The 72,089-nt window shown below is 45.5% G+C and overlaps 2 protein-coding genes across 2 annotated transcripts; one reads left to right on the plus strand and one right to left on the minus strand.

Annotated features, from left to right (window-relative positions):
* Positions 1 to 23,534: 23,534 nt before the first annotated feature.
* On the plus strand, positions 23,535 to 26,196 carry LOC109739182 (uncharacterized). Its single transcript, XM_020298268.2, has 4 exons — positions 23,535 to 24,377; positions 24,470 to 24,721; positions 24,815 to 24,906; positions 24,997 to 26,196. The coding sequence occupies exons 1-4, from the start codon at positions 23,535 to 23,537 to the stop codon at positions 25,754 to 25,756; spliced, it is 1,947 nt and encodes a 648-aa protein (XP_020153857.1). The 3' UTR covers positions 25,757 to 26,196.
* A 17-nt stretch (positions 26,197 to 26,213) lies between these two features.
* LOC109739183 (uncharacterized) lies at positions 26,214 to 27,971 on the minus strand. The gene is made up of 5 exons (XM_020298269.4): positions 27,262 to 27,971; positions 26,961 to 27,170; positions 26,783 to 26,848; positions 26,611 to 26,676; positions 26,214 to 26,516 (listed from the first exon to the last, which is right to left on the minus strand). Exons 1-5 carry the CDS (start codon positions 27,727 to 27,729, stop codon positions 26,418 to 26,420), a joined length of 909 nt encoding a protein of 302 aa, XP_020153858.1. The 5' UTR covers positions 27,730 to 27,971; the 3' UTR covers positions 26,214 to 26,417.
* Between the last annotated feature and the right edge of the window lie 44,118 nt (positions 27,972 to 72,089).

The following is a 72,089-nucleotide window of genomic DNA, read 5'->3' on the forward strand; positions in this document are numbered from 1 at the left end:
CCAGAAAAGAGCTTGATGTCTACTGCGCAACCTTCTTCTTGTAGACGTTGTTGGGCCTCCAAGTGCAGACATTTGTAGGACAGTAGCAAATTTCCCTCAAGTGGATGACCTAAGGTTTATCAATCCGTGGGAGGCATAGGATGAAGATGGTCTCTCTCAAACAACCCTGCAACCAAATAACAAAGAGTCTCTTGTGTCCCCAACACACCCAATACAATGGTAAATTGTATAGGTGCACTAGTTCGGCGAAGAGATGGTGATACAAGTGCAATATGGATGGTAGATATAGGTTTTTGTAATCTGAAAATATAAAAACAGCAAGGTAACTAATGATAAAAGTGAGCACAAACGGTATTGCAATGATAGGAAACAAGGCCTAGGGTTCATACTTTCACTAGTGCAAGTTCTCTCAACAATAATAACATAATTGGATCACATAACTATCCCTCAACATGCAACAAAGAGTCACTCCAAAGTCACTAATAGCGGAGAACAAACGAAGAGATTATTGTAGGGTACGAAACCACCTCAAAGTTATTCTTTCTGATCGATCTATTCAAGAGTCCGTAGTAAAATAACATGAAGCTATTCTTTCCGTTCGATCTATCATAGAGTTCGTACTAGAATAACATCTTAAGACACAAATCAACCAAAACCCTAATGTCACCTAGATACTCCAATGTCACCTCAAGTATCCGCGGGTATGATTATACGATATGCATCACACAATCTCAGATTCATCTATCCAACCAACACAAAGAACTTCAAAGAGTGCCCCAAAGTTTCTACCGGAGAGTCAAGTTGAAAACGTGTGCCAACCCCTATGCATAGGTTCATGGGCGGAACCCGCAAGTTGATCACCAAAACATACATCGAGTGAATCAATAGAATACCCCGTTGTCACCACGGGTATCCCACGCAAGACATACTTCAAGTGTTCTCAAATCCTTAAAGACTCAATCCGATAAGATAACTTCAAAGGGAAAACTCAATCCATTACAAGAGAGTAGAGGGGGAGAAACATCATAAGATCCAACTATAATAGCAAAGCTCGCGATACATCAAGATCGTACCACCTCAAGAACACGAGAGAGAGAGAGATCAAACACATAGCTACTGGTACATACCCTCAGCCCCGAGGGTGAACTACTCCCTCCTCATCATGGAGAGCGTCGGGATGATGAAGATGGCCACCGGTGAGGGATCCCCCCTCCGGCAGGGTGCCGGAACAGGGTCCCGATTGGTTTTTCGTGGCTACAGAGGCTTGCGGCGGTGGAACTAGGTTTTTGGCTCCGTATCTGGTAGTTTGGGGGTACGTAGGTATATATAGGAGGAAGAAGTACGTCGGTGGAGCAACGTGGGGTCCACGAGGGTGAAGGGCGCGCCCAGGGGGGTAGGCACGCCCCCTACCTTGTGCCTTTCTGGTTGATGTCTTGACGTAGGGTCTAAGTCCTCTGGATCACGTTCGTTCCGAAAATCACGTTCCCGAAGGTTTCATTCCGTTTGGACTCCGTTTGATATTCTTTTTCTGCGAAACTCTGGAATAGGCAAAAAATAGCAATCCTGGGCTGGGCCTCCGGTTAATAGGTTAGTCCCAAAAATAATATAAAAGTGTATAATAAAGCCCATTAATGTCCAAAACAGAATATAATATAGCATGGAACAATCAAAAATTATAGATACGTTGGAGACGTATCATTCACTCCGTAGTCTTAATGATCATTTATATGCCTTTATTATTGGTGTTACCAGTAACGTCCCACCTTTATGCACATTGAACCTCTTGTAACATGGGCGGGCTGGGGTCCTGGCGCACTCTATATAAGCCACCCCCCTCCACTGGCACAAGGGTTCGCACCCCTGTAACTTCACGCATAATCCAGTCGACCGCCTCCGGGCACTGAGACGTAGGGCTGTTACTTCCTCCGAGAAGGGCCTGAACTCGTAAATCTTGCGTGCACAATCTCACCGTAGCTAGGATCTTGCCTCCTCCTATGTACCCCCATATTCTACTGTCAGACTTAGAACCACGACAGTTGGCGCCCACCGTGGGGCAGGTGTCTTAGCGACTTCCGGTGAGGTTGCGATTTTCTCGATCTCCGTCATCATAGTTTCCGGTGGTGGTTTAGCCGAGGGCCACGAGATCCGTCTCGGCGCGCTCGTTTTCATCGCCGACGACTCCGCCTGGCTCCAGGAGGCCCCCCTCGATGTTGAGATGCTCCCCGTCCGCAGGGCAACGCACTTTCGCGCGTGCGTCCATGGCGTTCTTCTGCGGCAGCCGTCGACGCATTATCGGTCGGCTCCCGCAACGTCTTCGCTTCCCGCTGCTCGTCGCCGCAAGCAATCTGGCCGATCGTGGCTTCAGCAGTGGGTGAAGCACGCGGTGGCTCGTCAGTCGGTCACCCCTCAAGTCGCGGCAATCGAGCCCGACGAATCTCTCTACGGGCTATTCGACCTGTCAACTGGCTCCGTCGAGACCCTGTCCGAGTGCGACAACAGCGACCCCGCTGCAGAAGTCCTCATGGTTGACACGCCGTGCATCCCGCCTGGTTTTCATTGCGGCGACGGCGGCGATGGCGATGGCGATCCATCGCGTGTTCATGAGGAATACCATCCCGAAGCCCTTACTTCGCAGTAGAGGGATGAACTACACCGTCGCAACATAGAGGCACTCCACACTCCTATCATCAGAGAGACCTCTGAGGCTTGGGCCTTGGAGGTTGCGCGCCTGGCCACTTTGGCTGAGCGCACTCGGCTGGAGAATCTTCAGTATGCACTCGACGAACGCGCTCGACGATAGATCCCTGAGTCCAGTCGACGACAGCGACAACGGTTCCCACCTGAACCCAGGTATACCGCACTCCAATTCAGAATCTTGCAGCTGCAACCCGTATAGCAGAGTCGATTCAGCCATCCCAATCCAAGGCTGGAAGAGGCTTGATGCAGATCCGAGCGCGGCTTAGAGCAGCTGGTGAACAGAACACAGCCGTTTCACAGTATCGCAACAAGATCCACAGCAGGTCCGTGGTAGCAGACACAGTACAGTCAGCTCACAGCCCAAGATCACCTCTGCAGCGTGAAGGGCGTGGACACCGCCAGGAACAGTCTCTGGGTCGGAATCATGAGCAGTATGAGCACCGACTCGGCCGTGATGACCGCCGTCGAGTGCCTACGCCCCCTCCGAGGGGCGGATCATACGCGCCCCGGCAGTATGGTGAAAGGCGCCCATACAGCGATGAGCGGAGGGTCCCAGTTGACCCAAGAGAGCCAGGGTTCGATGCGAGGTCAATCCTCGTTCAAGGTCTGGTCGACAGGAACAGAGCACACAGAGAAGGACTCGACAGAGATCGACCGACTGACAGCAGGGTTCATGTCTCCGGACCTGAGTGTTTCAGCAGAGCCATGAGAGCTGCAGAAATCCCTCCCAACTTCAGGTTGGCTACGGGAGTGAGCAAGTTCACTGGTGAGTCGAAGCGTAACACTTGGCTGGAAGATTACCGAGTGGCTGTGCAGATTGGTGGCGGTAATGATGAGGTAGCTATGAAACATCTTCCTCTGATGTTAGAAGGCTCAGCCAGAGCTTGGTTGAATTAGTTAGCTCCTGGCAGCATATTCAGTTGGGAAGAGTTAGCCCGAGTGTTTGTCAGGACATTTGGAGGCACTTGTAAACGGCCTGCAGGATTGGCCGAACTACAACATTGTGTACAGAAACCGAATGAAACCTTGAGGGATTACATCTAGAGGTGGACCACTTTACATCACATAGTGGAAAATGTGTCTCAGCACCAAGCAGTTTGCGCCTTCAAGGAGGGCGTTCGGTACAGAGAGCTTAATCTGAAATTCGGTCGGACAGGAGATATGACTCTGACCCGAATGATGGAGATAGCCACTCAGTATGCAAACGGCGAGGAAGAGGACCGACTCCGCAGTGGCAAGAGCAAACCATTCGCCCATGACACCAGAGGAGGTAATTTCAGTCAGAAACAGAAGCGCAAAGCCGAGCCAGCAGGCCCTGGAGAGGCCGCAGTTGTGACCCAAGGAAAATTCACGGGGAAGCCTAAGGGGCCCTGGATCCCCAAGAAGGTGAAGGATCAAGCCGGAAATGATGTGCTTGATTTGCCGTGTCATATACACACCAAGAAGGATGAAGATGGGAACCTGATTTATCCCAAGCATACCACTCGACAGTGTCGACTCCTTATTCAGCAGTTCCGAGAGAACCAGCCCAGTGAGAAAGAGAAGGAATCTGATAAGGATGAAGACAAAGAGGAGGATGATGGTTTCCCTAATGTCAATTCCACCTTAGTGATTTTTGCTGACGTCGAGAGCAATAGTCGACTGAAAGTCATAAACAGAGAGGTAAACATGGTTGCTCCGGCAACAACAACTTATTTGAAGTGGTCAAAGACTCCTATCACATTCGACCAGTCCGATCACCCAGCACATGTAGCCACCCCCGGGAGGCAAGCGTTGGTGGTCGACCCAGTCGTTGGGGGCACCCGACTGACCAAACTACTGATGGATGGTGGCAGTGGCTTGAATTTTGTATGCTGAGACCCTCAGGGGGATGGGCATTCCGATGTCCAAGCGCAGTGAGAGCAACATGCGGTTCCACGGCGTCATCCCTGGGAAGAAAGCCGATTCACTCGGCCAGATCACTCTTGACGTGGCTTTCGGTGATTCGAAAAATTACCGCAAAGAAAAGTTGACATTTGAGGTTGTGCATTTTCATAGTGCCTATCATGCTATTCTGGGCAGACCTGCATATGCCCGTTTCATGGCTCGACCATCTTATGTATACCTCAAGCTGAAGATGCCTGGTCCCAAGGGCGTGATCACAGTCACTGGTAATCGGCAGGAGCGGAAGAGTGCCTCCAGAGGGGCTCAAAGATCGCTGATGAACAAATGGCAGCAGTGGAAATGCAAGAATATCAGAAGAACGCAGATCCGAGTGATTTGTTACGTGCCAAGAAGCCTGCTTCAGAGTCTGCATTTCAGTCGTCTGGCGAAACGAAGCCAGTTCACATTCACCCGACCGATCCCAATGCTACTCCAACTCATATTTCAACAACACTCGACAGCAAATAGGAAGAAGCGCTCATCCAGTTCCTCCGTGAGAACTGGGACATCTTTGCATGGAAGCCTTCTGACATGCCAGGTGTACCCAGGGATCTGGCTGAGCACCATTTGCGAGTCGACCCGAAAGCAAAACCTGTCAAAGAGCATCTCCGTCGGTCCGCCGTGGAGAAGAGGAAGGCCATTGGCGAGGAGGTGGCTCGGCTTCTGGCAGCTGAGTTCATCCGAGAGATATACCACTCCGAGTGGCTCTCCAATGTCCTCATGGTCCCCAAGAAGGACGATTCACTTCGCATGTGCATCGACTTCAAGCATATCAATCGGGCCTGCCCGAAAAATCATTTCCCTCTGCCCCGCATCGATCAAATTGTCGACTCGACTGCGGGATGCGAGCGTTTGTCCTTTTTGGACGCTTATTCTGGGTACCATCAGATCTGACTGTATGGACCTGACGAAATAAAAACAGCTTTTATCACCCCATTCAGGTGCTTTTGCTATGTTAGCATGCCCTTTGGTCTCAAGAATGCCGGTGCCACATTTATGTGCATGATTCAGAAGTGCCTGCTCACTCAAATCAGTCGGAATGTGGAAGCAGATATGGATGACATCGTGGTTAAGTCGCATAAAGGTTCCGACCTGCTGACTGACCTTGCTGAAACCTTTGCCAACCCGAGGAGATATGATATCAAGCTTAATCCGTCGAAGTGCACATTCGGAGTCCCAGGTGGAAAGTTACTCGGTTTCCTCGTTTCTGAACGAGGGATCGATGCAAACCCAGAGAAAGTTGGTGCAATCCTCCGAATGAAGTGCCCTGTGCATGTGCATGACATTCAGAAGCTTACTGGTTGTTTGGCCACTTTGAGTCGATTCATCTCTCGTCTCGGTGAAAAGGCATTGCCTCTTTACCGACTGATGAAGAAATCTGGCAAGTTCGAGTGGACTCCTGAAGCTGACGCAGCGTTTGCAGAGCTCAAAGCCCTGCTTTCCACCCAGTCGGTGCTCGCTGCCCCAATCAGCAAAGAGCCTTTACTGCTTTATATTGCAGCCACTGGACAAGTTGTCAGTACAGTGCTCACGGTCGAGCGGGAAGAAGAAGGCAAAGCCTATAAAGTTCAGCGCCCAGTGTACTATATTTCTGAAGTCTTGACTCCATCCAAGCAGAGATATCCGCATTATCAGAAGCTTGTTTATGGAATCTATTTGACTACAAAGAAAGTTGCACACTACTTCTCAGATCACTCGGTTTCAGTCGTCAGTGATGCTCCACTGTCAGAAATTTTGAACAATAGAGATGCAACTGGTCAAGTGGCGAAGTGGTCGATTGAACTTCTTCCGTTGGATATCAAGTTTGAGGCAAAGAAAGCAATCAAGTCACAAGCAATAGCAGATTTCCTCTCCGAGTGGAGTGAACAGCAACAGCCGACTCAGATCCACTCGGAACATTGGACTATGTTCTTTGATGGATCCAAGATGCTGAATGGTTCTGGTGCTGGGGTAGTCCAGGTATCCCCGCGAGGTGACAAACTCAGTTATGTTCTCCAGATTCACTTTGATTCCTCAAACAATGAAGCTGAATATGAGGCACTTCTGTATGGGTTGCGTATGGCCATTTCACTCGGCGTCCGTCGCCTAATGGTTTATGGCGGCTCAGATTTGGTGTTCAATCAAGTGATGAAGGAGTGGGACATCAGGAGCCTAGCTATGATTGGCTATTGCAATGCAGTGAGAAAGTTGGAAAAGAGGTTTGAAGGGTTAGAGCTCCACCACATACCTCGACTCAAGAATCAAGCAGCTGACGACTTGGCAAAGATAGGTTCCAAGCGGGAGCCCATTCCCAGCAATGTGTTTTTGGAGCATCTTCACACCCCGTCAGTTCAAGAAGATCCTTTCATAGAAGAGCCCCTCCAACCGAAAGGTTCTACTGATCCGACTGAAGTCGAAATCCCAGCCGTGGTCGACCTCATCATGGAGGTTTTGGTCGTCACCCCCAATTGGACGGTGCCATATATTGCATACCTGCTCAGAAAAGAGCTTCCGGAAGATGAAGATGAGGCCCATCAGATTGTCCGTCGATCCAAAGCCTTCACCGTGATAGGTGGACGGCTTTTCAGAGAGAGTGTTACTGGAGTTGCTCAGCGATGCATCACGCCAGAAGAAGGTCGAATTATACTAAATGATATCCACTCGGGGACCTGTGGTCACCATGCGTCCTCTCGAACCATCATGGCCAAAGCATACCGAGCGGGATTCTATTGGCCACGAGCAAATGAGATGGCAAAGGATATAGTCGACAAATGTGAAGGCTGTCAGTTCTACTCCAACATGTCCCACAAGCCTGCATTAGCCTTGAAGACCATTCCACTCGTCTGGCCATTTGCTGTTTGGGGATTGGATATGGTTGGACCCCTGAGGACCGGCAGAAGTGGTTTCACTCATTTGCTTGTAGCAGTCGACAAGTTCACTAAATGGATCGAAGCCAAGCCCATCAAGAATCTCGATTCAGGCACTACCATCAGTTTCATCAGAGAGCTGACATTCAGATATGGAGTCCCTCACAGCATTATCACGGATAATGACTCCAACTTTGATTCTGAGGAGTTCAGAGCATTCTGCGCCTCCCAAGGAACTCGGGTCGACTACGCGTCTGTCGCGCATCCACAGTTGAATGGGCAGGCAGAGAGAGCAAATGGTTTGATCCTCCAAGGGCTGAAACCCTGGTTGATGCGTGACCTCAAGCATGCGGCTGGCGCTTGGGTGGACAAGTTACCATCAGTCCTTTAGGGATTGAGAACAACACCGAATCGATTGACTGGTCGGACCCTTTCTTCATGGTCTATGGGGCTGAAGCCGTGCCGCCGAGTGATTTGCTTCACAATGCGCCCCGAGTAGAACTTTTTCAGAAGCTGAAGCAGAACAGGCACGACAAGATGTTGTTGACCTTCTGGAAGAAGAAAGAGAGATGGCCTTGATCCGGTCGACCATTTATCAGCAAGACCTCCGTTGATTCCATGCTAGAAACGTGCGAGGTTGAGCATTTCAGGAAGGAGACCTTGTGATCCGAGTGGATCAGCAACGGCCTCACAAGCTTGCTCCTACTTGGGAAGGTCCCTTCATCATCACCAAGGTGCTCCACAATGGAGCATATCACCTCTTCAATGTGGAACAGAAGAAGGACGAGCCACGTGCTTGGAATGCGGAGCTGTGATACGTCTCCAACGTATCTATAATTTTTGATTGTTCCATGCTATTATATTATCTGTTTTGGATGTTTATGGGCTTTATTATACACTTTTATATTATTTTTGGGACTAACCTATTAACCCAGAGCCCAGTGCCAGTTTTTCCCTTGTTTCAGTGTTTCGCAGAAAAGGAATATCAAATAGAGTCCAAACGGAATGAAACCTTCGGGAAAGTTATTTTTGGAACAGAAGCAATCCAGAGGACTTGGAGTGAACGTCAGGGAATCAACGAGGGCACGAGGCAGGGGGGTGCTTGGAAGAATATGATAATTGCTATACTATTGGTGTTATCCATACTATTAATGATGAGAGTGATTATGCTTATGATATGAAAAGGCCCAAGATTGGGGATGCTATGTTTGATGAAGATGATGTTTTTGAGAATATATTTGCTGCGATTAATGTTTGTCCCAAGCTTGGGGATGCTACGTTTAATGAAGATGATATTTTTAGTCTCCCAAGTTTCGATATGCAAAGTTGTTATGATGATAGCATGCTTTCTACCTATGAAGATTATATTGTTGAAAGTGGGTTTGGAAGAGTGTCAACTTTAGGAAGTAGTGATCCCACTATTTTGGAGGATGTTGAATCTTATAATATTTATGAAAGTAGATTTGGAGAGGTCATGACTTTATTTAGTGATGAGTCCACTATCTTGGAAGAGGTTTCAATCGATTATGATGAGAACAAAGTTGCTACTTATGATGCTTATTGTGATGAAACTTATGCTATAAAAAGTAGTGATGATTATATTTATAAAACTTGTTATGATTATGATTACCCTTTTTATGAACATTACTCTTTTAATGTTGAAACAATTTATAGTATTCAAGTCTCTTATGATACTCCCATTATCCCGAATGAGAAGAATTTTGCTTATGTGGAGAGTAGTAAAATTTCTATGCAAGTAGATCATGAAAAGAATGCTTTAGGTGCTGGTTATATTGTTGAATTCATTCATGATGCTACTGAAAATTATTATGAGGGAGGAATATATGCTTGTAGGAATTGCAATAATATCAAGTTTCCTCTCTATGTGCTTAAAATTTTAAAGTTAATGCTTGTTTTACCTTCCTATGCAAGTTGATTCTTGTTCCCATAAGTTTTTTGCTCACAAAATCCCTATGCATAGGAAGTGGGTTAGGCTTAAATGTGCTAGTCATATGCTTCATGATGCTCCCATTATATTTCAATTCTTATTTCTTATGTGAGCATCATTGTCATCATCATGCCTAGCTAGAAAAGGCATTAAAGAAAAGCGCTTGTTGGGAGGCAACCCAATTTTATTTTACTTTCTTGATTTTTGGTTCTGTTTAGGAATAAATAATCCATCTAGCTTATGGTTAGATTTTTTTTTCATGTTTTAATTAGTGTTTGTGCCAAGTAGAACCTTTGGGAAGACTTGGGTGAAGTCTTTATGATCATGCTGTAAAAAACAGAAACTTTAGCGCTCACGAGATTTGCTTCAACTTTTTACTGGAGAGTGATATTTAGTTGATTATTTTTGCAGATGATTAATATACAAATTCCTCAGGTCCACCAATTTATTTTAGAATTTTTGGAGTTCCAGAAGTTTGCGTTAGTTACATATTACTACAGACTGTTCTGTTTTTGACAGATTCTGTTTTTCGTGTGTTGTTTGCTTATTTTGATGAATCTATGGCTAGTAAAATAGTTTACAAACCATAGAGAAGTTGGAATACAGTAGGTTTAACACCAATATAAATAAAGAATAAGTTCATTACAGTACCTTGAACTGGTGTTTTGTTTTCTTTCGCTAACGGAGCTCACGAGATTTTCTGTTAAGTTTTGTGTTGTGAAGTTTTCAAGTTTTGGGTAAAGATTCAATGGACTATGGAATAAGGAGTGGCAAGAGCTTAAGCTTGGGGATGCCCAAGGCACCCCAAGGTAATATTCAAGGATAGCCAAGCGTCTAAGCTTGGGGATGCCCCGGATGGCATCCCCTCTTTCGTCTTCGTTCATCGGTAACTTTACTTGGAGCTATATTTTTATTCACCACATGATATGTGTTTTGCTTGGAGCGTCATGTCATTTTATTCTGTTTTGTTTGCTGTTTGAATAAAGTATCAAGATCTGAAATTCTTAAATGAGAGAGAGTCTTCACATAGCTACATAATTATCTAACTACTCATTGATCTTCACTTATATCTTTTTGGAGTAGTTTGTCATTTACTCGTGTGCTTCACTTATATCCTATGAGTAAATGGTTGAATGATTTGAATGTCATAAATCTGAAATTATATATGTTTCATATGCTTATCCCATGGGGAGTAATGCCTTCACATATAAGAATTAGAGGTGGTAAATTTATTGAAGGTTAGCAAACATTGTATTGGTCACTTGAACAATTCATGAAAGAATATTGAAGGATGAGAGATTTCACATATAATACTATCTTGGACATCTTCTATGATTGTGATACCCATTAATTATTTTCAAACCTGAGCAAATTAGTTGAAGTTGGACAAGGAAGACAACATAATGAGTTATGCTTGGGTATATTTGTATAGAAGTTATATTGTTATGGATCCTCTAACATGTGGTGCTTGCTATGTAGAATCCTTTGCTAGCCAAAATATCTGTACTAAGCGGGAATACTGATTGTGCATCCAAATCCCTTGAACCAAGTTTCTTCCATGAGTGTCCACCATATCTACCTATATGCGGTATTTACCTGCCGTTCCAAGTAAATTTGCATGTGTCAAACTCTAAATCTTCAAATAATAATCTGTTTTGTATGCCCGAATCGCTCATGTATCGACTACGGGTTAGCAGTATCTTCCATGCTAGGTGGGTTATTCTCACGATGAGTGGACTCCGCTCATCATTCATGAGAAAATGGCTGGTAACTGGGATGCCCAGTCCCATGATCAAAAGATCGAAATCCAATAAAAAATAATTGCAAACAAAACTCCCCCAGGTTTGACATTAGTTGGAGGCACCCGTTGTTTCGGGCAAGCCATGGATTGATGATTGCTGGTGGAGGGGGAGTAAAAATCTTTACCTTTCTGTTTGGGAACCGCCTATAATGTATGTAGTATGGAAGATATTGGGAACTCTTGGTCGTTATGTTGACAATGAAAGCATACCTCTCAAAATTATTTTCATCTCTGTTTTTGCTCCGAGCTCTGGCACCTCTGCAAATCCCTGCTTCCCTCTGCAAAGGGCCTATCTTTTACTTTTATGCAAGAGTCAGTAGTATTCCTTCTCATTCCAACCTACTCTTTAGTTGGCAAGCATCATGTGATGGAAATATCTAGGCATATATGGCCATTCAAATATATTTGAGCATGAATTATTATTGTTGACATTACCCTTGAGGTAAAAGGTTGGGAGGCGAAACACTAAGCCCCTATCTTTCTCTGTGTTCGATGAATACTATTTGTTCTAAAAATATGCTTTGAGTGGTAGCAATCATGGAAGACTAAATGATAGTTGAGTATGTGAAGTTTGCTGAATCAAAGCTCTGACATAGACTCTTCCTGAAAATAAGATGAATTGCAATTGTTTGATGACTGAGAACATAGTTTGTTAGTTTTCAAGAAAGTTTATGATCTATACTTTAACATGTGAATAGCTTGTTACTTGATCATGAAAAGTTCTATGAGTTGAGCTACTGTTATGACATATAATGATGCTAGAAAAGGTGATTGAAATTATCATTGATCAAACTTATGCACCTACTAGCATTCACACTTCATAAATTCTTTCTTTTATCATTTACCTACTCGAGGACGAGCAGGAATTAAGCTTGGGGATGCTGATACTCTCCAACGTATCTATGATTTATGAAGTATTCATGCTATTATATTATCCATCTTGGATGCTTTATGGGCTTTATTTTACACTTTTATATTATTTTTTGGGACTAACCTATTGACCAAGAGCCCAGTGCCAGTTCCTGTTTTTTCCCTAGTTTCAGTGTTTCGAAGAAAAGGAATATCAAACGGAGTTGAAACGGAATGAAACCTTCTGGAGAAGTTATTTTTGGAAGGAAAGCAACCAGATAGACTTCGAGTGCACGTCAGGAAAGAAACGAGGAAGCCACGAGGTAGGGGGCGCGCCCACCCCCCTAGGGCGCGCCCTCCACCCTCGTGGCTCCCCTGACGTATTTCTGCCGCCTATATATATCCATATACCCTAAAACGATCGGGGAACAAAATAGATTGGGAGTTCCGCCGCCGCAAGCGTCTGTAGCCACCAAAAACCAATCGGGACCCTGTTCCGGCACCCTGCCGGAGGGGGGAACCCTCACTGGTGGCCATCTTCATCATCCCGATGCTCTCCATGACGAGGAGGGAGTAGTTCACCCTCGGGGCTGAGGGTATGTACCAGTAGCTATGTGTTTGATCTCTCTCTCTCTCGTGTTCTTGATTTGGCACGATCTTGATGTATCGCGAGCTTTGCTATTATAGTTGGATCTTATGTTGCTTCTCCCCCTCTACTCTCTTGTAATGAATTGAGTTTTCCCTTTGAAGTAATCTTATCGGATTGAGTCTTTAATGATTTGAGAACACTTGATGTAGGTCTTGCGTGGGATAACCATGGTGACAATGGGTTATTCTATTGATTCACTTGATATATGTTTCGGTGATCAACTTGCGGGTTCCGCCCATGAACCTATGCATAGGGGTTGGCACATCTTTTCATCTTGACTCTCCGGTAGAAACTTTGGGGCACTCTTTGAGGTTCTATGTGTTGGTTGAATAGATGAATCATAGATTGTGTGATGCATATCGTATAATCATACCCACGGATACTTGAGGTGACATTGGAGTATCTAGGTGACATTAGGGTTTTTGTTGATGTGTGTCTTAAGGTGTTATTTTACTACGGACTCTAGGGCTGTTTGTGACACTTATAGGAATAGCCCAATGGATTGATCGGAAAGAATAACTTTGAGGTGGTTTCGTACCCTACCATAATCTCTTCGTTTGTTCTCCGCTATTAGTGACTTTGGAGTGACTCTTTGTTGCATGTTGAGGGATAGTTATATGATCCAATTATGTTATTATTGTTGAGAGAACTTGCACTAGTGAAAGTATGAACCCTAGGCCTTGTTTCCTAGCATTGCAATACCGTTTGTGCTCACTTTTATCACTAGTTACCTTGCTGTTTTTATATTTTCAGATTACAAAAACCTATATCTACCATCCATATTGCACTTGTATCACCATCTCTTCGCCGAACTAGTGCACCTATACAATTTACCGTTGTATTGGGTGTGTTGGGGACACAAGAGACTGTTTGTTATTTGATTGCAGGGTTGTTTGAGAGAGACCATCTTCAACCTACGCCTCTCACGGATTGATAAACCTTAGGTCATCCACTTGAGGGAAATTTGCTACTGTCCTACAAACCTCTGCACTTGGAGGCCCAACAACGTCTACAAGAAGAAGGTTGCGTAGTAGACATCAAGCTGCTCCACCATTTTTGCACTTAAACACTCGAGTTGACAAGTTGTAATAAGAATCGTTCGGTTTGCTTATCAAAGACAAGAGTTTTGTAATATCTTAATGATTGTTATCCCATCAATAAATGTGTCCAAATCCCCAGTGGGTGGCTTAGCTGCGAACCTGATTCGCCTAAGTATCAAAAACTACTTCGAGTGGAGAGCAATCCTCCCACTCGGGGCTTAGCCAGGAACCTGATTCGCCTAAGTTTGAAAAATCCTACTGAGTGAAGAGCAACCCTCTCACTCGGAGGCTTACTTGCAGTCCCGTACTCGCCTAAGTTTGAAAAATCCTACTGAGTGAAGAGCAACCCTCTCACTCGGAGGCTTAGCTGCAGTCCCGTACTCGCCTAAGTTTGAAAAATCCTACCGAGTGAAGAGCAACCCTCTCACCCGGGGCTTAGCTGCAGTCCCGTACTCGCCTAAGTTTGAAAAATCCTACCGAGTGAAGAGCAACCCTCTCACTCGGAGGCTTAGCTACAGTCCCGTACTCGCCTAAGTTTGAAAAATCCTACTGAGTGAAGAGCAACCCTCTCACTCGGAGGCTTAGCTGCAGTCCCGTACTCGCCTAAGTTTGAAAAATCCTACTGAGTGAAGAGCAACCCTCTCACTCGGAGGCTTAGCTGCAGTCCCGTAATCGCCTAAGTTTGAAAAATCCTACCGAGTGAAGATCAACCCTCTCACTCGGAGGCTTAGCTGCAGTCCCGTACTCGCCTAAGTTTGAAAAATCCTACCGAGTTAAGAGCAACCCTCTCACTTGGGGGCTTAGCTGCAGTCTCGTACTCGCTTAAGTTTGAAAAATCCTACCGAGTGAAGAGCAACCCTCTCACTCGGGGGCTTAGCTGCAGTCCCGTACTCGCCTAAGTTTGAAAAATCCTACCGAGTGAAGAGCAACCCTCTCACTCGGAGGCTTAGCTGCAGTCCCGTACTTGCCTAAGTTTGAAAAATCCTACCGAGTGAAGAGAACCCTCTCACGCGGGGGCTTAGCTGTAGTCTCGTACTCGCCTAAGTTTGAAAAATCCTACCGAGCGAAGAGCAACCCTCTCACTCGGGGGGCTTAGCTGCAGTCCCGTACTCGCCTAAGTTTTAAACCATTCCTAGTGGTCGAATCACAAGTACAACGTGCGCTCCATCCTGATCCGCAAGGACAACGAGGTGCAGGTCGTGCAAGGCACCTAGTGCTCTTGTCCATGACCCACTCGACGGAGCTGCGTCACAAGTATAACGTGCGCTCCATCCTGGTCCGCAAGGACGGCGAGGTACAGGTCATGCACAACACCTAGTGCTCTTGTCCATGACCCACTCGACGGAGCTGCGTCACAAGTATAATGTGCGCTCCATCCAGGTCCGCAAGGACGACGAGGTACATGTCGTATGTAGCACCCAATACTCGTGCCCACAACCTGTGACACAGATCCAATGGCAGTTCCAAGTGAAGAATCTAGTTTCACTCGGAGTCAAGAGATTCAAAGGCAGCAAAGACAAAATCAAGTCCAGATAAATCCCACGAGGTTCCGAACCGCAGATAAAAGTGCTCGGGCATCAGGCCCGAAGGAGTTTAACGATTACAAAATCACTCGGCATTCCGAGGAAAATTTAATTAGGGCATAAAGTTTGTTCACTCCGCAGGAGGAGGGCTGGCAGGCTCGACGAACTCGTCCAGGTCGATTCTGTCTGCAATACGAGTAGCGGCTTCGATGAAGGTCTCCATGAAGGACTGAAAGTTGAGCTCCTTAGTATTGGCAACCTTGAGTGCTGCAAGTTTCTCCTCCTTGACCTCTTTGCAGTGGACGTGAACCAGATACAGGGCTACATCAGCACCGCATCGGGCGGATGATTTCTTCCATTCCTGCACTCGATCGGGGATCTCGTTAAGTCGAGTCATCATAAACTCGAGGTCATTCTGAAATGTCACCCTTGGCCAGAGCACCGTGTCGATCCGTGACACCGCCACCTTCAGTTGGGCAATGTAGTCCATGGCACTGGCAAGACGAGATTCCAGTCGGAGCACATTCATGGCAGCTTCATCCTTGACAGGGGAGTTAATGGGGTCCAAACTCGTCTCAATCCTCCCAGCTCTTCCTCGAAGTTTTGACAGAATTCTGCGCATGCAGAGAAATGATGAGTCGACAGTCGTAAGGCGAGTCAGCAATAACGAATCAGTCGAACAAGGAAAAATACCTTCAAGCATAACGAACAGCTTCTTGGCAAGTCCCCCCAGATAAATTTCCAGCTCGTCTCTCTTCCGAGTGAGGTCTTCAACTTTGTCAGTCATTGTCACCTTGTCCTTCTTCAGTTGCACGACTTCTTTGTTGGCTTCATTGATGATAGTCTTCAATTTGGCGTTTTCTTCTTCTAACTTATCGACTGAAGCCAGCTTCTTGTCGGCAAGTTCAGTTCTCTCCCGCCCCGTCTTCTGAGCTGCGGCAAGATCAAGATCCTTCTGCTCCAGCGCCTGCTTCATTTTCTTTAAAGAAATAACATTCTTTAGACGGGCTTGGAGTTGTCTGTTTTCACTACGCACATCTGTTCAAGTGAAGTCACTCGGTTCAAGAAGCGAAAAGTAAAGCTGACAAAGCAAGCAGTCGACAAGTAGTTACCTCCCATAGCAGCTGCTTCATCTTGAGCCTTCTGCAAGTTTTTCTTGGCTAACCCCAGATCAAGGTTGAGTTGGATCTGTTTCTTCTCCAAGTCAGTAAATCGAGCCCCGAGCTCACAAGATCTCTGCAGTCAGTCGACAGAAACAAGAATTGGTTGCTTCCGAGCGATAAAGTACAAGTTCAACTTGTTACGACAAAAAGAGTTCTAAGACTACTGCCGAATCAAACATTCAACAGTAGTCTCAGGGACTACACCCAGTGGGTGCACTTAGCGTGCCCCCACTGGTTCGACATTTCAATCGGCTTGGTCCGTCCAGTCGCAAAAAACAACAACAACAACTGTTATTCTTAGACCACAGTCGACTGCCCGCAGTCGACTAAGGTCTCGGGGACTACACCCAGTGGGTGCACTTAGTGTGCCCCCACTGGTCCAGATTCCACTCGACATGCTTCGCCCAAACTGAGTGGAAGAACCGTCTAGAGACATTTTGTTCAAAGACCCCCGCCGAATCAAACATTCAACGGTGGCCTCGGGGACTACACCCAGTGGGTGCACTCTGCGTGCCCCCACTAGTTCAAAGAAACACTTGACACGACCTAGTCGACTCAAGTGGAAAAACTACTCGGCAAAAGTCAAAACACCCAGTGGGTGTATAGATGCAAAGTGCAGACTGACAATAGATGCACATTAAAGGTTTTCGGGCAGCATATCCTAACATAACAAGCATCAAGATAAAAAGATCAGTTGGAAATCAGCTAACCTGGACGTTGGTATGGAGTGCTAAGCTGGCATCATAGGCAGCCTAGCTGGCCTCACGCACCACCTTCATCTGCTCCATCATAAGGCCTGCCTGGCGTATGGCTTCCTTGGCAGCGGTCACCTTGTCCTCCGGGACATGATGGGTGATGAAAAGCAGAGTTGGTGGAACAGTCGCAGCAACCTGGGGATCTGAGACATGGAGTTGCACGGAAGAGGCAGGGACTTGGATAGTCGACGACGAAGGGCGTTCAGTCGACACAGGATCAACAAAAGTAACAGAGGTGCAATTGAGGTCTCCAGACTGCTGGGTCACTGGTTCTAGCACTGGCGCCGTTTGGAGCATCTTGTTGGCTGGCACCCTCCTGCCTGAGGTCCTGCCCCTCCTTCCCGTGGGCTTCTGAGGCATATCATCATCGTCGTCTGGAAGTTCAATAATATTCTGCGAAGCTGCAAAAGAATCGACCACAAGAGTTCAGTTGACCGTGAAAACTAATTGACAAAGTAAAGGCAAGATGGCAGGAGTCATACCTGCTTTGGAAGTGGCCACGTCCTCCATCTCCTCATCATCGTCATCTTTGTAAATGGAAGTCCCAGAAGTAGCAGCACTACACGTTTCAGAGTTCACTCGGTCAAGCTGAAGAATGAGTCGATTGAAATACAGAAGCTTCCAAACAATGCAAAAGTAAAGAGGCAAAACAAAATACTTACGCAGAAGCGACGGGAACATCCACCTTGATCTTAGGCAGGGCCTTCCGAGGCTTTGTAGGTGCAACTTTGGGCTGTTTCGACGCCTTTTCAGTCGGCTCGGAAGAAGATGTCCGAGCGCGCTTCGATGCCTGCTTACTTGGAGCGACTGCTTTGCCTCGTACACTTGCTGGGTCATGCTTTTGCTTGGAGCGTCTTTCAGAACAAGGTGGGGAGTCGACTTCTTCGCCGATGCTTGAGTCTTCACTTTCTTCCCCGTCCTCGTCATCAGATTTCCAGTCGGCGCTCTCGCCTCCGCTCGCCTCTCCCTCCTGGACTTGCTCTCCATTCGGCATAGAGTACATCTCGGTATAGATCTGCGAGGCAAAGAATTACACAAATATCAGTCGGACTCAAGACAGTTGCAAATCAGAGCAAAAAGCATTCGGCAGTAAAAGATCAGACCTTGTCTGGTTCATTGGCGTCGTCAAATGGTGGAACCCTCCTAGACCCCCTAGGATTGTCTTTGTTTCCAGTAATGCCCTGCAGCCACTGCTCTACTATCTCCTCGGTGGCTTCCTCCGGGTGGATCCGAGTGGTGTCATCAATACCCGAGTACATCCACATAGGATGATCGCGGGCCTGGAGTGGCTGGACGCGTCGACTGAGAAACACTTCGAGCAAATCCATGCCAGTCACGCCGTCACGGACTAATTGGACTACTCGTTCGACTAGCATATTCACCTCTGGAGTCACTTTCAAAGGAGAGGGCGGCTGGACTCGATCCATGGAGAAGGGAGGAAGGCCAGTCGACTGACCAGGGGTCGGTTGGTCTTTACAGTAAAACCAGGTCGACTGCCACCCTCTAACATAATCGGGAAGAGTCATAGCTAGAAAAGTATTTCTACCCCTCATCTGAATCCCTAGACCTCCGCACATCTGGATCCGTGTGTCCTCTCATCACTCGGATTAGCATTTTTCATAGACTGGGAGTGGCAAGTAAAGATGTGTTTGGAGAGACCCAAGTGCGGTCGACAACCCAGGAAATTCTCACACATGGAAACAAATGCAGTGAGATATGTGATGGTGTTGGGGGAAAAGTGATGAAGCTGGGCTCCAAAAAAGTTCAAGAAACCCCGGAAAAAAGGATGAGGGGGCAGAGAGAAACCACGGTCAACACGAGTCGCGAGGAGGACGCACTCACCCTCCTGCGGCCGCGGCTCGGTCTCGTTTCCCGGCAGCCTCCAAGATCCGTGGGCAATCAGGCCCCCTTCGACCAAATCCTCCATGTCCTCCTTCTGAATCGTGGAACGAATCCAGTCACCCTGGATCCAACCGGACGGCAGGCCGGACCTTGACGACGACCCCCCGACTCATCTTCTTGCCCTTCGCCGCCGCCGTCACCTTCTTTGCGTGCTCCAGGGCCGCTGTCTTGTCTTTCCCCATCGCAGCGGACTGCGCTCAAGCAGGGCAGCAGTGTCGAGATTGTAGGCGGGCGCGATGGAGAAGCAGAGGAAGAAGAAGGGGAATGGGGCGCACTGGGCAGAACACATCGACTCCGACGACTTATATAGTCCCGCTTCCGGGTGGCTGGCTTGTGGGCCCGGTCGATCCTGTCAAATCCCGCAACAGTCACGCGCTCAATACGTGGCGAAAAAGGCGGCGCGAGAATCGAGGCGCCCCTTGTCTAATCCGTTCCGTTTACCGCGGTGCTCTCCGTCCCGTGCGCTTCTCCAAATTTCGAATCCCGTGAGATCCGGGAACAGCAGTGCAACCAATCGCGCCAAAGATTTCATGCCGCTCCAACACTCGAAGCATATCAACATAAGTTCACTCGACAAACTCTGAATGGATCAAGGCGACTGAAAACGAAGTTGAAGTTCCAGCACGGTTCATCGGCCCAGTTAAAATGCCTCCGAAGCATAAAACTCGGGTCAGAATCATCTTCAACCTCTTCTCCACTCGGACCCTGATCCATTCGGGGGCTAATGACGATGACATGTACCTAGGGTAGGGTAATGGGCATGACCTAGACACCCTTCCCAAGGACACCTGCCCTAAAGTCCAAGACATTCAAAGCACAGTAGCATCTACCGACTGAAATCACCTCAGAGTGCAACCCACTCGACCAACAGAATTTCACCCGGATAACCCAATTCCATTCGACCAGAATATAATCATTCGACCATAACAGAAACAACTCGGAGTACAGAAGATCTAAAGTCACTTAGGATGGCAACGGTCAGGTGTTCACTCGGTAGTCTTAATGATCATTTATATGCCTTTATTGTTGGCGTTACCAGTAACGTCCCACCTTTATGTACATTGAACCTCTTGTAACGTGGGCGGGCTGGGGTCCTGGCGCACTCTATATAAGCCACCCCCTCCACTGGCACAAGGGTTCGCACCCCCTGTAACTTCACGCATAATCCAGTCGACCGCCTCCGGGCACCGAGACGTAGGGCTGTTACTTCCTCCGAGAAGGGCCTGAACTCGTAAATCTTGCATGCACAATCTCACCGTAGCTAGGATCTCGCCTCCTCCTACGTACCCCCATATTCTACTGTTAGACTTAGAACCACGACATCAGCCTCGCGCCACGGACAAGCGGAGACGGCCCAAAAACTAGGCATTCTCGCCAGTGTTCGAGTCAGACAGATCTTGCAACAAAGTATATCATGTGGTAGTAAACTCTGATGTGACATAGCCAATTCTCATCAAATTCATCTACAAAATAAAAAAGAAGTAGGTAATGGATTTTTAAAGAAAACAAGCTAAAAATGCATGGAAAATCAAAACGCTCAACAAAATAAAAGAAAATTTGACTCCCCGTCTACCCCCCCACATCTCTAAGGGCATGTACAATCAGCTGTACAATGATCTACGGTTAGCCGTATGTAACTCTAGCCGCGTAGGAAAATAAATGACATGGGAGAGAGCGAGAGAACTCATCAGGCCAACAACTCAAATGAAAATGGAAAACAAACATGACATGCAACCCAACAGAGAAGCCCACATAGAGGAAAGAAGCCCACATAGTCTTGTCCGGCAAAACAGGGCCACACAAGCTGGGGGCTAACGAGGTGTACCAAGTTCTGGATACTTATTGTCAGGCAACTGGGCAACACATCAACTATTCAAAATCTTCAATATTCTTTAGCTAAGGAGTGCCAGATTCGGTGATGGAGGAAATAAAGGAAATACTCAATGTCCTGAATGAAACTCTGAATGAGAAGTATTTGGGGATGCCCTCAGATGTTGGTAGCTCTAAGAACGGTGCTTTTAAATACCTCAAGGACCGTCTGTGGAGTAAGGTTCAGGGGTGGATCGAGAGCACTATGTCATCAGCATGCAAGGAAGTGTTAGTTAAGTCTGTTGCTCAAGCAGTGCCAGTTTTTTCGATGTCATGTTTCAAGCTACCAAGAGGGTTGTGTGAACACCTAAACATGCTCATCAGGAAATTCTGGTGGGGTAGCAAGGAGGGAAAACGGAAGCCACATTGGGTCTCCTGGAAATCTATGACGCAACCTAAGGACATGGGGGGGCTGGGGTTTAAAGACTTCGAGCTTTTCAACCTTGCCATGTTGGCAAGACAAGCGTGGCGACTGCTGCAGAATCCGGACACACTATGTGCCCGTGTTCTGAAGAGCATCTACTATCCATCCTCTGACATTCTTGAAGCTGAACTAGGAGGCCGACCTAGTCAAGTATGGAGAGAAATTGTGGAGGGCAGGGATATTTTGAAGCAAGGGCTGATTAGACGAATTGGGAATGGAGCTACTACTAATATATGGACACATAATTGGCTGCCAAGGGACGAAATGCTTCGACCTTATGGGTGTCTGACACAAAATCGGCCTACATTGGTCTCTGAACTCACAATTCCTTCTACGGCATCATGGAACAGGCAAATGGTGCACTCCACTTTCATGCCGATGGATGCCGAAACTACATTGGGAATTCCTTTGTGCACTCGGAACATGTCAGACTTTTGGGCTTGGCATTATGAAAAACACGGTATTTTCTCTGTGAAGTCAGCTTATAAAATGATCATTACAACCAGGCAGCGCAGAGAGGCTTGGCTGGAGGGAACAGCAGGCCCGTCGAGTGCTAGGGCGGAGAAAGGTGCATGGAAATCATTGTGGAACACTGAAGTTCCGGGCAAGGTCGGGATGTTTTTATGGAGATTATCCAAGCAGTCGCTGCCGACGAATGACGTAATTAAGGGCGCATCGCCATATGACAGATTCTAGCCAGTGTGGTTTTTGCGGGGTACAGGACTCGTGGCGACACTCGTTGCTGGAATGCACCGCGTCGCGGAGTGTTTGGGCGTTGGGTGACGAGGAGTTGACACATAAAATCATAGCCACCACTGAGCCCAATGCTAAAAACTGGCTGTTTACTTTGATGGAAAGCTTGCCGCCTGACAAGTTTGTCCGTCTGGCGGTCATGACGTGGTCAATTTGGCATGCCCGCCACAAAGCAATTCACGAGGCAATCTTCCAAAGCCCCCATCAGACACATATATTCATCAACAGGTTCATCGACGAAATTGGCATTGTCAATGATGGAAATAGGCGCCCACGGCAGACTGGGGCTCCAACTCGTGAACAGCGCCAGAGCCCAAAGAGGCCACCTCCTGGATATTGCAAAATACATGTTGACGCAGGTGTTCGTGCGAGAAAAGGAGGATCAGCGGCTGCAGTATGTAGAGATGAAGCAGGGAACTATCTTGGGGCCTCAGCTTTGGTTATTGAGGGTGTCACGGACCCAGCGTCACTGGAAGCGTTGGCATGCCGCGAGGCGCTGTGCTTGGCGGAGGACTTGAATATCCAAAGTTTTATTATTGCATCAGACTGCAAACAGGTAGTGGCAGATATTGGTCGAAGCGCTAGAGGGAGATATGGAGCGATAATCAGCGAGATCAACCTCAAAGCTGCCACTGTTCAATGTAAATTTACTTTTGAGTGTCGTGCAAGCACATAGTTTAGCAAAATTTTCACTTTCTAGAGGTCCTGGTCTCCACGTCTGGTTTGGCGTTCCTTACAACCAGAACCGTATCCCACTTCATGTGGCTTTTGATGAATAAAGTTGATTTCACCCCTCAAAAAAAAAGGGGCACACAAGCGAGTTGTCAGGCTCGCTTCTAGCCAGCAATAAAAATAAACGAAATGACAACGAGCACTCCAAATACACGAATCTTGACAAGGAGTTAGATGAGAGATAACTGAATTAACAAAACATAAAAAAACAGTTTACATCAATCTTATAGCAATTAATCATGTGCTTGAAGACTTAGATGTGAGGTAATATATTGCATCTAGATGTGAATAGCAACCCCTTTTTTATTTTACTTTATTATTATTTATATAAAATTTCTTTTGAAGCATTTTCCTTTTTATAAGTTTTTTTAGTAGAGAAAACTCCAATCGCATCCCTATTGGGCCTGGCGTTTGGAAGTTTTTGTAGGCTTCATCTTGTGGAAGGTGGGAATAGAAGGGCCCAATGTTAACAATACTCTAACGAATACCAAGTCCAGGCAGTTGAGGCCCCGTGCTCGGCCGAACCGCCGTTCAAACTCACCGCCGCATCGCCCGCCACAAACCTTGCTCGGCTCTTCCCGACCCATCAATCAGCCGAACATCTCGGGCTGGCTTCCTCTCTCCTCTCCGTTCCCCACCCCATCTCGACCCCGCCGTCAGATGGCGCCACCGCCGGCCTCGTACCCCTCGCCGCACCGGCCGGCGCTCCGGCCGGGCAGCCTGCAGCGCCTGCTCCGCCCGCCGGACCCCTCCGACACCGACGACGCCCCCACCCCGCGCTCCCGCTCCCGTGCCCGCTCCAACGGCCGCGTCCTGCTCCAGGTCACCAACATCACGCCGGCGCTCACCGGCGCCGACCCATTCTCGGGCCACCAGGGCTTCTACCTCCGCCTCTCCGACTCGTCCCGCTCCTGCTACGTCTCCCTCCACGCCGACCACGACGACCTCATCCTCGCAAACGGCCTCCACATCGGCCAGGTCATCGAGGTGGACCACCTCATGCCTTCGGTCCCAGCTCCCGTGCTCCGCAGCTTCCGCGTCCTCCCGGGCCGGTACCCCTGCATCCAGCACGACTCCACGGACGACGACGTCGACGCCGATGCCTGCTCCGCCCGCGCCGAGGTCAAGGACAAGGAGGTCGTCTCTGAGCGCCCGCGTCCGCACAGGCCCTCGCCGACGCCGCCTCTCCCGGAGAGGAAGGCGTGGCAGTCCGGCTCCCCTGCCACGATGGGCCACGGCCACAGGTCGCGGTCGTTCACGACTCTGTCCGAGGCGTGCGCGGCGGCGGTAAAGCCGGTGAGAAGGAGCGAGGGGGAGCGGAGGGGCGCCGATTTCCTGAAGAAGGTCAGGAAGATCAGCGCTGCGTCCATCGACGGCAACAGCAGCGACGTCGACGATGACGAGGACGAGTCGGACGTCTCGTCGTCGATTTCCACCACGAGGAGGAACTGGGATTTCACCGGCAGCATAAGACCCGTCGCCCCCCGGAGACGCAGCAACAGTGTAAAGCCATTTCTCTAATTTGCGTGACCAATTTTTTTTCCCAAGAACTCAACCTTCTAACTCAATCAATTTTTCATTTTTGTATGCTGTAGATATCTCCAGGGAGATCAGGCCCAAACCAGAGCGGCACGGCGAATGACCCACTGGAGTCGGTGAGAAGGAAAGCCGAGAAGGCATTTAAGGTGCTCTCCAAGAGGAGCGCGCACGCCTCAAGCAAGACGCCCAGAGAGAGCTCCAGCGCGGCGGGGACACCGCGGAGCACCGGTGCGACGAGCGGGATCCGGTGGTGCGAGGACAATGTGCTGTGGAGCTCGCTCTCCTCGAGCTTAACGAGGCATGGGAAGGTACATTCTGTTGTCTTCTGTTCCTGTTATCTGAAGAAAGTAAGTTCTGTTTGCTGATAAGACGGCCTGCGATTTCTGTTCCAACAATGGCAGGAGGCAGTGAAGCAGAGAGACATGGCGCTGCAGACTGTGCTTGATGGACTGCTAGAGGCATCCACCACGGAGAAGTTGATAAAATGCTTGAGGCGAGTAAAATCGAAAGCTCATACAAACTTGATCTGAATCTTAACAGACACTAGCCAAACTCATTTCATGTCTGATCCCTCCTTTTGCAGTACATACTCTGAACTGCAATCTGACAAGGACGACGACCCAAAGGAGCTCATCGACAGGTTCTTGCGCTTCTCCCAAGAACTGGACCATGCCATCTTCGTCGCTCAATCACAGACCAGGCTTCGTCAAGCCAAGTCAGGTGGTTCCAATTCGACCTCCTCGGCTTCGGCCAAGGCTGCCATGAAGGCCGCGCTGGACAGGAAACAGTCCGCCATCTCATGGGTCAGAGCAGCCATTGAAGCCGACCTCTCACCTCTCTCCAGCCATACAAGAGTCACCTCTGAATCCGCAAAGCCATCGCCGTCTGAATCAAGGCCTGGCACCCCACGGCTCTGCTGTTCCAAGACAAAGTGCAACTGTAACAGCAAGTCCTCCTCGAGGAGCAACCTGAGTGCCGCCATGGACCTGGCCGTCGCGCTGCGGTCGGAATGCAACCGGTGGTTCCTCAAGTACATCGACAAGTTCCTGGACGACGTCGAGAACGAGGCCGGATACACGACGACGTGCGATTCGCAGGTCGCGGGGCTTCTGCAGCAGCTCAAGAGAGTGGACGACTGGCTCAACCATGTGGTGCGGCACGAGCGGATGCTTCCGGGGCCGGGAGACAGAAGCAGCAGGGACTGCGTGTTTTCCGAGGAGGAGGAGAACGATGCGTGCGAGAGGGTTCGGAGGAAGATATACGGGGCGCTCCTAAGGCATGTCCAGTATGCTGCGACAGCGCTAGAGAGCATGAATAGTGTAGTAACTGAAGAGGAGAATTAGTTGCTAGTGGCAGTAACTAGGTAAGCTCTAGACAGAGACAGAATGGACATTTTTCAGACGTTAATGTAAGTGGATCATCGTCACACATCAAGTAACATGAATAAGTGTCTACTATGACTGAGGGAGCTCGAGCCACAGAAAGAATGGGCATTCAAGGAGGTGTTCTGGAGGTTATGGTAACTGGCCATTGAAAATCATACCGGTTTGAACGAAGTTTGTGCAAATTTAGCAAATTTTACTCGGATTTAAGCGACTTCCAAATTTTGTTTGAATAGTTGGGTGGTAAAATTACCGGCGGTAACTGGTGCCCCTGTATATTTTCTGCCCTTCCGGCCTTCCTTTTTTCCCCAGTGTTGTTATGAAGTCATGCATACATTCAAATGTCAACACAGTTAATAAGTTAGAGTTACAAATCATAACCCTGTGACATGAAAAAGAAAGATCTGAAATGTGAAGCCAATCAAATCATTGTGACCTTTGATCATTTACATGATTATGATACTTCTTTGTATAACTCCCAGGAAATTCCAAGAAAAGTATGAAGCAAAACAAGTATAGTTACATTATACATGTATAATGATTGGAACTATATATAAGGACCAGAATCAATTAATCCCTATGCAGTTCGGTGTTAGCTAGTGCCACATCTCCAGAGTGGTATTTATTTTTGCAGAGCAGCGATGTGCATCTCAAGACTGCTGACGTTAATCCCATTGTAAGCGAGGGGTGCATACATCCACATGTCGTCGGAGCTCAACAACTGCACATAAATGTTCGATGAAAATTTAGTACTTTTGGTTATGATAAATATTTGGTCAGATTGACAAGGAAATGTAGATGTTGATGTTACACACCTTAATCTGAAGCTGCATAAACTTAACATACTCCACTGCTTCCTCTAGCATTGTACTGATGTCAACCTGTCAGGTCAGATTAATCCAAGTTAGACCTCAATTTATCGTACCAAGTTATATAGGTACAAATTATAGGTCCTTGCAGACCAATACATCCCAGACAGGAACCTACCTTTGTTCCATTGGGAACCAAGTTCTGCAGGGTTTTCAATCTTTCATTGATCCTCTCTCTCCTTTTCTGCAGAATTGATATCAATTTACACCCATTAGAATTCAGAAACATTTATCAACCATGCACCCTTTATCATCTTTTTTGTTGCACTTTGTGATGTCGTGTGCTGAGTACTTACCCTTGCATAGAGGCTCTGAGGATCAGTTGCTGCTCCACGGCTGGCTCTGGTGCCCGTCTTTTTCGAGCTCGACTTGGCGTTGCCATCCAGATCCCCATCTTCTGAGGTGCAGCTGCTGGAGCTTTGAGGATCGATGACATAGGTTTCGTCGCCTTCGATGTCGTTGCTGGTGAAATCCTTTTTGCCAGCCTTCTTGGCCTTCTTTGATGCCTGCATCGGTACATAATTATGATAAGTATGGATCAAAGCAACATTGCAACTGAATTAAGTGACCAATCCATTGAAATTTCTTAAAGCTTACCGTGGTGGCAGCTCTGGACTTCCTCTTGTTAGTCACAGGTGTATGATCATTTGCTGCTTCTTCACCTCCGGCTGGTGCACAGTTGCTGTCTAGAGGACTCAGATCCTCGCCGCCGCCGACTAGGTAGGGGATGTCGGTGCAGTGGGACTGGAATTCGGCATGCGGGAAGGGGTCCATCACCGGGAACTCAAAGCTCTCGTAGCCGTGTGCCGGATCAAGGAAACTGGTGACGCTGGAACTATGGCCTGGCTGAGGCTGGGGCTGTGACCAGCATTGTGGAGACACGTCGTAGTTGAGGCAACTGGAGGAGGAGTTGGAGTCGGTGTCGAGGCCAGGCAAGAACATGGCCGCCATTGCCTCCATGGACTCGTCCTGCTGCTCGTAGGCGAAGCAGTGGTGGTCGCCTCCGAGGAACTGCGACATCATGTCGGTCTCCATCGGCATGGCTGAACTGTAGGAGCTTTCCATTTCAGCTGGGAGAATTGGAAGGGAAGGCTCAACCGCTCAAGGCAAGGGAGGGGCAGAATACTAGCTTTAGAGAGAGAATGCCTTGACTTGAGTGCTTCTGCCGTGGGTCTGTGCAGGGTATTTGTAGGGTGCAGCCCTGCAGGGTGGCTTGGCCTCTATTGTTGACAAAGTACGGAAGCATGTACATCAATCACCTTATCATTCATCACCAAGTTGTCTGTTTGGAAGGAAAGAAATGTTATCTCTAGGGTCAAACCGTCCGTCCGTCCCGTGGGGACGCTGCTGAGGCGTTGCTGCCGGATTCTTGATCTTGATATCGACGGGATAAACAAGACCCTCATGCGCAATTATGCCGCGATGGTGTGCCGATATTGTTTATCGTCCGGGGAAGATATGTTTATGTTGGAGGTGATGAGGAGATTGGCTTGGCATTTGCACAATCACTCGTCTTGTGGGACGTGGGAAGTGGTGGCCGTGGTGGTGGTGAGCTGAGGGGTAGAGGTTGAGGCGAGAGGTTGGAAGCAGCCAGGATCATTATGGGAATTTAGTTCGTGTGGTTGTTATTGAGATCAGTAGATAGATAGATACCAGTTGATGCTTGTGTGATCTTGTGCTTCCCATGGAGGTTGCATTGCAGGCACTACTACGTTGCTGCCATTTCCTGTAACTTGAAGAGCTGTCAGATCCTCAACATGGGGGAGAACAGAATTTCTGCCTTCATTCTTAAAAATGCATGTGAGTTCAATTATAGCATTGCGATGTCGTTTTAAGATTGTGGCAAATTCTTTATGTAAAGAAAATAGCAGTAGCCACATAATTTGTAAGTGGTGGCCAATCTTGCAGTATGTACACAAAACAGCAGTGATCAAATAACTTGTAAGTGGTGGCCAATCTTGCAGTATGTACACAAAACAGCAGTGATCAAATAACTTGTAAGTGGTGGCCAATCTTGCACCAGGTACAAAACAACAATGATCAAATATGAATGTAATTAAGTTCTTTGCATGCTGAAGAAAGATACACCTTTTTTTGGCCAAACACATCCAAATCTTGGGGGGTGCCGAAGCCCTTACAAAAGTATTAAAAAAAACCCTTACAAAAGTATTAAAAAAAAACCCTTACAAAAGCATCCTTACAGAAAACTGAAAAACAGATCCAAATCTTTGGTGGTGCCGAAGTCTTCTTCCACCGGCATCTACTGGTGGCACGCCATGAGCAAACCTCGTTGCCACATGTGGGTCTCCGTCTCAGTGGACCAAACTTGTTTAAACCGAGTCTTAGCAACGACATGATATCAAGAGCTATATTTAAACATCGAGGATGCATATAGACAAATCATTAAAAATATAAGAGAAAAAGGAAAAAAAAGCAACAATGATTCACGCGAAGCTGCCACACCGATTACCCTTTACAACACTAGGACTGCAAGAACGGTTCTCCAAAAGCAACGCCTTCAGGAAGGGAACAGCGCGCTAACGCTGCTATCGCCAAATTCAAGCAGTAAAGGCCAGATCATGAGTTTCTCACAATGAAAACCGTAGTTCTGACCTTAATTGGTTATGTATGGCAATGTATCAAAGTAGTAAAGGCCAGATCAAACCGCAACAGAAGGCACGGTGAATCCTCCCCAAGCTCCCCACCGCGGTCAGCCACATGAAGTTTGCCTGGCAGTTTCCTCACCACTGTATGGCAATGTATCAAAGCAGTAAAGGCCAGATCAAATTTATAAAGCGGAGCGAAAACCTGTTGCGAGAGGGTGGACGGCCGCGGCAAGAAGATCAATAGCGGAGGACGCCGAGGGGAGGGATCTAGGGCGCCACCCGTGTCGCCTGTCCGGATGAGGCGTTAGGGCCCAATTGGCAAAGTAGATCAGAATCTCTTCTGAATCTTAAGATCGAAAGGTTATTCCATCAACTGCTCATTAATTGTACTCTGTACTTTGCAAAACAATTTGTGACGATAAGTTATATCCACTCGTCTGATTGGTAGTTTGGTACCATACGCTTACTTATGGAACTTATCATACTTTGCTTGTACTGAATTTCCGATTTAATTGTTGTTGTTGTTGTTCGGTACAGATCAATCAGCGTAGAACTACACTTCAGAAAATTCTGGACATATCAACGAGGCTTGTTCTTTAATTGTTCTGTGTACTTTGCAAATGATAGCGCAATCAGTCAACTTGAATCATCCACTTATATGATGGCATCCTACGTTGTTAACGGAAGTCGGCGTACTTTGTGTGTACTTACATTTCAATTTAACTTCACTACTTGATTAGTACAGTTCTTGTCATGATCAGAGAGAGAAGCTATTCTCGAAATCTGTACAGTACTGTTCTCTTAAAAAAATGGTAGCTCTAACAAGTCAATGGACAGATGGTTTGTACTGTTCTTGTCTCCAAGCCATTGCTGGACCAATAGGAACCATACGCTCTGTTTCTCAAAATTTGTTGTTTAAACGCATTGTGAACCCATTCTTAACTGGAAAAGGTTGTACCTTATTTGTAGCAAAAATAAAAAGATAGAGAGAGAATGAGTTCGCGTAACGTGTTTTGTCGGCTAGGGGTCAAAGATATGAAATATTTCTCTGCTTGAATATTTGATGTTAACATCAAGAAGAAAAGGAAACAAACATCACTGCAAGAGAAAACTGTAGTAAAATGCATACTACTCTTTTGTCCTTGCCCAGGCACATAACTTACTGCTAAGTGCTAAATCATTGTCAGCTAAGGCAGTTGACATTTGCTTGGTATGACATGACAGGTTGACATATGACTAATTAACAGCAATGTACTGATTTTTCTCCACTAATGTTGATTGACTCTTGGTTTACAAAAAGAGAGAAGGAAGTTTCCTGCTGTGTGTCATCATATCTCTGATTTCTTAAGATAGTGCGCATTTTGATTTAATCAAATATCCTCCCTCATGTGTTTCTCCTGTTATAGCTAGTGCATTGAACCTACTTCAAATTATGCGCACTTTCTCCCGGTTGATTACTGAACTGAATAAGTCTACTTAGAAAAACCATGCTAAATACATTGAACATTCTTAATTTCAGACAAGAGAGATCACAGCTGAGTTAATGCGGGAATAAAAAGGCTTGGCCTTGGCTGTCAGTGTTGTCACCAATCCAGGAAGCAAATCTGGTGTTGGAATAAAACCACACACTTGGAATCCTTCAGTGTTTGCCAGCACTCTTGGTCCATTGCATTGGGCTAGAATTACTACTCCATCATTTCACTAGCTAGTAAGCACTTGACCAAACATAATTATTTTTAATTGTGTGCAAACGTGCCCCTGCTCCATGTCAATTATCATATGGATAAGCTTAGTAATTTTGTCACTGAGATGCAGCTCAATTGCACTGATTAAGAATCGGTGACATCATTGGCATAACAAAAATATTAGCATATCAAGAAGATGCACGTACTACTCCCCAGAGAAGGGTTATGAAAAGGGAGGACAAGTCGTTTCATGATTGCCCATCGTTGTCATGTTTTGACGTGATTAAACTAGCTAACCGCTAAACCCTAACCACCTAGCATCCAATTAACTTCTTGTCTGATGTAACTAACTAGATGAGATAAACTAAAGCATTTAGTACAACTGATGGACCAAAAGAGAAGCCATGACATAGTTATTAAATTTATCAAGAACACTAACCCAACATGCAAATCTTAGCGTAACACGCAATCACAGAAAAATATACTCTAGTAGTTAACAGTTGCTCTTTTTTAAGGCCGCATTTAATTTAATAGCATATCATTAACTGAAAATTAATAATATCATATCGCTGACAATTGCCTGTGATTAAGTCTCGTGCTGCATACTGAACCATGCTAAGCTCTCAATTAGCTACTGTCTATAGCTTAACTAATCTTCTGCTCATCATTAGCAAAGAGAATATTCGACCCACTTGTTTGCCTCTACCATCGTTTGAAGAACCAAGTTAGCATTTGTTTTCGGCAAACTAGTAGTGAAGCCGTTGTCTCCTCCTCTTTAGAGGTCTCTTCTCAATGTGTTTAAGCTTGTTGCTTAAATACTAAAGCAGGAAGAATGTTATAAGACCTCATTCATTGTGCCACCAGCCCACTAATCTCTCACTAGCAAGTGCCAACATTTCAAATAGCTAAAGGCAAAACATTCACTAATTAAGTTAATAGTCGTACCATGAATTTTTTAGAGGTGCATATATTTCAATTTCTCTGAAAGCTAATCGTTTGTTATACTAGCAACACCATGGATGTTACTGTATTACGTGGAATTTTTTTATCTAAGCCCCATCATAAACATTCATGTCCATATGTTTATTGTGCACATGCAATGGTCATGGTAACAGGCGTTTCTTTTATGTGCAAAATAAAATCAGATGTTTGTTTGATAATATTACGCCCTCTGTAAAGAAATATAAGACCATATAGATCACTAGTACTTCTGAAATTATATGGAATATTTAGGGCACTTATCTTTGTGCTAAATATAATAATCAACCTACTCTCGGTTTGGCATCCAGTTCAATACTTTTTAAAATAAGGTGACCAATCTTACATTTCCTCAAGATAAACTAGGAAACAAACCGAGTACAAAATATTTACGAGAGACGTACAAGCAAGAAACTAAACTACATAATGTCACATATTACTAGAATCATCAGTAACACCGCCAGATGTCCACGAGCAACCCCCTCCCCCACTCACCCTGCTCGCGCAAGGAAATCCACCAATCCCTCTCATATGATTTTTTATTTATAGCATGGCCTTTTTCTCAAAAGTTGTGGGACTCTATGTATCCCTTTCGGCGAAGAGAAATTTCGCCATTTGACGATTCCGCCTAAATTGTATGCCATAACATAAGTATCTATACTAGAATTTAAGGACATTATACATATGCACCTCCACATACGAAAACAAAGGAGGATGACTAAAACAGTGATATCCATATACTAGAGGCAACATGACAAAAGGGGTTGCATGGTAAATCACTTGTGAAGTAAACCCCACCTTGACGAGGACTACATGACCCGAGTTGTCGATGTTTTGCCCTTCTCATCGAACAAGCCTATCCGCAACCTTGTCTTGCGAGGAATCGAAATTCTGCCATCTTGAGTTGTCAAACCGTTAGGGGAAGGCCCAAGCATTGCACGGGGAGTGAAGCACGAGTCGCGAGCAAGCTTTAGAGGAACTCCGCCAAGTTTAAGTGCCCACTTCGGATGGGAGCAACCGAGCTTCCTTGAAAGTTTGTGTCCAACCCCGTGACCTCACCAAAACAACACAAGACGCGAGTGAGGTTTTCAATATCTATCTTTATCGGCGCCATGAAAACCGCCGCATCATCGGCATGAAGGAAGGTCCTCCAAGTGGCTCCCCACTCTCTAATCTTGTGAAATAAACCAAGTCTTGTAGTCGAACCGAGTACTTGTTGGAGTGGGTTGATGGCGATGACAAATACGAGCGGCGATAGGGTTCCCCTTGGGCCTTGGTGAAGGTTGTGACTATGCTTAATTGGGGGAGGGGGGCACACCATCGAGAAGAATCCTCGAGAAGGAGATGCACAACAAGGCGGCGATCCAATCTCGAAATTTACTTGGAAAGGCTCTCCGCTGGGGAAGGCCGGGGATGCAGTCCCATCTCACCGAGTTGAAGATTTTGCAAATGTCAAACTTGAAAAGAAAGGACGAAGTTTTACTCTTATGAAGAGACAACACGCAAGGTTGCGCACGTACACAAAATTGTCATGGATACTTCTTCTCTTGATGAAAGCACTTTGGACAGTTCAAATTTGAAATTAGAATTTGTAGACTATATCATACACAGGCCATGTTCGTATATCGTAATTTTAGATTCTTGAAGATGTCCAAACATATTAACCAAGACCGGATGCACCATGAGCTAGCATTAGCATCTCACCACCCACTTCCAAGCTCTCTTCAATTTACCGAACTGGAGTTTGTTTATGGAAGATGCAGTTAGCCTTTGGTGTGCTACGGATCCATAAAATAATATGAGCCGTACATGAAAATAGTTTAGGTTACACGACGCCTACAAATGGATGTCAATTACGTGTATCTCCAGTATAATAATGTTTCTTAAACAATCCCATCACAAATACAGCTCCGCCGCAGTCGGCATGGACGGCAAACCTAGACACGCACACAACGCTTTCTCCAGGTACACAAATATCCCATCTGGCAAAAAAAGAAGGAAGATCTGGCAGGCAAAACGAATTTGTGCTATTTTATAAGTGGGTGAAATAATGCTGGCGATGATTAAAACCACCAAGAGTCCTCGAGATATTTCTTTTTCCAGTTTTGTTTTGTGTAAGTGCATGACTCGCCAAGTTTCCTGGAAAATCGATTTAAAAATCTTCCTGGGGAACTAGAGCTTCAAGTCATCGAAGTGCCACTAGTCCACTACTGGTTGTCTTTTCATGTGCAAGTTGAGGTAGGTGGGATCCTTGTAATTAATGAGGTTTCGGGTGCAGATATATCATTTGATCTTCCGAGCCACTTATCTTTTTGTTTTGTGAGATGGCCTTGATCATGCATATTCTACCTGGCTGTAGCTTACTAGTTTTCTTGTTCAGTCTATCTGCATTATTTCTTGCTAATAGATATATGTACTAATCAGTGCTATAAGTATTAGGTTATTAAGAAATTTTTGTTAAGCTTAATCTAGTTTAGCAACATGATTAGTGTGCTAAACAGAGCATATCACATACTACAGACTACAAACATCTACTCCCTCCGTCCCATAATATAAGAGTGTTTTTTACACTAATACAATGTCAAAACGCTCTTATATTATGGAACGGAGGGAGTAACATATTCAATCATGAAAGCACGAAGACAAAGCATAGTCAATCTGAACCCGTTCAAGTGATATCGCTTGCTCGTTGCCTCATTCTACGCTGCACCCAGGAAAATAGGAGCGGGTACAATAAAGTGACGGAAGTATGTTATAGAAATTTTCATATCACATTTGTATTGAGTTGGAGAAAAAGAGGAAGGGAGAAAAGAAACGGACTGTAGGTATTATAAACAGATGCAGCACGGGCTCTTAGGAATTTTGTGAGACAATGAGGTGAGCCAGATATCAATAAGGTACTATATTTTCATAGCTAAATATTATATGAGTGGGCGAATGTCCATTTCTGAGTCCAGGCTCATCTGCACCCGGTCAAGAAAAATTAACAAAAAGTCAAAAAAAATCCAAAAAGAAATTGCTGGTAAATAATTTGGTGCGAGAGGTGCGCTTTAAATTTCATATCAAAGGGCGACGAGGAAGAACCCTAGAGCGCCGCCCGCCAGCTCCCTTCCCCACCTCCTCCTCCTCCCTCGCCGCCGCCAAAGGGCGCGGCCGGGTGAAGCCTGGCCGGCGGCGGCGGCGGCGTGGCCTCCTCGTCCCCTCTCCCAACAGCCATGGCGCGGGCTGGCGCATCTGGACCGGGGTGCCCCCCTGACCCAGGGCGGGGCGACACTGCGGCGTGGTATGGCACGGCGGCGTGGCAGTGGCGCGACGGGCTGGACGGCGGCGGCTGCTCTGCCCACCGACGGCGCGGGCCGAGGGCGGCTTCAGTCGCGGGTGGCTGTCGCTTCATGGTTGGATCCGGCCAAATCTGCGGCGGCGTGTGGCAGTGGTGGTGCGTGCTCGGCGGCTCCGGTACTTGGAGCTCGCCGGGCGACGCGGGTAGGGCAGCGGCCGGGCGTGGCCGTTGCTCCGGCCGTGGGCGGCGGCGTGGGGAGGTCCGGCGTGGTGGTGGCCTCCCGGTGTCGTGGCGGTTTCACGGTGGCTCGGCGGATCTGCCTGCGGCGGCGGCCGGCTTCTTCGGCGTCGGCTCGTGTGCGATCGGACCATTTCGACCTTCGTCCCATCTTCTCGTCGCCCGAGTGCTACTTCCATCGAAGGGCTGGCCCTCTCCCAGGTGTGGTCCATCGCTCGTCTCGCGCCCGGTGCAGCAGGACCGAGCTCATCTCGCGCACGGTGCAGCAAGACTGACCTCTTCCCCCTCACGGTGCTGCAGGACCGAACTCGTCTCGTGCTCGGGGCTGCAGGACGGGTTCATGGATGCCAGTGCTGGCCGGCCTAGTGGGTCTCGACGCTGGGGGTCGCCCAACGACTCTTTGGTTGGGGTAGCGGCGTGCTACCTCTTGAGCTTGCGTTGGTTTTTCCCTTGAAGAGAAAAGGGTGATGCAGCAAAGTAGTGTAAGTATTTCCCTCAGTTTGAGAGCCAAGGTATCAATCCAGTAGGAATTGACGCGCAAGTCATGGAATACCTGCACAAACAAACACCAACTTGCACCCAGCGTGATAAAGGGGTTGTCAATCCCTTCACGGTTATTTGCAAAGTGAGATTTGATAGAGATGGATAAACGGTAAAGTAATATTTTTTGGTAATTTTGGTTTATGGAACGGAAAGTAAAAGATTGCAAAGGAAGTAAATACGAAACTAAAATTGTAGATCGGAAACTTATATGATGGAAAATAGACCCGGAGGCCATAGGTTTCACTAGAGGCTTCTCTCAAGATAAAAAATATTATGATGGGTGAGCGAATTACTGCCGAGCAATTGATAGAAAAGCATAAAGTTATGACGATATCTAAGGCAATGTTCATGAATATAGGCATCACGTCCGTATCAAGTAGACCGACTCCTGCCTGCATCTACTACTATTACTCCACACATCGACCGACTCCTGCCTGCATCTACTACTATTACTCCACACATCGACCGACTCCTGCCTGCATCTAGAGTATTAAGTTCATAGAACAGAGTAATGCATTAAGTAAGATGACATGATGTAGCGGGATAAACTCAAGCAATATGATGAAAACCCCATCTTGTTATCCTCGATGGCAACAATACAATACGCGTCGGTTCCCCTTCTGTCACTGGGATCGAGCACCGCAAGATTGAACCTAAAGCTAAGCACTTCTCCTATTGCAAGAAAAATCAATCTAGTTGGCCAAACCAAATCGATAGTTCAAAGAGACTTGGAAAGATATCAAATCATGCATATAAGAATTCAAAAAAGATTCAAATAATATTCATAGATAAGCTGATCATAAATCCATAATTCGTCGGATCTCGGCAAACACACCACAAAAGAGTATTACATCGGATAGATCTTCAAGAACATCGAGGAGAACATGGTATTGAGAATCAAAGAGAGAGAAGAAGTCATCTAGCTACTAGCTATGGACTCGTAGGTCTGAGGTAAACTACTCACGCTTCATCGGGGAGGCAATGGTGTTGATGTAGAAGCCCTCCGTGATCGAATCCCCCTCTGGAAGGATGCCGGAAAAGGCCCCTAGATGAGATCTCACGGGTACAGAAGGTTGCAGCGGTGGAAAAGTGTTTTCGTGGCTCTCCTGGTAGGTTTTGAAATATTTGAGAATATATATAGGCGCAAGAAATAGGTCGGTGGACTCACGAGGGGCCCACAAGGCTGGGGCGCCCTACCCCCTGGGCGCGCCCTCCGTCCTTGTGGATGCCTCGTGGCTTCCTTGACGTGTACTCCAAGTCCTATGGATGTCTTCTGGTCCAAGAAAAATCATCGTGAAAGTTTCATCCGTTTGGACTCCGTTTGATATTCCTTTTCTGCGAAACTCTAAAACAAGGAAAAAAACAGAAACTGTCACTGGGCTCTAGGTTAATAGGTTAGTCCCAAAAATAATATAAAATAGCATATTAATGCATATAAAACATCCAAAACAGATAATATAATAGCATGGAACAATCAAAAATTATAGATACGTTGGAGACGTATCACGGCGGGTCTCGGGTGAGGTGGTGTCAAGGTCTTGGACGCCGGGGCGGCGACCCTAGTGGCGGTAGCGCGGTGCTCTTGGGCAGAGCCCGTGGCTTGGTGCTGCCCGGTGGCCATGGCCATGTGGGCGGCGTGGTAGCCGGGGTGTGGCGTTCGGTGATGGTGAGTGTTGGCCGGGGTGAAAACATGTTCTATCTTCGGACGGACCGGCGGCGGCGAAGCTCGTTTCCTTCTTGAAGGCGTCGTCGCGACTCTCACCGCCCGTCGTGCGGCTCCAGGGGAAACTCTGATTCTCGGGTCGGGCGGTGGCGGTGCTCCAGTGTCGTATCCTCCCTGAAAGCGCCGTCTTAGAGTCCATGGTTCGTCGTATGCGGCTTCATCTTTTCGTGGTGGTAGTGCTAAGGGTGGTGTAGCTGCGCTCAACGTCTATGTATCCTGCCTTGGGTGTGTGTGGTGTTGACGTGCATTTGTACCGGGTGATGTTGATCTTTACTTTATATATAAAGCGGGGCGGAAGCCTTTTTCGGTAAAATTTCGCATCATTTGGATTTATAAGCAGCTCTCAGTAAAAAGAATTAAATTGGGTCAGAACAATACGTGAACCGTAAACTTTTTTACATACTCAGATTTGTCTTTTTTGCCGAGAGCTACCCAGATGTTCAAATGGTCTGAAATTTGAGGCGCACCTTACACACCAAATTATATACCAAACAAAAAAGAATTTTTTAATTTTTTCTAGTATTTGTTTTGAATTTTTTTTCTTCTACACGGATGCAGATGAGCCTGGGCACCGAATCGCTGCTCCCGTGAGTGGGCTACTTTTTCCAAAAAAGAAAAAGAAAAGACCCTCCGCCTAAGCATATATGAGTGGGCTATTAAATTAACTATAAATGACATGACAATGAGAGTTGTAGTTGCAGTCAGGCGCACGACTCGTACACATCATCCGTCTAGCCATATTTGCAGAGGAGATCAATCCTCTCTTTAGGATAGGTTATTATAGCTTATTTCCTCTTTCTTTCTTCAATTATCAATTTGCATAATTATGAAAAGCTTTTCGCATTGCAGAATTGCAAAATTTATGTGTTACTATTAGTGAATAATAAAATTTAATCAACAAAACTGAAAAAATAACGAATTAATTTGTGTCTTGTTGCCCCATCCTTGTATGAAGTCCTACGCCGGCCACTACAGACAATCACAGTGATAACGGGTCACCCTGAGGCTTCATAGGCAAGGAACTTGGCTAGTGTGCAAGAGTGTGTAAGAGCAACTCTAGCAGACCCAGCATCCTCCTGGCCTGCAAAACGTTTTTGCAGTTCACGGAAAAACGCCTTTGCGGGCCGGCGTGGACGGCCGCAGTTGCAGACCCCGCATGATGGATCCGTAAAAAAGGATATTCCCGGAATATGCCTTTTTATGGGTCGGCTTTACGGCGTCTGATCTGGCGCAGTGATACGTCCATTTTGCATCATGCTTTTATATCGATATTTATTGCATTATGGGCTGTTATTACACGTTATGTCACAATACTTATGCCTATTCTCTCTTATTTTACAAGGTTTATATGAAGAGGGAGAATGCCGGCAGCTGGGATTCTGGGCTGAAAAGGAGAAAAAATTAGAGACCTATTCTGCACAACTCCAAAAGTCCTGAAACTCCACGGAAGTCATTTTTAGAAATAATAACAAATACTGAGCGAAGAAAATACCAGAGGGAGCCCACACCCTGGCCACGAGGGTGGGGGCGCGCCCTACCCCCCGGGCGCGCCCCCTGCCTCGTGGGCCCCCTGGTGGCCCTCCGGTGCCCATCTTCTGCTATATGAAGTCTTTCGTCCGAGAAAAAATCATAAGCAAGCTTTCGGGAAGAAACTCCGCCGCCACGAGGCGGAACCTTGGCGGAACCAATCTAGGGCTCCGGCAGAGCTGTTCTGCCAGGGAAACTTCCCTCCGGGAGGGGGAAATCATCGCCATCGTCATCACCAATGCTCCTCTCATCGGGAGGGGGCCAATCTCCATCAACATCTTCACCAGCACCATCTCCTCTCAAACCCTAGTTCATCTGTTGTATCCAATCTTTGTCCCAAAGCCTCAGATTGGTACTTGTGGGTTGCTAGTAGTGTTGATTACTCCTTGTAGTTGATGCTAGTTGGTTTATTTGGTGGAAGATCATATGTTCAGATCCATTATGCATATTAATACCCCTCTGATTATGAACATGAATATGATTTGTGAGTAGTTACGTTTGTTCCTGAGGACATGGGAGAAGTCTTGCTATTAGTAGTCATGTGAATTTGGTATTCGTTCGATATTTTGATGAGATGTATGTTGTCTTTCCTCTAGTGGTGTTATGTGAACGTCGACTACATGACACTTCACCATGTTTGGGCCTAGAGGAAGGCATTAGGAAGTAATAAGTAGATGATGGGTTGCTAGAGCGACAGAAGCTTAAACCCTAGTTTATGCGTTGCTTCGTAAGGGGCTGATCTGGATCCATATGTTTCATGCTATGGTTAGGTTTACCTTAATACTTCTTTTGTAGTTGCGGATGCTTGCAATAGGAGTTAATCATAAGTGGGATGCTTGTCCAAGTAAGGGCAGCACCCAAGCACCGGTCCACCCACATATCAAATTATCAAAGTACCGAACGCGAATCATATGAACGTGATGAAAACTAGCTTGACGATAATTCCCATGTGTCCTCGGGAGCACTTTTCTCTATATAAGAGTTTGTCCAGGCTTGTACTTTGCTACAAAAAGGATTGGGCCATCTTGCTGCACTTTATTTACACTTGTTACTTGTTACCCGTTGCAAATTACCTTATCACAAAACTATCTGTTACCGATAATTTCAGTGCTTGCAGAGATTACCTTACTGAAAACCGCTTATCATTTCCTTCTGCTCCTCGTTGGGTTCGACACTCTTACTTATCAAAAGGACTACGATAGATCCCCTATACTTGTGGGTCATCAAGACCCTCTTCTGGCGCCATTGCCGGGGAGTGAAGCGCCTTTGGTAGGTGGAATTTGGTAAGGAAAAATTTATATAGTGTGCTGAAATTTACTGTCACTTTTACTATGGAAAGTAATCCTTTGAGGGGCTTGTTCGGGGTATCTTCACCCCGACCGATAGAGCAAATAGTTGCTCCTCAACCTACTGAACCTATTGAAAATGATTACTTTGAAATTCCTTCGGGTATGATAGAGAAACTGCTAGCTAATCCTTTTGCAGGAGATGGAACATTGCATCCTGATTTACACTTAATCTACGTGGATGAAGTTTGTGGATTATTTAAGCTTGCAGGTATGCCCGATGATGTTATCAAGAAGAAGGTCTTCCCTTTATCTTTGAAGGGAGATGCATTGACATGGTATAGGCTATGTGATGATATGGGATCATGGGACTACAAGCGATTGAAATTGGAATTCCATCAGAAGTTTTATCCTATGCATCTTGTTCATCGTGATCGTAATTATATACATAATTTTTGGCCTCGCGAAGGAGAAAGCATCGCTCAAGCTTGGGGAGGCTCAAGTCAATGTTATATTCATGCCCCAATCATGAGCTTTTAAGAGAAATGATTATTCAAAAATTTTATGCTCGGCTTTCTGACAACAATCGCTCCATGCTCGATACTTCTTGTACTGGTTCTTTTATGATGAAGACTATTGAATTCAGATGGGATTTATTGGAAAGAATTAAACGCAACTCTGAAGATTGGGATCTCGACGAAGGTAAGGAGTCAGGTATAACACCTAAGTTTGATTGTGTTAAATCTTTTATGGATACCGATGTTTTCCGTAAATTTAGCACTAAATATGGACTTGACTCTGAGATAGTAGCTTCTTTTTGTGAATCTTTTGCTGCTCATGTTGATCTCCCTAAGGAGAAGTAGTTTAAATATCATCCTCCCATAGAAGTAAAAGTAGTTGAACCTATTAAAGTTGAAGAAAGGACTATCACTTATAATGATCCTATTGTTCCTACTGCTTATGTTGAGAAATGACCTTTCCCTGTTAGAATAAAGGATCATGCTAAAGCTTCAACTGTGGTTCATAAAAGCAATATTAGAACTTATACACCCCCTGAGCAAGTTAAAGTTGAACCTAATATTGCTATTGTTAAAGATCTCTTGGCCGATAATATTGATGGGCATGTTATTTACTTTTATGATGAGACTTCTAGAATTGCTAAACCTGGTGCTAAAGATAAACATAGACCTGTGGTAGGCATGCCTGTTATTTCTGTTAAAATAGGAGATCATTGTTATCATGGCTTGTGTGATATGGGTGCTAGTGCTAGTGCAATACCTACTTCTTTATATCAAGAAATTATGCATGATATTGCACCTGCTGAGATAGAAGAAATTGATGTCACCATTAAGCTTGCCAATAGAGATACTATTTCACCAATTGGGATTGTTAGAGATGTTGAAGTCTTGTGTGGGAAAGCTAAATATCCTGCTGATTTTCTTGTTCTTGGTTTCCCACAAGATAGCTTTTGTCCCATTATATTTGGTAGACCCTTCTTGAATACTGTCAACGCTAAGATAGACTGCGAAAAGGATGTTGTTACTATTGGTTTGGATGATATGTCTCATGAGTTTAATTTTTCTAAATTTTGTAGACAACCCCATGATGAGGAATTGCCTAGTAAGGATGAAATTATTGGTCTTGCTTCTATTGCTGTGCCTCCTAATGATCCTTTAGAACAATATTTGCTAGACCATGAAAATGATATGTTTATGAATGAAAGAAGGGAAATAGATGAAGTATTCTTTAAACAGGGACCTATTTTGAAACACAACCTGCCTGTTGAAATCCTAGGGGATCCTCCTCCACCCAAGGGTGATCCCGTGTTTGAGCTTAAACCATTGCCTGATACTCTTAAATATGCTTATCTTGATGAAAAGAAGACATATCATGTTATTATTAGTGCTAACCTTTCAGAGAAGGAGGAAGAAAAGTTATTGAAAATTTTGAAGAAGCACCGTGCTGCTATTGGATATACTCTTGATGATCTTAAGGGCATTAGTCCCACTCTATGTCAACACAAAATAAATTTGGAGAGAGACGCCAAACCAGTTACTGATCACCAACGACGTCTGAATCCTAAGATGAAAGAAGTGGTAAGAAAGGAAATATTAAAGCTCCTTGAGGCAGGTATAATGTATCCCGTTGCTGATAGTCAGTGGGTAAGTCCTGTCCATTGTGTCCCTAAGAAGGGAGGTATTACTGTCGTTCCTAATGATAAAGATGAATTGATTCCGCAAAGAATTATTACAGGTTATAGGATGGTAATTGATTTCCGCAAATTAAATAAAGCTACTAAAAAGATCATTACCCCTTGCCATTCATTGATCAAATGCTAGAAAGATTATGCAAACACACACATTTTTGCTTTCTAGATGGTTATTCTGGTTTCTCTCAAATACCCGTGTCAGCTGATGATCAAGCAAAGACCTCTTTTACTTGCCCTTTCGGTACTTTTGCTTATAGATGTATGCCTTTTGGTTTATGTCATGCATCTGCTACCTTTCAAAGATGCATGATGGCTATATTCTCTGACTTTTGTGAAAAGATTTGTGAGGTTTTCATGGACGATTTCTCCATTTATGGATCCTCTTTTGATGATTGCTTGAGCAACCTGGATCGAGTTTTGCAGAGATGTGAAGAAACTAACCTTGTCTTGAATTGGGAGAAGTGCCACTTTATGGTTAATGAAGGCATTGTCTTGGGGCATAAAATTTCTGAAAGAGGCATTGAAGTTGATAAAGCTAAAGTTGATGCTATTGAAAAGATGCCGTGTCCTAAGGACATCAAAGGTATAAGAAGTTTCGTTGGTCATACCAGTTTTTATAGGAGGTTCATTAAGGACTTCTCAAAAATTTCTCGGCCTCTGACTAATCTATTACAAAAAGATACACCATTTGTCTTTGATGATGATTGTGTAGAAGCATTTGAAATACTTAAGAAAGCATTAATTTCTGCACCTATTGTTCAGCCAACTGATTGGAATTTACCCTTTGAAATTATGTGTGATGCTAGTGATTACGCTGTAGGTGCTGTTCTAGGGTAAAGAGTTGATAAGAAATTAAATGTTACTCAATATGCTAGTAAAACTCTAGACAATGCCCAGACAAATTATGCTACTACTGAAAAAGAATTTTTAGCAGTTGTTTTTGCTTGTGATAAGTTCAGACCTTATATTGTTGATTCTAAAGTAACTATTCACACTGATCATGCTGCTATTAAATACCTTATGGAAAAGAAAGATGCTAAGCCTAGACTTATTAGATGGGTTCTTTTGCTACAAGAATTTGATTTGCATATTATTGATAGAAAGGGAGCTGAGAACCCCGTTGCAGACAACTTGTCTAGGTTAGAAAATGTTCTTGATGACCCACTACCTATTGATGATAGATTTCTTGATGAACAATTAGCTGTCATAAATGCTTCTCGTACTGGTCCATTGTATGCTGATTATGCTAATTACATTGTTGCTAAATTTATACCACCTATTTTCACATACCAGCAAAAGAAAAAGTTTTTCTATGATTTGAGACATTACTTTTGGGATGACCCACATCTTTATAAAGAAGGAGTAGGTGGTGTTATTAGACGTTGTATACCTGAGCATGAACAGGAATAGATCCTACGCAAGTGTCACTCCGAAGCTTATGGAGGACACCACGCTGGAGACAGAACTGCGCATAAGGTATTGCAATCCGGTTTTTATTGGCCTACTCTCTTCAAGGATGCTCGTAAGTTTGTCTTATCTTGTGATGAATGTCAAAGAATTGGTAATATTAGTAGACGTCAAGAAATGCCTATGAATTATTCACTCGTTATTGAACCATTTGATGTTTGGGGCTTTGATTACATGGGACCTTTTCCTTCCTCTAATGGGTATACACATATTTTAGTTGTTGTTGATTACGTTACTAAGTGGGTAGAAGCTATTCCAACTAGTAGTGCTGATCATAACACTTCTATTAAGATGCTTAAAGAAGTTATTTTTTCAAGGTTTGGAGTCCCTAGATATTTAATGACTGATGGTGGTTCACATTTTATTCATGGTGCCTTTCATAAGATGCTTGCCAAGTATGATGTTAATCATAGAATTGCATCTCCCTATCATCCACAGTCTAGTGGTCAAGTAGAATTGAGTAATAGAGAGCTCAAATTAATTTTGCAAAAGACTGTTAATAGATCTAGAAAGAATTGGTCCAAGAAACTTGATGATGCATTATGGGCCTATAGAACTGCATATAAAAATCCTATGGGTATGTCTCCGTATAAAATGGTTTATGGAAAAGCATGTCACTTACCTCTCAAACTAGAACATAAGGCATATTGGGCCATTAAAGAGCTCAACTATGATTTCAAACTTGCCGGTGAGAAGAGGCTATTTGACATAAGCTCACTTGATGAATGGAGAACCCAAGCCTATGAGAATGCCAAGTTGTTTAAAGAAAAAGTCAAAAGATGGCATGACAAAAGGATACAAAAGCGTGAGTTTAATGTAGGTGATTATGTATTGCTGTACAACTCTCGTTTAAGATTTTTTTGCAGGAAAACTTCTCTCTAAATGGGAAGGTCCTTACTGTTGGAAATATGCCCTAGAGGCAATAATAAATGGTTATTATTATATTTCTTTGTTCATGGTAATTGTCTATTGGTCATGCTATAATTGTATTGTCCGGAAATCGTAATACATGTGTGAATACATAGACCACAAAGTGTCCCTAGTAAGCCTCTAGTTGACTAGCTCGTTGATCAACAGATAGTCATGGTTTCCTGACTATGGACATTGGATGTCATTGATAACGGGATCACATCATTAGGAGAATGATGTGATGGACAAGACCCAATCCTAAGCGTAGCATAAAAGATCGTGTAGTTTCGTTTGCTAGAGCTTTTCCAATGTCAAGTATCTTTTCCTTAGACCATGAGATCGTGCAACTCCCGGATACCGTATGAGTGCTTTGGGTGTGCCAAACGTCACAACGTAACTGGGTGACTATAAAGGTGCATTACAGGTATCTCCGAAAGTGTCTGTTGGGTTGGCACGGATCGAGACTGGGATTTGTCACTCCGTGTGACGGAGAGGTATCTCTGGGCCCACTCGGTAATGCATCATCATAATGAGCTCAATGTGAATAAGGCGTTAGTCACGGGATCATGCATTGCGGTACGAGTAAAGAGACTTGCCGGTAACGAGATTGAACAAGGTATTGGGATACCGACGATCGAATCTTGGGCAAGTAACATACCGATTGACAAAGGGAATTGCATACGGATTGATTGAATCCTCGACACCGTGGTTCATCCGATGAGATCATCGTGGAACATGTGGGAGCCAACATGGGTATCCAGATCCCGCTGTTGGTTATTGACCGGAGAGGCGTCCCGGTCATGTCTGCATGTCTCCCGAACCCGTAGGGTCTACACACTTAAGGTTCGGTGACGCTAGGGTTGTAGAGATATGTGTATGCGGAAACCCGAAAGTTGTTCGGAGTCCCGGATGAGATCCCGGACGTCACGAGAGGTTCCGAAATGGTCCGGAGGTGAAGAATCATATATAGGAAGTCAAGTTTCCGCCACCGGGAAAGTTTCGGGGGTTACCGGTATTGTAGCGGGACCACCGGAAGGGTCCCGGGGGTCCACCGGGTGGGGCCACCTATCCCGGAGGGCCCCATGGGCTGAAAGTGGAAGGGAACCAGCCCCTAGTGGGCCGGGCGCCCCCCCCCATGGGCCTCCCCCCATGCGCCTAGGGTTGGGAACCCTAGGGTGGGGGGGCTTTCCCCTTGCCTTGGGGGGCAAGGCAACCCCTTCCCCCCTTGGCCGCCGCCCCCCCTTGGAGATCCCATCTCCCAGGGCCGGCGCCCCCCCAGGGGCCTATATAAAGGGGGGGAGGGAGGGCAGCAACCTACAGCCTTGGGCGCCTCCCTCCTCCCCTGCAACACCTCTCTCTCTCTCGCAGAAGCTCGGCGAAGCCCTGCCGGAGAACCGCTACATCCACCACCACGCCGTCGTGCTGTTGGATCTCCATCAACCTCTCCTTCCCCCTTGCTGGATCAAGAAGGAGGAGACGTCGCTGCACCGTACGTGTGTTGAACGCGGAGGTGCCGTCCGTTCGGCACTTGGTCATCGGTGATTTGGATCACGGCGAGTACGACTCCGTCATCCACGTTCATTGGAACACTTCCGCTCGCGATCTACAAGGGTATGTAGATGCACTCCTTTCCCCTCGTTGCTAGTAGACTCCATAGATGCATCTTGGTGAGTGTAGGAAAATTTTAAATTATGCTACGATTCCCAACAGTGGTATCAGAGCCAGGTCTATGCGTAGTTACTATGCACGAGTAGAACACAAAGAAGTTGTGGGCGTTGAGTTTGCCAATTCTTCTTGCCGCTACTAGTCTTTTCTTGTTTCGGCGGCATTGTAGGATGAAGCGGCCTGGACCGACCTTACACGTACACTTACGTGAGACAGGTTCCACCGACTGACATGCACTAGATGCATAAGGTGGCTAGCGGGTGTCTGTCTCTCCTACTTTAGTCGGAACGGATTCGATGAAAAGGGTCCTTATGAAGGGTAAATAGAAATTGGCAAATCACGTTGTGGTCATACGTAGGTAAGAAACGTTCTTGCTAGAAACCTACAAACCACGTACAAACTTGCAACAACAATTAGAGGACGTCTAACTTGTTTTTACAGCAAGTGCTATGTGATGTGATATGGCGAGAAGATGTGATGAATGATATATGTGATGTATGAGATTGATCATATTCTTGTAATAGGAATCACGACTTGCATGTCGATGAGTATGACAATCGGCAGGAGCCATAGGAGTTGTCTTTATTATTTTGCATGACCTGCGTGTCATTGAATAACGCCATGTAAATTACTTTACTTTGTTGCTAAACGCGTTAGCCATAGAAGTAGAAGTAATCGTTGGCGTGACGACTTCATGAAGACACAATGATGGAGATCATGATGATGGAGATCATGGTGTCATGCCGGTGACGGAGATGATCATGGTGCCCCGAAGATGGAGATCAAAGGAGCATGATGATATTGGCCATATCATGTCACTATTTGATTGCATGTGATGTTTATCATGTTTTTGCATCTTATTTGCTTAGAACGACGGTAGTAAGTAAGATGATCCCTTATAATAATTTCAAGAAAGTGTTCACCCTAACTGTGCACCGTTGCGAAGGTTCGTCGTTTCGAAGCACCACGTGATGATCGGGTGTGATAGATTCTAACGTTCGAATACAACGGGTGTTGACGAGCCTAGCATGTACAGACATGGCCTCGGAACACACGCAATACACTTAGGTTGACTTGACGAGCCTAGCATGTACAGACATGGCCTCGGAACACGGAGGACCGAAGGGTCGAGCATGAGTCGTATAGAAGATACGATCAACATGGAGATGTTCACCGATCTTGACTAGTCCGTCTCACGTGATGATCGGACACGACCTAGTTAAAGTCGGATCATGTTTCACCTAGATGACGAGAGGGATGTCTATCTGAGTGGGAGTTCATTAAATAATTTGATTAGATGAACTCAATTATCATGAAATTAGTCTAAAATCTTTACACTATGTCTTGTAGATCAAATGGCCAACGTTGTCCTCAATTTCAACGCGTTCCTAGATAAAACCAAGCTGAAAGATGATGGCAGCAACTATACGGACTGGGTCCGGAACCTGAGGCTCATCCTCATAGTAGCCAAGAAAGATTATGTCTTAGAAGCACCGCTAGGTGATGCACCAATCCCACAGAACCAAGACGTTATGAACGCTTGGCAATCACGTGCTGATGATTACTCCCTTGTTCAGTGCGGCATGCTTTACAGCTTAGAACCGGGTCTCCAAAAGCGTTTTGAGAAACATGGAGCATATGAGATGTTCGAGGAGCTGAAACTGGTTTTTCAAGCTCATGCCTGGGTCGAGAGATATGATGTCTCCGACAAGTTCTTCAGCTGTAAAATGGAGGAGAACAGTTCTGTTAGTGAGCACATACTCAGAATGTCTGGGTTGCACAACCGCTTGTCTCAGCTGGGAGTTAATCTCCCGGATGACGCGGTCATTGACAGAATCCTCCAGTCGCTTCCACCAAGCTACAAGAGCTTTGTGATGAACTACAATATGCATGGGATGGAAAAGACCATTCCGAGGTATATTCAATGCTGAAATCAGCGGAAGGGGAGATCAGAAAAGAACATCAAGTGTTGATGGTGAATAAAACCACCAAGTTCAAAAAGGGCAAGGGTAAGAAGAACTTCAAGAGGGACGGCAAGGGAGTTGCCGCGCCCGGTAAACCAGTTACTGGGAAGAAGTCAAAGAATGGACCCAAGCCCGGGACTGAGTGCTTTTATTGCAAGGGAAGTGGTCACTGGAAGCGGAACTGCCCCAAATATTTAGCGGACAAGAAGAAGGCCGGCAACACCCAAGGTATATGTGATATACAAGTAATTGATGTGTACCTTACCAGTACTCGTAGTAGCTCCTGGGTATTTGATACCGGTGCGGTTGCTCATATTTGTAACTCAAAGCAGGAACTACGGAATAAACGGAGACTGGCAAAGGACGAGGTGACGATGCGCGTCGGGAATGGTTCCAAGGTCGATGTGATCGCCGTCGGCACGCTACCTCTGCATCTACCCACGGGATTAGTTTTAAACCTCAATAATTGTTATTTAGTGCCAGCTTTGAGCATGAACATTGTGTCTGGATCTCGTTTAATTCGAGATGGCTACTCATTTAAATCCGAGAATAATGGTTGTTCTATTTATTTGAGATATATGTTTTATGGTCATGCCCCGCTGGTCAATGGTTTATTTTTGATGAATCTCGAACGTGATGTTACACATGTTCATAGTGTGAATACCAAAAGATGTAAAGTTGATAACGATAGTCCCACATACTTGTGGCACTGCCGCCTTGGTCACATTGGTGTCAAACGCATGAAGAAGCTCCATGCAGATGGACTTTTGGAGTCTCTTGATTACGAATCATTTGACACGTGCGAACCATGCCTCATGGGTAAGATGACCAAGACTCCGTTCTCCGGAACAATGGAGCGAGCAACCAACTTATTGGAAATCATACATACCGATGTGTGTGGTCCAATGAGTGTTGAGACTCGCGGAGGATATCGTTATGTTCTCACTCTCACCGATGATTTAAGTAGATATGGGTATGTCTACCTGATGAAACACAAGTCTGAAACCTTTGAAAAGTTCAAAGAATTTCAGAGTGAGGTTGAGAATCAACGTGACAGGAGAATAAAATTCCTACGATCAGATCGTGGTGGAGAATATTTAAGTCACGAGTTTGGTGCACACTTAAGGAAATGTGGAATAGTTTCACAACTCACGCCGCCTGGAACACCTCAGAGAAATGGTGTGTCCGAACATCGTAATCGCACTCTATTGGATATGGTGCGATCTATGATGTCTCTTACCGATTTACCGCTCTCATTTTAGGGTTATGCTTTAGAGACTGCCGCATTCACTTTAAATAGGGCTCCGTCGAAATCCGTTGAGACGACACCGTATGAATTATGGTTTGGGAAGAAACCTAAGCTGTCGTTTCTAAAAGTTTGGGGATGCGATGCTTATGTCAAGAAACTTCAACCTGAAAAGCTCGAACCCAAATCGGAAAAATGCGTCTTCATAGGATACCCTAAGGAAACTATTGGGTATACCTTCTACCTCAGATCCGAAGGCAAGATCTTCGTTGCCAAGAACGGGTCCTTTCTGGAGAAGGAGTTTCTCTCGAAAGAATTGAGTGGGGGGAAAGTGGAACTTGATGAGGTGATAGTCACCCCTTCCGAACCGGAAAGTAGCGCAGCGCGGGAAAATGTTCCTGTGGTGCCTACACCGACTGGGGAGGAAGTTAATGATGATGATCATGAAGCTTCGGATCAAGTTACTGAACTTCGTAGGTCCACAAGGACACGTTCCGCACCAGAGTGGTACGGCAACCCTGTCCTGGAAATCATGTTGTTAGACAACGGTGAACCTTCGAACTATGAAGAAGCGATGGCGGGCCCAGATTCCGACAAATGGCTAGAAGCCATGAAATCCGAGATAGAATCCATGTATGAAAACAAAGTATGGACTTTGACTGACTTGCCCGATGAGCGGCGAGCCATAGAAAACAAATGGATCTTTAAGAAGAAGACGGACGCGGATGGTAATGTGACCATCTACAAAGCTCGACTTGTTGCTAAGGGTTATCGACAAGTTCAAGGGGTTGACTACGATGAGACTTTCTCACCCGTAGCGAAGCTGAAGTCCGTCCGAATCATGTTAGCAATTGCCGCATACTATGATTATGAGATATGGCAGATGGACGTCAAAACGGCATTCCTTAATGGCTTCCTTAAGGAAGAGTTGTATATGATGCAGCCGGAAGGTTTTGTCGATCCTAAGAATGCTAACAAAGTATGCAAGCTCCAGCGCTCAATCTATGGGCTGGTGCAAGCATCTCGGAGTTGGAACATTCGCTTTGATGAGATGATCAAAGCGTTTGGGTTTACACAGACTTATGGAGAAGCCTGTGTTTACAAGAAACTGAGTGGGAGCTCTGTAGCATTTCTCTTATTATATGTGGATGACATATTATTGATGGGAAATGATATAGAATTCTTGGAAAGTATTAAGGCCTATTTGAATAAGTGTTTTTCAATGAAGGACCTTGGAGAAGCTGCTTATATATTAGGCATCAAGATCTATAGAGATAGATCAAGACGCCTCATTGGTCTTTCACAGAGTACATACCTTGACAAGATATTGAAGAAGTTCAGTATGGATCAGTCCAAGAAGGGGTTCTTGCCTTTATTGCAAGGTGTGCAATTGAGCACGGCTCAATGCCCGACCACGGCAGAAGATATAGAAGAGATGAGTGTCATCCCCTATGCCTCGGCCATAGGGTCTATTATGTATGCCATGCTGTGTACCAGACCTGATGTAAACCTTGCCATAAGTTTGGTAGGAAGGTACCAAAGTAATCCCGGCAAGGAACACTGGACAGCGGTCAAGAATATCCTGAAGTACCTGAAGAGGACTAAGGATATGTTTCTCGTTTATGGAGGTGACGAAGAGCTCGTCGTAAAGGGTTACGTCGACGCTAGCTTCGACACAGATCTGGATGACTCGAAGTCACAGACCGGATACGTGTATATTTTGAATGGAGGAGCAGTAAGCTGGTGCAGTTGCAAGCAAAGCGTCGTGGCGGGATCTACATGTGAAGCGGAGTACATGGCAGCCTCGGAGGCAGCACAGGAAGCAGTCTGGATGAAGGAGTTCATTACCGACCTAGGGGTGATTCCCAATGCGTCGGGCCCAATGACTCTCTTCTGTGACAACACTGGAGCTATTGCCCTTGCGAAGGAGCCCAGGTTTCACAGGAAGACCAGGCATATCAAGCGTCGCTTCAACTCCATTCGTGAAAGTGTTCAAAATGGAGACATAGATATTTGTAAAGTACACACGGACGTGAATGTAGCAGATCCGTTGACTAAACCTCTCCCTAGGGCAAAACATGATCAACACCAGGACGCAATGGGTGTTCGATTCATCACAATGTAACTAGATTATTGACTCTAGTGCAAGTGGGAGACTGTTGGAAATATGCCCTAGAGGCAATAATAAATGGTTATTATTATATTTCTTTGTTCATGGTAATTGTCTATTGGTCATGCTATAATTGTATTGTCCGGAAATCGTAATACATGTGTGAATACATAGACCACAAAGTGTCCCTAGTAAGCCTCTAGTTGACTAGCTCGTTGATCAACAGATAGTCATGGTTTCCTGACTATGGACATTGGATGTCATTGATAACGGGATCACATCATTAGGAGAATGATGTGATGGACAAGACCCAATCCTAAGCGTAGCATAAAAGATCGTGTAGTTTCGTTTGCTAGAGCTTTTCCAATGTCAAGTATCTTTTCCTTAGACCATGAGATCGTGCAACTCCCGGATACCGTATGAGTGCTTTGGGTGTGCCAAACGTCACAACGTAACTGGGTGACTATAAAGGTGCATTACGGGTATCTCCGAAAGTGTCTGTTGGGTTGGCACGGATCGAGACTGGGATTTGTCACTCCGTGTGACGGAGAGGTATCTCTAGGCCCACTCGGTAATGCATCATCATAATGAGCTCAATGTGACTAAGGCGTTAGTCACGGGATCATGCATTGCGGTACGAGTAAAGAGACTTGCCGGTAACGAGATTGAACAAGGTATTGGGATACCGATGATCGAATCTCGGGCAAGTAACATACCGATTGACAAAGGGAATTGCATACGGATTGATTGAATCCTCGACACCGTGGTTCATCCGATGAGATCATCGTGGAACATGTGGGAGCCAACATGGGTATCCAGATCCCGCTGTTGGTTATTGACCGGAGAGGCGTCCCGGTCATGTCTGCATGTCTCCCAAACCCGTAGGGTCTACACACTTAAGGTTCGGTGACGCTAGGGTTGTAGAGATATGTGTATGCGGAAACCCGAAAGTTGTTCGGAGTCCCGGATGAGATCCCGGACGTCACGAGAGGTTCCGTAATGGTCCAGAGGTGAAGAATCATATATAGGAAGTCAAGTTTCCGCCACCGGGAAAGTTTCGGGGGTTACCGGTATTGTACCGGGACCACCGGAAGGGTCCCGGGGGTCCACCGGGTGGGGCCACCTATCCCGGAGGGCCCCATGGGCTGAATGTGGAAGGGAACCAGCCCCTAGTGGGCTGGGCGCCCCCCCATGGGCCTCCCCCCATGCGCCTAGGGTTGGGAACCCTAGGGTGGGGGGGGCTTTCCCCTTGCCTTGGGGGGCAAGGCAACCCCTTCCCCCCTTGGCCGCCGCCCCCCCTTGGAGATCCCATCTCCCAGGGCCGGCGCCCCCCAGGGGCCTATATAAAGGGGGGGAGGGAGGGCAGCAACCTACAGCCTTGGGCGCCTCCCTCCTCCCCTGCAACACCTCTCTCTCTCTCTCGCAGAAGCTCGGCGAAGCCCTGCCGGAGAACCGCTACATCCACCACCACGCCGTCGTGCTGTTGGATCTCCATCAACCTCTCCTTCCCCCTTGCTGGATCAAGAAGGAGGAGACGTCGCTGCACCGTACGTGTGTTGAACGCGGAGGTGCCGTCCGTTCGGCACTTGGTCATCGGTGATTTGGATCACGGCGAGTACGACTCCGTCATCCACGTTCATTGGAACGCTTCCGCTCGCGATCTACAAGGGTATGTAGATGCACTCCTTTCCCCTCGTTGCTAGTAGACTCCATAGATGCATCTTGGTGAGCGTAGGAAAATTTTAAATTATGCTACGATTCCCAACACTTACGTCATCGAGGAGGTCTATCGTTCCGGTGCCATAAAAATCAACAACTTTGAAGGCACAAATCCGAAGGTGGTAAACGGTCAAAGAATCAAACATATCTCGGGTAATCCCATAAATGTTGAATCTAATATTATTGAAACCGTAACCCCGGAGGAATACATAAGGGACACTTCCCAGAATGTTTCAGACTCCGAAAAGGAATAGGTATGTGGTACGGTAAGTAAACCGACTCCAAAACAGTTCTAATGGCAATTTTTCTCCGTTTTGGAATATTTAGAAAAATAGGAAAAATAAGAAGTAGTCCGGGAAGGACACGAGGCTTCCACGAGGGTGGGAGGCGTGCCCTACCCCCTGGGCGCGCCCCCTACCTCGTGGGCACCTCGTGTGCTCTCCGGACTCCGTTTTTTTGCACGATACTTCTTTCGGTCGGTAAAAATTCATTATATAATCTCCCGAAGGTTTTGACCACCGTATCACGCAATTATCTTCTGTTCTTGTTTCGAGCTGTTTTCTGTTAGGGTTTTCAAGGCCAGGCATCATGTCGTCCCCCTCCTCCAACAATGGTGACAACGATGCTTGGCTAATGAAGATAGAGCTGAAGAGGGAAGAACCCATCGAGATCAACAAGGATGAAGGGATCAAGAAGGCCACGGAGGACCAAGTTCCGGCAGCAGAAGACATCCTTCAACTTGATCATAATCTTCTTACCCCAACTGAGATCGAAGCTTTCAAGATGATTGAGTTAGCTCGTATACAAAACAAGTATCTCACACGTGAAAATATTTTGTTGAAGGAGCATATCATCGCACTCAAGGGCATTATCCGCAAATTGGAGAACCTCCTATGCTTGATGTGCGACTATCCATCATCACCTCCATCCTCTTCACCAGCAAAAGAGATATAATCACATGGGTATGGGCACTCCCCTTGGCAACTGCCAAGCTTGGGGGAGGTGCCCCGGTATCGTATCACCATCACACTCCTATCTTTACCCTTTTTCTTAGTTCGATCCTTTTAGTAATATCTTGATCTAGTAGAATAAAGTTTTTGGTATGATCTAGTTTTGAGTTTTGCTTTATGATCCCTCTATGTAATCGAGTCCGTGAGCTATATATAATAAAGATTAGTGTTGAGTCAAGGGCTTGATTATTTTGCCTTGATCTTGAGGGAATAAAAGAAAAGAGAAAGAATAAAAAGAAATAAAGAGATCATATTGATCTTATGGAGAGTAATGACTTCACATTGAAAGAGTATGATGATTAAAAGTTGTTGAGAGTTGATAAACATAGCTTTTGTCATCGTTGCAATTAATAGGAAGTAATAAAGAAAGAGAGGTTTCACATATAAATATACTATCTTGCACATCTTTTATGATTGTGAGCACTCATTAAAATATGACATGCTAAAGAGTTGATGTTGGACAAGGAAGACAACGTAATGGGTTATGTTTTCTTATATCTGAAATAAAGTATATTGTCATGGATCATCCAACATGTTGAGCTTGCCTTTCTCCCTCATGCTAGCCAAATTCTTTGCACCAAGTAGAGATACTACTTGTGCTTCCAAACACCCTTAAACCCAGTTTTGCCATGAGAGTCCACCATATCTACCTATGGATTGAGTAAGATCCTTTAAGTAAGTTGTCATCGGTGCAAGCAATAAAAATTGCTCTCTAAATATGTATGATTTATTAGTGTTGAAAATAAGCTTTATACGATCTTGTGATGTGAAGAAATAAAAGCGACGGACTGCATAATAAAGGTCCACATCACAAGTGGCAATATAAAGTGACGTTCTTTTGCATTAAGATTTCGTGCATCCAACCATGAAAGCGCATGACAACCTCTGCTTCCCTCTGCGAAGGGCCTATCTTTTACTTTTATCTCTTACCCTTATGCAAGAGTCATGGTGATCTTCACCTTTCCTTTTTACATTTTATCCTTTGGCAAGCACATTGTGTTGGAAAGATCCTGATATATATATATATATATCTAATTGGATGTAAGTTAGCATGAGCTATTATTGTTGACATTACCCTTGAGGTAAAAGGTTGGGAGGCGAAACTATAAGCCCCTATCTTTCTCTGTGTCCGATTAAAACTCCGTAACCACAAGTATTGCGTGAGTGTTAGCAATTGTGAAAGACTAAATGATAGTCGAGTATGTGGACTTGTTGAAAAGCTCTTATATCGACTCTTTCCGATGTTATGATAAATTGCAATTGCTTCAATGACTAAGATTATAGTTTGTTAGTTCTCAATGAAGTTTCTGATTCATACCTGACATTGTGGATAGATTGTTAGTTTAGCATAAGAAATAATATGACAACATTCATACATGTTGCTGTTATAAGAATGATCATGATGCCCTCATGTCCGTATTTTATTTTATCGACACCTCTACCTCTAAACATGTGGACATATTTATCGTTATCGACTTCCGCTTGAGGACAAGCGAGGTCTAAGCTTGGGGGAGTTGATACGTCCATTTTGCATCATGCTTTTATATCGATATTTATTGCATTATGGGCTGTTATTACACGTTATGTCACAATACTTATGCCTATTCTCTCTTATTTTACAAGGTTTACATGAAGAGGGAGAATGCCGGCAGCTGGGATTCTGGGCTGGAAAAGGAGCAAAAATTAGAGACCTATTCTGCACAACTCCAAAAGTCCTGAAACTCCACGGAAGTCATTTTTGGAAATAATAAAAAATACTGAGCGAAGAAAATACCAGAGGGGGCCCACACCCTGGCCACGAGGGTGGGGGCGCGCCCTACCCCCCTGGGCGCGCCCCCTGCCTCGTGGCCCCCCTGGTGGTCCTCCGGTGCCCATCTTCTGCTATATGAAGTCTTTCGTCCGAGAAAAAAATCATAAGCAAGCTTTCGGGAAGAAACTCCGCCGCCATGAGGCGGAACCTTGGCAGAACCAATCTAGGACTCCGGCAGAGCTGTTCTGCCAGGAAAACTTCCCTCCGGGAGGGGGAAATCATCGCCATCGTCATCACCAACGCTCCTCTCATCGGGAGGGGGCCAATCTCCATCAACATCTTCACCATCACCATCTCCTCTCAAACCCTAGTTCATCTCTTGTATCCAATCTTTGTCCCAAAGCCTCAGATTGGTACCTGTGGGTTGCTAGTAGTGTTGATTACTCCTTGTAGTTGATGCTAGTTGGTTTATTTGGTGGAAGATCATATGTTCAGATCCATTATGCATATTAATACCCCTCTGATTATGAACATGAATATGATTTGTGAGTAGTTACCTCTGTTGCTGAGGACATGGGAGAAGTCTTGCTATTAGTAGTCATGTGAATTTGGTGTTCGTTCGATATTTTGATGAGATGTATGTTGTCTTTCCTCTAGTGGTGTGATGTGAACGTCGACTACATGACACTTCACCATTGTTTGGGCCTAGAGGAAGGCATTAGGAAGTAATAAGTAGATGATGGGTTGCTAGAGTGACAGAAGCTTAAACCCTAGTTTATGCATTGCTTCGTAAGGGGCTGATTTGGATCCATATGTTTCATGCTATGGTTAGGTTTACCTTAATACTTCTTTTGTAGTTGCGGATGCTTGCAATAGGAGTTAATCATAAGTGGGATGCTTGTCCAAGTAAGGGCAGCACCCAAGCACCGGTCCACCCACATATCAAATTATCAAAGTACCGAACGCGAACCATATGAACGTGATGAAACTAGCTTGACGATAATTCCCATGTGTCCTCGGGAGCGCTTTTCTCTATATAAGAGTTTGTCCAGGCTTGTCCTTTGCTACAAAAAGGATTGGGCCATCTTGCTGCACTTTATTTACACTTGTTACTTGTTACCCGTTACAAATTACCTTATCACAAAACTATCTGTTACCGATAATTTCAGTGCTTGCAGAGATTACCTTACTGAAAACCGCTTATCATTTCCTTCTGCTCCTCGTTGGGTTCGACACTCTTACTTATCGAAAGGACTACGATAGATACGCTATACTTGTGGGTCATCACGCAGCTCCTCCCGTCCCGCAAAACTTAAATTTGCACCTTAATTTGATCTAGCATATTGCATTGCTTTACTTTTTCAATACAAAACACATCACCAAATCTTTGCTAGAATAGCAAGACCAAAGAAAACAAGAACCACAAGTATGCATTTTAGAAGATTTCCAACTTCCATAACTGCTCCCACTAGTTGGACTAATATCTTCTCTATGCATTCGTTGTTGATCTGTGGATTCTTGATTTTGCATTCCTCTTTCTTCATCTTTGGTTCGAAAGAAGTAGACGTTGCTTCCCCTCTAGTTGCACATGCAGCCGCATCATTGCCTTCGATTCTATTAAGGAGTGCACCAACATCTATTAAGTTTCTTTCTATTAATAAATCAATGTATTGGTGTTCCCAAAACCAAAATGAGCATCCATCGTCCTACACAAAAGAATGACCATGTTCGAAATGAGGATCCACAATTGAACTAAAGAATGAGCTATCAAATGAGCTACTGCATGTGCACGTACCCCGTCGTTTTCGCATTTGAAGAACACCCATCTGTGGTGCTTCGGCGTGCTCGAAGTCAGCCGCAACACTGTCCGCGTGCAGTCGTCGCACTGTATGAGCGGCATCGGCAAGCCACAGAGACGCTGCGCGAGCGCCGAGCCCGGTGGACGCCCGGACGAATCCATGCCCGCAAAACGTCGGCGGCGGCGGGCGGACGAACACGAACCTGCATGTGGCGATGCGCCCTTACCGGGGTTGCGGGAGAGGCTCCCCGACCACTCCATCGCTTGGCGCAGCCACCGGAGGCCGGAAAAGCCAAATCCGGCGGCCCGCGATGAAGTGTCGCAGATCCGCAAATCTGGCAGCCCGCCGACGTAGGGGGGAGGGAGGGGAAGCCTCGAGCGCGTGGCGGCCTTTCGGCGTGCTCCTGCCGGTGGCCTTGGCCGGAATCTTGGGCGGCGGCACGGCGGCGGCGCGAGGGGGAGAGGAGAGGTGTTTGGTGGGGAAAGCGCGGGATGAAATGTCCCCGCCACCAACCGCTTCCGCTTATATCCAGGGCACCGCAGCCGCTAGGGCGACATCCGCGTATTCCTGGGCTGGGCTCGGGATTTTGTCGCGCCCCCCAAAATTTTTTGCGGGCCGGGGCGGGATGCGGGGTCTGATCGGGCATGTTTTTTCGCCCCGACCCGCATTTTGGCGGTTATTATGCGGTTCGGGGCGGGATGCGGGTTCTGCTAGAGTTGCTCTAAGAGCATCTCTAGTAGACCCCTTATATTGCGGACCCTTATATATTTTTACAGTTCACGGAAGACCGTTTTACGGGCTGGCGCGGACGGCGGCCGAACAGACCCCGTATAATCAACCCATAAAAAAGAATATTTTTTGAATATACCGAACAGGCCCACAGCTAGCTCATTTTTTTAGTCGTCCTCTACCTCACGTCAATCCGGTGGACGGGCGGACAAGGAAAACGCGGGGCGAGCGCGGCGCGGGCAGAGGCCAGGGCGGCCGGATCGAACGGCCGGCGCATCGAGCTAGCTAGCTCCGTTCGAATCAGTTGGGCTAGCTAGCTCCGTTCCAGAGCCGCGGAGCCACGGGCGAGCGCGGCGGATGGCCGGCGGGCGAGCGGGCCGCGCGGCCAGGGACCAGCGGCGGGCGAGCGTGGCTGCCGGGGCGGGTGGCCGGCGTCGGGGACGAGCGGACAGAAGCGAGCCATGAAGGTTTCGATGGCAGTTAGACTCCCGCCAACGGTCTCTCGAGTATACAGGGCCCCTTCGATTTGGCTCCGAAATCCTTATTTTCACAGTTTGGACGGGGATGTTTTTCGCGCCCCTTAAAATTTTGGGGTTTTATCAGTTATGCAACTGGTTACATGTCACTACTCAGTTTTGCCACTAAGAATTTCGACAGATCAAAAATGTCATTGCTTCGTTAGGCGCATGCTAAAAAATGCCATTGGACACCATTACTGTCATCTCAAATCTTGTTTGCCATGTTATAATGACAAAAATATCTATAGACCAACATGTCAGCTCGGCCTCTATCTCACTACAATAAAATGTGTGACCCACTTGATCCCAACAGCGTTCTTATTTTCCTCTAATATTATACGCTTTCTTACTCCTGACAAGTGGGGTCCACATTTATCATTGTGACATAGCGAGAACTGACATGTGGGTATAGGGAAATTTTTGTCATATAACATGGTCAATGAGTTTGACCTGACAATAACAATGCCTAATGGCATTTTTGAGCAAACATCTAATAAAATGATGGCATTTTTAGGCAAGCATTTCACAGAACAATGGCATTTTTGAGCAGTTGTAATTTTTAATGGCAAATGAGTAGTGGGACACAACTAGTGGCATAAATGATGAAAATCCTAAAAACAATTACGGTCCAACACGTTTATAGTGTCTGATCGGGCGATTGTGTTCACGTGGACCTGTATTTTGGCAATTATTTTACAAATTGGGGCGTTATACGGGTTTGCTAGAGATGCTCACCATTGTTCCGTCTAAGATCTCTCATAGATATCCTGTATGCAGCCCTTGCAAAAAAAGGTATGCTGTATGCAGAAGAAGGACAGTGGAGAGCCAGAGAAAAACGTAACCGAAACAAACCCTGAAAGTAGAAAACATGCCATCGACGAGCTCGTGCATTGGCACGTACACCTAGAGCATCAGCAGTGCACTATTGCGCAAAAAAAATAGATTCTGCAACATGTTGCATACAAGAAGGGTGTGTATTGTTGATCACTTTTCTCGTGCTACATGTAGAAGTAGAACAACCGAATATCCAATTCTGAGCTCGGGCTCATCTACACCCGATGAACAGTAAATTCATAAATAATACTAAAAGGATTCAAAAAATTCCTGAGTACGTGAAAGATGACTAAGCGCGTGAGGTGCGTGTCAAATTTCAAAACATTTGGACATCTGAGTAGTTCTCAGCAAAATAAACAAAATCAGGTCCAGATAGTGCACAAACAGTAAAAAAAATCACGGACCTCAAATTTGTCTTTTTTGTTGAGAGCTACTCGGACACCAAATGCTCTGAAATTTGGCACGCACACCACACTTCGTCATCTTTCTCCACAAAAAAATTTGATTTTTTTATTATTTTTAATTATTTTGCAATCACTCTCTGATTTTTTTTCTTGATTTCTCTCCTTTTATTTTGCTCTCTTTTTGATTTTTTATTTTCTAAATACACATTAACATTAAAAACAACGACCTTTTTTAATAAACAATAAATAATTTTAGGATACACATAGAATATTTTTAAATACATTGTCGGTGTCAAAACCGGCGGATCTCGGGTAGGGGGTCCCGAACTGTGCGTCTAAGGCTAATGGTAACAGGAGGCGGGGACACGATGTTTACCCAGGTTCGGGCCCTCTCTATGGAGGTAATACCCTACTTCCTGCTTGATTGATCTTGATGATATGAGTATTACAAGAGTTGATCTACCACGAGATCGTAGAGGCTAAACCCTAGAAGCTAGCCAATGGTTATGATTGTGTATATCTCTATCGACTAGCCTGGCCTCGGTTTATATAATGCACCAGAGGCCTAGGATAACAAGAGTCCTAGCCGAACACGCCGGTGGGGAGGATTCCTTGTCTTGATCACCAAGTCTTGTGGAATCTTCCTTGTATGCGGCAGCTGTCCGAACTGGCCCATGACTATACGGCCATGGGGGGTCCTCGGCCCAATCCAACTGATCGGGAGACGACGTGATGAGTACCCCCTAGTCCAGGACACCGTCAGTAGCCCCCTGAACCGGTCTTCAAGTTGGGGACGCTCCTCAATTCTTTCGAACTGTTCTTCATCTTCGGTTGTCGGTCTTGAAAACTGGTTCAACAAATCTTCTCATCTTCGATCTTGAGGATCGCCGAAGTGCATCCGATGAGTTTACACGTCGGTATCCGAGGAGCCCCTTCAAGTTTCCGGCCTTTATTAATGCCTTGTTATTTTTATGCCACACCTCGGGTTTGAAGTTGTTCCCGGGCGGAAGTGTCCTCTTGCGTCCAAGCCCCAACGCCGGACTGTATTCAAGGTATCTTTTGCAGCCGGGTACCAACGTTGGGCTGTATCCGAGCTCCAACGTCGGACTATATCCAAGCTCCAACGCCGGACTGTATCCAAGCTCCAACACTGGACTATGTCCGAGCTCCAACGCCGGACTGTATCCGAGGTGCCATAGATCACCTTGGTTCTAAAAAGTTGAAGGAGTTTACCCGAGCTCAATGCCAGAAATGCCCTCTATGGAGCCAGCCACTGGCGCCCGAGCTTTATGCCGGACTGCTTCCGAGCTGGTGCACCACCCGACAGCGGGCTGATTTTTTGTGAATATTTTTGATTGGTGCAATTTATTCTCTCCGAGATATATAGCCAGTATATGTATATCCAGTAGCCCTCAAGGTATGTGTCGGTCTAAAATCCGAGATGCACCTGAAGGGAAATATGAAACCGCTGATCCTAGTAGCTTCTGAGACTCAGGTCATGAAATCGGCCTGAGGATCAACTCCTAGCTCGACAGCATACATAGGAATAAAAACGCAGTGTAATATATTAGAGATAATAGTGATCGGCGAACGGGCCCCTGAGAGAGGGTCGTGAGAAGTCGCCGCAATATACTAGCTTGATGCCGGATAGGTCCATATGGTACCTATTATTGTCCGAAGACGCGTATGCGCATAGTTCGGTCAAGCCGAATGTAACATCCCAAAATTCTAAATTTTGGAATGTTATAATAAACAGATAGATTGGATTGATTGTTTGATTGATTGACTGAAAGTGAGTGAATTCGAAATCTTTTGAAAGTTAAATGAGAGGGAATAAAAGGACTTTCCCAAACTTTCATTTTGCTTTTATGATCTCCATGAATTCAAATTCTTTTCATCACAAAACCCTGGAGAGAAGATGACATGACTTCTTCCATTTATTTAAATGACAAGGGGTGTTGAAAATATTTGAATTTCATTTGAAAATATTTCCCATTTCAGAAACTTTATGCAACTCAATGATTTTCACGAGAGAAGATAAAATGACTTCTTCAAAAATATATGAATATGAGTTGGGAGTTTCAAAGGTCAAATTCAAAGTCCTTTTGGAAATCATTTTAGTTTGGAGTTATTTGAGTCTTATTCAAATTATTTTTCTCCAAAATAAAAATATAAAGAAAATAGGGTAACATGATTCCCTACATCAGAAAATTGGAGAAAAATAAATTTGAAATCATTTTGGTATTTTTAAAATGATTTTTATTGGATTTTATTAAGGCAGAAGCACTGTTTGATTTATTAAACTTTGTGTGGATTTTATTTGACTTTACAAAAATGTTCATGCTGTAGGAAATCTTTTTCTACAAATTTTAATATATAATATGCCTATATAAAGTTTTATTTTTTTTTCCTTATTCAGTTTTTCCTTTCCTGTCTCTACTTATAAAAAAACTACATGCACGTACTCTGTGACTATATGTCGCCCTCATGCGCAGTATAGTAGCTTTTGGTGCCCCATTATTATTTTTTTCTGTTAAATAGGCCAGGCCCAGCCGGCCATATTCCTCCCCATATTTTTTTTCTATAGTTTTTTTTCTCTTTTTTTTCCTTTCTTTTCAATTGCTAAAAAAAAAACTGCCGCGCGGCCGGCCGAACCGCTAAGGCCTTTAGGCCCATGCGGGGCGCTCCCCTTTTGTCTTTTCGTCTACGTTTAGTCCCACATTGTCTAGCCTTTAACCCCTAAACTTCTTTTCCACCTATAAATATAGACCCATAAAGCCTTCAGAAATTATCCATTGCGGGTTAAATCAATATTTTGGTTTGACTAGCTAAAAATATATTTCTCCTCTCCGGCGGGACTTTTGAAAGTTGTCTCCACACTCCGAAGTCGTCTTTTAGGTATATTTATTCGTTCTCTGTATTTATGCGTTAGACCTATTTTTTTTAGCCGTAACTATTTTTTTTCTGTAAAACAGTTTGGCCCTAATTTTTCAAATACCCATAACTTTTTACTCGTTCATCCAAATTAGATGAAACCAGCGCCTATAGTTTCGTCTTGTTTTCACCTATCCAGTTAACCTGTCACGTCAACTTTTTGAAATTTTCAAATTTCGAAATTTGTTCAAATTCATATTCAAACTTCTTTTGTTCATAACTTAAGTTCCGTAACTCCGTTTGAGTTGATTCTTTTTGCAAAGCGAAGCTCTTGACCTAAACTTTCTGATAAGGCCAAATTCACATAATTTTGGTGCTGTTAGAAATTGTTTTATGTTGCAAGAGTTATTTGCTTGGTTTTGAAGTTTTCCGAATTGTTTTCTTCGATCTTTCTGATCTTGAGTGATTGCTTATGTATGGTTGCTACTGCTTGCTTACGATAGATTGACCGGAGTGTGACGAGTAGATCTATCCAGAGTATTGAGTGCGAATCATCTTCATCAACATTGCAGGCAAGTAACACTTTGATCATACTTTTCCATACCCAGTTTTTTTATTGCATTAGATCAATCCTCAAACATTGCATGGTTAGGATCTAATTAAATTGTGGGTATTGGGATGTAGTTGAGGTAGTACCTATTACCTGTTTTATTTATCAAACCCTTGGGAGTTACTTCTACGTTGCTATTATATTGCCATGCTATGCTCATAGACGTGGATTGGGTTTGAGTGATATTCATGACAGATGTGAGATTGTTAATAATGGTTTACTTAAGGTGAACTAAAACTCACATCTGGGTGGACTGAGGTACCTGGGTATTCCAGGATTGCCTGTTTTTCTTTTGGACTGCCACCCAGGCTCAAAGGGATCATAAGATTATTCATGCTAGAAACTTCCGTGTGCAGCCACAAGCTATTATGGGCTCTAGCATAGTTGATTAAGTTGTGTGAACTCTTACAGTGGTAGACTAGCAGATGTAGGGGAAAGTAGGTGTAACTGTCTACCCATACGTAAGGTGCAAACACTTCTGAAAGACTGTGTCTCGGTCATCCGTTACTCAAACACCATGTAGTGCGAGTAATCCAACGGAGGAGATCGAGTCTTGTGGGGAAAAGTGCACAAACCTCTGCAGAGTGTATAAACTAATCATGATTAGCCGTGTCCCCGGTTATGGACATCTTGAGTATCTAGTTCTTGGATTATCCCGTTGATCTCATCATGTTATTTAATTAATCTTGTTGGGTTAATGATGATACTTAATTGGGATTGAGAATGCTGTCAACCATTCTCAATGTTTCACAACCACCATGATAGTTAAATAAAATTTATTCCTTTGAAGTAGGGAAAAATTGGCTTTTCGCAAAAACAATATAACCATAGAGCTTTTCCACCAGCCATATATGCATGTAGTGATAGCCCTTGTTCATCATCTCTCTATGTGTTACATTGCCAGCATTCTACACTCAACTTTGCCGTTGGTGTTGATGGGAATCCACAACCTTGTTACTTCCGCTATTTGGATTGAGGTAATAGTATTTACGTTACTTTATACATGTGATTTACCTCTGTTATAAATCCTCGAGTACTGTGTGTGTCAGCATACCGATCCAGGGATGACACTTAAGCACAGAGACTTGATCCATTCGGGTCGGGTCGCTACACCGAACACTGTGCACTTTGAATTCTCTGCATTGAATAAGCAATGCAGTAGCCCCCGAGACACTGGTCGGGTGGCAACAGCAAATCAGGGGATCGATGTGCCCCTTTAATATTTATAAATAATGAGCACGAAGCCCAGTAGCCCCCGAGCCTTAATGTGGGCACGGGTGGCCGAATTAAGGATCAATATCCAGAGTAAAATCACAGATTATGTGTAATGATTCTATGTGTCCAAGTACTTTACATCATTATTTTGACTCCATTGCGACCGTTTATCAGTTGAAAGTGGCCCATCGTCGGCTTCTACCCCTTGGTAGATACTACGCACGGTGTTTCCGCACTAACAAAACAACCCTTAGCCGACGTCTCGGTGCCCGGAGGCGGTTGTGTTAGCAGAAATGAGGCAATCATATATGCGGGCTTTATAACTTTCACTTAGTTATAGGAGCTTAAAGTTGGAAGGCCAGTTACTAGCCTCCGGTTAGTGTTCGGCACAGTCGAGGTCAAGCCGTAAACACTTCGGCCAATATTATGAACGGCCCGCCATTTAACACAATCATCGGATCGCTGACCAGCTTACGCTTATTGTGACAGTCAGTTTTCGGCTTTCTCCACTGAGGCGCTTAACCATGCTAGCTGGAAGCACAATCGCAGTGGTTCTCCCGTTGCGCACCTAGCCGAACAAAGCGGAACGTAGGAGGCAAGCATAGGAGCCGGGCAACCCAACTATTGACCAAAGACGCAATTCGAAACCGATGCATATACATCAATGTCCGAGAATGTTTTTGCCGAATCCCTAAAGGTGTCCGGCGCCGCACTACGAGACTAATGCTGGAAACACACAAATAGCTTAAAAGTGCCATAGGCTTGGAAAACCAAAAACTTTAGTAAAAAACTGGACGCCCGAACTAGATCAAGTGTTCGGTGCCAATCAAAAATTGGTCTTAGAAAAAGAAATTGTGTTGCCGTCGTGCTTTACAATGACACATCCTATCTCAAGACTTCAAGCGGGTCAGCCTACGGCTTCAACCTCCTTATCCCGAAGGCGGAGTGCTTCTCCGAGGCTAGTTTAGCAAACTAAGTTCGAACGGCTGTAGAGAGAAGCAAGGCTATCTGGCTATTGACCACACACTTGCGTCGAGAAAGGAGTGATAAATAATAATAATAATAATAAAAACTTTGCAACGACTAAGAAGAAGAACACTTATTATAAACGGCTCATTTAAGAGCCCCCAAGTGACTTGGGTAAAAGAATTTTATGTATAATGATTGTATGTACCGAAGTACTAATATCATATCTTTGTTCACCCGAACTTTAAACGCGTCTTAACCGACCGTCAGCTTCTCCCTCTTCGGTCAAGGACCGAAAAATTTTATGTACTCCACCTGTCGAAAATATCGATGGTGTTTCCGATAACCAGGCAATCAGGCCATAAGGCTGTAACAGATAAAGCGCGCTCAGGAAACTTATGCTATATTACTGACGAAGTGTAAGAAGCATCTTCGAAGAAAATAGTACCCCCACCGATACCTTTCTTCGGTTGCTCATTGTTACTATGAGACTTGTGCAATAGATTTTTTGTACTCATGAGTTCCGTTGTGTGCCGACCATAATTGAAAACAATAAGAGCGCTAGCTTTCGGCTTCACCCAGTCTGAGGTCCGAGCTCGGATGACCCGATCGTGACAATCGCAGAGGTGCTCCCTTTACTCCCTAGCCGAACAATCGGGAACGTAGGGGTAAACACAGGAGCGAGGCAACCCAGCTTGCAAATCGCTTAAGTCAATATGGTGCATATTGTGGCGTAATACACGAACAAGGAACGAAGCCGTACAAGTATAATCATATGAAAGAGGAAAGGCTTCATGAAGGAAGCCCCCAAGTGAACTGGGTATTTGAATTTGTGTGTCACAAACAAGGTTATGACAAGGAATTTTTTTTCACAAACAACTTTTTGCCAAAAAGGTATATGGTAGGTCGAACCGAACACAAGTTAAAAATTTAAAACTTTGAGCATGAAGGCAACTTAGCTGGTTAATGTGTTCGGCATTGATGACGCAGTCCGAGCTTGATGCGGGACAATGTTCCATCCCCCAAGCCGGTCCCAAGGTGGTGGAGCGAAGAGCTCGTCACTCCGAAGTGGTGACATAGCACGGCCAATGCAGGCCGGCAGAGTGACGCCGAAGTCCCCGGCGTAGGGTAATGAAGTGTTGACGAAGCCCCCCGTCCAGCCGAGGTGACGTGGTATGTCAGTACACCGAGTTGACGATACTGCCCGACCCGGATCATTTTCCTGTGCACAAAAAATAGTGCAGACCAGAGATAATAGTAATAATAATAATTAAAAAAAATCGTTGCATAATAAATAATTTATGCAAAGTGAGTAATAAAAGAAAATATGGCCTGCGCGCCGAAGTGAATGTCGATGCAGGGCGTCGGCGTGATGCGATAAAGGCGTGGCAAAGCCTGAATTCACAGGTCGGTCCGAGTTCCGGATGCGGCGTGCGCCGGACTATGTATGGAACCTGACCGAACCACCATGCGACCGTCGTTAGTGCGGCCATCATTCGATAGACCTGTGTACAGATGATGGAACAAACCAGAGTAATAATTTCTTGGGAAAAATAAACCCAAACAAGCAAAAATTACTAGGATTAATAGCACCTGGTTTATTTGTTGTAGCAATCCGAAGAAAGGTGACTCCCAAAATTGGGACTCGATCCGCACACCCATTGCCTGATGGGCGATAAAGTGACGGCATGGTGATGCTGACAAAGGTTGGCTTGCCGAGGCAAAGCCCTCGGTCTAGTTAACGTGATGAAGCTGGTCGGCTAGTGACGCCGAAGTCTCCGGAGTAGGTTGATGAAGAGATGGCGAAGCCCCCGGTCCAGCCGAGATGTCGAAGCCTCGATGTCAGCCGATGAGTCGAAGTAGGTCGGCGTGATGGACATCGGCTTGAAGAAGCAACAGTGTGGCCCCGCCGATGCCGGTCGTGACGTGGTCAATGCCGGCTTGATGAAGTGACCATGCGGCGATGCCGGTGTGCCCGCTCCGTGTAATCCGTGGGGCGGCGATGTTGGTGATGATTTATCCTTCGCGATGCCGAACTCTTGTTCGGCTTGCCGAGATGATGGTCCGAAGAAGTTGAGCTCGGCTCAATAAAGTGACAACGTGTCTAGCGCAGGTCGGCAGCCGTAGAGCAACGTTGTCGGGCTGGTTTGACACCAGCGCGATGGTGAAGATCATATTGGAAAAGACTTCAAAATTAGCGGGATATGTTTGGGAACAAAACACAATACCCCATACAAAACTTCCTTCAAAAAGGATGTCCGAAATCCCGTTCATAAAAAAGATGAATTTGGGTCGGATTCGTTCTCGCGCAGAAAACAGATCCGAAAAGTGATGCACTAATCGGAAGGTTCCCGGAGTTTGGACGGTGGGATCGAGCTAAAATTTCGAGGGGTGGTAGATATAGCAATTCTGCAGCCGATCAACGGTTGGATCTTCCGAAGGACGTCCGAGCTAGAAGCTGGACACCACGCCCTAAACTCGTCTAGATTCCCGTCCAGATTTGACAGGGCTCTGGTATATCGTGGATTGCCAGAGATTCCTCCATCGGAACTCGACGAAATTTTCCAGGGTTGTTGTAGACTCAATTCCGCACAATTCCACCGAAGCAATCGTTAAAACGACACTTGAGGAGGCGGTGGTGGCGGATACAAGCTCGTTGTCCAGAAGAACAGCACGGTCGCCCGAGGGCAATGTTGACGTTGAGCCCCCGGGCTCCCTGGATGATTCCTCCATGATCTTGATAGAGATCGGAGTTGATGTTGATGAAGGCCCTCCTCCGAACATGACGATCGGAGGTAGGGCGCACTCCTCGGTCCAGCCAAGGTGACCAGTCGAGCCGGTGACGAAGAAGCCGACGTCGCAGTTGATCTGTAGTCGAGCCATTGATCCTTTTGCCGATCACACAATGGAACTCTCAATGAAAGCACCAATGTCGGTGTCAAAACCGGCGGATCTCGGGTAGGGGGTCCCAAACTGTGCGTCTAAGGCTAATGGTAACAGGAGGCGGGGGACACGATGTTTACCCAGGTTCGGGCCCTCTCGATGGAGGTAATACCCTACTTCCTGCTTGATTGATCTTGATGATATGAGTATTACAAGAGTTGATCTACCACGAGATCGTAGAGGCTTAACCCTAGAAGCTAGCTTATGGTTATGATTGTGTATATCTCTATCGACTAGCCTGGCCTCGGTTTATATAATGCACCAGAGGCCTAGGATAACAAGAGTCCTAGCCGAACACGCCGGTGGGGAGGAGTCCTTGTCTTGATCACCAAGTCTTGTGGAATCTCCCTTGTATGCGGCAGCTGTCCGAACTGGCCCATGAGTATACGGCCATGGGGATCCGCGGCCCAATCCAACTGATCGGGAGACGACGTGATGAGTACCCCCTAGCCCAGGACACCGTCATACATGTTGAACATTTTTTGAATACATGTTTGTACATTGTCAAATGTGAAGGAAATATGCGCTAGAGGCAATAATAAAAGTTATTATTTATTTCCATGTTCATAAAATGTTTATTTTTCTGTGCTATAATTGCAATGATCCTCAAGTCTGCAATAACCGCGAGGCTCAGAAGAAAACTCATGTGCATGTGTGAAAAAATGGTAAATATATTCCTAGTCTCGCCTCTAAAACTAGCTCAAGTGTTGCATGATGATTATGTTTTCTTGATCATGGGTATAGTTAAATTAACAAGGATGTCGAGAACTTTGATGACACATTGTTGGAAGAACACATGTGTTGATCAGACCCAATCGATTTATATACTATGAGATCATATCGTCATTAGTTTTTAGTATAATCCCAAAGATGTTAAGGCTTTCGTAATTCCTTAGATCATGAGCGTATCAAGTACCTTCATGCCGGATGATGTATTTTGCAGTTCATCAAACTTGACAGCAACAGGGTGATCATAATGGCAACTTTCAGTTGCATCGGAAAAGTATGATAAGGGACCAGATAGCTCGAGACTGGGATTTGCTCCTATGATAATGGAGAGATATTCTTGGGGGCACTCTCCATGTGACGGTATATATCATCGTCTAGCCAACCATAGCGTTACTTGTTCGCAGGGATGCCGGAACATGGGAATAAGAAAAGAGAATAAAACCGGCAACGAGGAATCTGACATAGTGATCAAGTGTTGGTTCACGAGGATGCCGATAAATCTGATCTCTAGTTTTGTAAAGTATTGTGAAGCAAATGTAATAGCACATGGAAATGAGAGGTTCACTTGATATTTACTCGTGCAGGTGTAGGGGTCAGTATGAATGTCCACGGTTCCACTATTATCATTGAACCGGAAGGAGTTTCGGGTTCATGTCTACACTTTACCGAACCAGTGGGATCACACACTTAATGACTTAAGGGCTATTGATTTGTTCAGTACGAGAAGTGTATGAACTTATAAGAATTGCACCGGAATAGTTTCAACATAAAGATAAAATGTTTCGAAAAAAAATCAAAATTGTTTCAACTGAAAATCGGAAAAGTTTTGGTAAATTGGAGCAGTTTCACAAACCCTAAAATGACTACCATAGGGTATGGGATGGTTTCGGAATTATTCGGAACCTTCCGGGATATTTCTAGGGGTGCCATGGGCTAGTCCCATGTCAAGGCCCAATTGGGGGGGGGAGGGGGCAGCCACATGGGCCCTAGGGGCCCAAAAGTGTGGCGTCCCTTTTGGCTTGGTGGCCAAGCCACTAGTGGTTCCCTAAGGTTTTGGGGAGGGGGCACACCCCTTTGGGGTTGCTGCCCCTCTCCAAGTTAGCGTCTCCTCTAGCCTATAATAAATAAAGGGAGAGAGGGTAGCCCCAAACACAACAGTTTCTCGTGCATGTGGCTACACCTCTCTCTCTCTCTCTACCAATTCCAGCTACACTGCAAGGGTGTAGGTCATCTCTAGTTCTTCGACGTGTTCTCGTTCTGGATGGCGGAGCCCTGTCGGATCAATGGTACCGTATGTGTGGATACCTACAGAGGCACTGTACGTTCCGTGCTCGATCTATGGATCGATTCGAGGGGAAAATTCTTGCGACTGGGAAGTATAACCTAGCTAGGGTAATCTGCATAAGCACACTTCTCCAACTCTCCTCTTCGCTGCGTTATGTTGGTAGGCGATCTAATCTAGACCCAATTGTGCTTGCATCTTCATAGTGATCCTAAGATGATTCGTAGGTGTTTTTTTTCCTATGGCGTTCCCAACAAAATGCACGTCGAACATTTTCAATACACGCTATTTCTTTTAATATATTGTGAACATTTTAAATATTTCATAAATATTTCCCACAAAATGCACGAACATTAGAAATATTGATAAATAATTTTCAGAAAAAATCTTACATTTCATGAACATTAGAAATATTGATAAATAATTTTCAGAAATTTCACAAACAAATTTGTATACGTTTGTTGAACATTTTTTAGCGCATAGTGAACATTTTTCTAAAATACATAATGGAGTTTTAAAAAATTCATGATAACATTCTAAGACATATTTAACATTTTATTTTTGAAATTCACAATAAATCATTTTCTAAATAATGATGAACAATTTTT

The sequence above is a fragment of the Aegilops tauschii genome, chromosome 2 (assembly GCF_002575655.3).
Source record: "Aegilops tauschii subsp. strangulata cultivar AL8/78 chromosome 2, Aet v6.0, whole genome shotgun sequence".
Classification (NCBI taxonomy): domain Eukaryota; kingdom Viridiplantae; phylum Streptophyta; class Magnoliopsida; order Poales; family Poaceae; genus Aegilops; species Aegilops tauschii.

Excerpts from the sequence above, each read along its gene's own strand:
- LOC109739183 (XM_020298269.4), bottom strand. The coding sequence starts at position 27,729 with ATGGAAAGCTCCTACAGTTCAGCCATGCCGATGGAGACCGACATGATG. Across the intron at positions 26,849-26,960 it reads CTCAGAGCCTCTATGCAAGG|AAAAGGAGAGAGAGGATCAA; the intron begins GTAAGTACTCAG and ends TCAATTCTGCAG. Across the intron at positions 26,517-26,610 it reads TTATGCAGCTTCAGATTAAG|TTGTTGAGCTCCGACGACAT; the intron begins GTGTGTAACATC and ends ATTTATGTGCAG.
- LOC109739182 (XM_020298268.2), top strand. The coding sequence starts at position 23,535 with ATGGCGCCACCGCCGGCCTCGTACCCCTCGCCGCACCGGCCGGCGCTC. Across the intron at positions 24,378-24,469 it reads CCCGGAGACGCAGCAACAGT|ATATCTCCAGGGAGATCAGG; the intron begins GTAAAGCCATTT and ends TGTATGCTGTAG. Across the intron at positions 24,722-24,814 it reads GCTTAACGAGGCATGGGAAG|GAGGCAGTGAAGCAGAGAGA; the intron begins GTACATTCTGTT and ends CAACAATGGCAG.